This window comes from Quercus lobata, chromosome 5 (assembly GCF_001633185.2).
Source record: "Quercus lobata isolate SW786 chromosome 5, ValleyOak3.0 Primary Assembly, whole genome shotgun sequence".
Classification (NCBI taxonomy): domain Eukaryota; kingdom Viridiplantae; phylum Streptophyta; class Magnoliopsida; order Fagales; family Fagaceae; genus Quercus; species Quercus lobata.
In genome coordinates, this window is record NC_044908.1 from 84674707 (window position 1) to 84746795 (window position 72089).

The 72089-nt window shown below is 37.0% G+C and overlaps 5 protein-coding genes and 1 pseudogene across 5 annotated transcripts; 4 read left to right on the forward strand and 2 right to left on the reverse strand.

The window, feature by feature from the left end:
* Nucleotides 1–2241: 2241 nt before the first annotated feature.
* LOC115991338 lies at nt 2242–3843 on the reverse strand. The gene is made up of 2 exons (XM_031115043.1): nt 3016–3843; nt 2242–2856 (listed from the first exon to the last, which is right to left on the reverse strand). Exons 1-2 carry the CDS (start codon nt 3841–3843, stop codon nt 2242–2244), a joined length of 1443 nt encoding a protein of 480 aa, XP_030970903.1.
* Nucleotides 3844–10186: 6343 nt separating this feature from the next.
* Nucleotides 10187–11554, forward strand: LOC115991339 (putative receptor-like protein kinase At3g47110). The gene has a single exon (XM_031115044.1). It carries the CDS (start codon nt 10187–10189, stop codon nt 11552–11554), a length of 1368 nt encoding a protein of 455 aa, XP_030970904.1.
* A 298-nt stretch (nt 11555–11852) lies between these two features.
* LOC115991340 (receptor kinase-like protein Xa21) lies at nt 11853–13508 on the forward strand. The gene is made up of 3 exons (XM_031115045.1): nt 11853–12885; nt 13011–13409; nt 13501–13508. Exons 1-3 carry the CDS (start codon nt 11853–11855, stop codon nt 13506–13508), a joined length of 1440 nt encoding a protein of 479 aa, XP_030970905.1.
* A 5099-nt stretch (nt 13509–18607) lies between these two features.
* On the forward strand, nt 18608–21800 carry LOC115991341 (putative receptor-like protein kinase At3g47110). Its single transcript, XM_031115046.1, has 3 exons — nt 18608–20535; nt 20779–21305; nt 21427–21800. Exons 1-3 carry the CDS (start codon nt 18608–18610, stop codon nt 21798–21800), a joined length of 2829 nt encoding a protein of 942 aa, XP_030970906.1.
* A 1130-nt stretch (nt 21801–22930) lies between these two features.
* Nucleotides 22931–37325, reverse strand: LOC115991342 (annotated as a pseudogene).
* Nucleotides 37326–48408: 11083 nt separating this feature from the next.
* On the forward strand, nt 48409–51745 carry LOC115991343 (putative receptor-like protein kinase At3g47110). Its single transcript, XM_031115047.1, has 4 exons — nt 48409–50336; nt 50463–51106; nt 51230–51628; nt 51718–51745. Exons 1-3 carry the CDS (start codon nt 48409–48411, stop codon nt 51601–51603), a joined length of 2946 nt encoding a protein of 981 aa, XP_030970907.1. The 3' UTR covers nt 51604–51628; nt 51718–51745.
* The last annotated feature ends 20344 nt before the right edge of the window (nt 51746–72089 follow it).

Here is a 72089-nt window from a genome sequence, read left to right on the forward strand (position 1 = left end):
TGGGAAAGAAAGACTAGGATCGTCAAGGGATTGCCCTCGTCATTCAGGTATTGGAAGTCGCGCTTTTTCTTTGTGTCTGGGGACGACTTCGAGACTCAATCCAGCAGTGATTGGGGTGATATCCCGAAGTTGCTCCGTCGGTGGGGAACCTCGACCTTAGGTGCGTCAGTATTTCTCCCCGTCGTTTCAATTTTGCCAATTTTGAGGCTATGGTCTTGCTAACTTCTTTGTTTCTTTGTTTGGTATAGTTAAAAGATGGCCTGGACTGAAGAGCCGGTATAAGGAACGCATAGAGACTGCGATCGGGTACGCTGAGGCGATTGAAAGCTGGGACGATCTGGTTGACCCCTGGTCTCTTGCATTTTACAATCTCAGTCCTGACCCGTCTCCTTTCGTTCTTCGTCAGCTTGGCATTGAAGGCAAAAAGAGTGAGTTTTAACTTCTTCAATGTTTGATTCTTCTTATGTACACTTAAGCAATCTTTGACTGGCATTTTCTTCTTGCATAGATGACGACAAAATTCAACAAGGATATGTATGCAAAGATGAGATCAAAGAAGGACGAACCACTGTCCAATCTGGAGAAGAAGGCAGTGCGAGTTACCGGGAATGGTCCTACTTCCATGCCCCTTAGTATCGTCTCTTCCATAGCTTCCGAAACGACGAGGACTGCCTCCCCGACCGTCTCGATAGAGGAGATTCCTACTCCCGGCTCCAAAAGGCCGCGTGTGGTTGGCAAAAGGAAGGAGAAGACTGATACTCGTTCGTCCACCATTTGGGATGACGAGACGTTGGCGGTAGAAAGGGCTCATGAGGTCGTCACTCCAGCGGACTTGAAGGCTCTTTCTGACATGTCCCTAAACGATGTGGCTTCTCATCATGTCCACAAACTCGTCCAGGTATGGAGTTCTTCCTTCTACATTTCATCACTTTTTTTTTTACAGACGACTTCATAATTTCCTCCAGGTGTTGGGAGAGAGCCTCCATATTACCGCTGAATACCTCACTCAAGGGGCCAAGGTGGCGTCTCTGACAACCCGGATGGAGGCCTTGGAGAAAGAGAGCTCTGACCTAAGGACGAACCTGATCACCTCCATGGACGAGGCAACGACTTTGAAGGAGAAGGTCAAAGTGCTGGAGGACGACCTCAGAGTTGAGTGCGGGTTGACTCGCGAGAAGGACGAGCAGCTTCTTGCAGCCAAGGAGAAACTTGTGACCATCGCTGCTCGATCTGTGGAGGCTTTCCAGACCACTGACGAGTACAATACTGTGCTCTTCAGTTGGTATTTCAAAGGTTTCGAACTTCTTCGGAGGTATATGATCAAGCATCCTTCTGGAGTCAACCTGGAGAGTCTGGACTTGGAAGAAGTTGACAAGGAAATGGCTCTGGATGAGGCGGCTTCATCTTCTGCCCCTGGTGATGATGCGCCTGAGCCTGTTGCTGACGTACCGGCCAGTGAAGGCACAGCCGATGCCTGATTTGGATACTTAGAAATTTTTTGTTTTATGGTGGGTGCCCATCTTGTTTTGGGCCTTTTCTTTTTGTAAATCTAATTTCAAAACAATTAATTTTATTTTGAAAACAATGATAGTGGCCCAGTGGTTATGGGCTGGAATGAAGCGTACTTACTTTTCCTCTAGATGTTTTGGCTGATTTACATCTGTCTACAGTTTTGTGCTTTGTTAATTAGTCATTGCATCCTATTTTGATTTGATGTACTGCACTCTTTTCTCCGTCAACTGACTCCTGCCACTTGTGACTTTAAGGGGGTGCTGCCTGGGCGACTTATATCCGTCCAGGCGGACTCTTGTCACTTTTTTTTTTTTTTTTTGTCGTCAATAACTTACATCCGTCAAGGCAGAATCTTGTTACTTAGTCTTTTAACCATACTACGATGGTCGTCGGTAACTTACATTCGTCAAGGCGGAATCTTGTTACTTAGTCTTTTAACCATCCTATGATGGTCGTCAGTAACTTACATCCATCAAGGCGGAATCTTGTTACTTAGTCTTTTAACCATCCTATGATGGTCGTCAATAAGTTACATCCGTCAAGGCGGAATCTTGTTATTTAGTCTTTTAACCATACTACGATGGTCGTCAGTAACTTACATCCGTCAAGGTGAAATCTTGTTACTTAGTGATTTATAGGCCTCATGGTCGACCAGTACTGCCTGCGCAAAAACATCAGAGGAATAATACTTTTATTAACTTCAATAACGAATGCATTCGTGTATTACATTTACTCATGGTATTTCTTTAAATGCTCAATGTTCCAAGGACGAGGGAGCTTTTGTCCGTCCATAGTTTCCAGATGGTAACTTCCTTGTCTAGAGTAGTGAATGACGCAGTAAGGCCCTTCCCATGTAGGGCCTAGCTTCCCTTGAGTAGGGTCTTTAGTTGCTATAGTGACTTTGCGAAAGACGAGGTCCCCTATGTCCAGACGCTTGAGTTTGACCCTCTTGTTGTAGTACTCGGCCATCTTTTTTTGATACTTTGTCATTCTACCGGACGCATTGTCTCTTACTTCATCCAGGCAATCCAGGTTGAACCGCAGTTCCTCGTCATTGAGTCCATCTCTGAAAGTTCCTCGTCTGATGCTTGTTATTCCAACTTCTACTGGGATTACTGCCTCTATGCCATAGGTAAGCCTGAAGGGTGTCTCTCCTGTTGGGGTTCTGGCTGTAGTCCTGTATGCCCACAGGACACTAGGTAGTTCTTCTAGCCAGGCACCTTTTGCTTCGTCCAGCTTGGTTTTGATTATCTTGAGCAGCGTCCTGTTCGTTACTTCCGGGGATGAGAACTGATTCTTGATCCCGAGGTCCGAGCAGAAGTCTCTGAAGCCTTGGCTGTCGAACTGCCTCCCATTATCAGATATGATCGTCAAGGGAATCCCGAACCTGCAGATTATGTTTTTCCACACGAAACTCCGGATCCGAGCCTCAGTGATGGTTGCTAGGGCCTCTACTTCAACCCATTTTGTGAAATAGTCAATAGCAACTAGAAGGAATTTTACCTGATCTTTACCTCGGGGTAGAGGACCGACGATATCGATTCCCCATTGTGCGAACGGCCATGGGGAGGCTATGGTCGTCATTTTCTCCGCTGGAAGCCGTTGCACATTCCCGTACCGCTGGCATCTGTCGCACCTTCTGACGATATCAGCAGCATCCCCCTGCATGGTTGGCCAAAAATACCTCGTTCTTATCACCTTGTTGACTAGGGATCTGGAGCCGGCATGGTTGTCACAGATTCCTCCATGTACTTCTTCCAGGATGTATTTGGCCTCATCCTCGTCGACGCACTTTAGATAAGGCATAGAGAAGCCTCTCTTGTACAAGACGTCATTCAGGATCGTGAACCTAGCTGCTCTCTTCTTGACCTTTCTGGCTTCGTCAGTATTCTGAGGTAGGTGCCCGTCCTGAAGGAAGGATATTATGGGCGTCATCCAAGTGTCTGTCCTCTGGATGAAGAACACCGCCACCTCTTCAATACTCGGGTGTTTCTGGATCTCTATTGCCATGTCTGTGCTCATCTTCCCTTCTTCTGATGACGATAGTTTTGATACTTCGTCGACCCCAATATTCTGGCTTCTTGGTATCTGGACGAACTCCACTGTGTCAAACTCTTGAGTTAGTTGCCTTGTCAGTTTGAGGTATTTCTGCATCCTTTCTTCCTTTGCCTCGTACTCTCCACTGATCTGTCCGATTACCAGCTTTGAATCACTCTCGATCAGCAAGTTTTTGGCACCAAGAGCTTTCCCAAGCCTCAAGCCCGTCAATATTCCTTCATACTCGGCTTCGTTATTGGTGGCTGGGAACTTCATTGGAACCCCATATTTCATCACTTCTCCGTCAGGGGTGGTTATGACGACCCCTACTCCCCCCCTTTTTTGGTATGGCGACCCCTACTCCCCCCCTCTTTTGGGCTGACGAACCATCTGTCTGTATTGTCCATTTATCAACTTCGTCTGTAATTCCATCTTCGTCTGGAAGAGTGAATTTAGCGATGAAGTCAGCCAGAGCTTGTGCCTTGATAGCTGTTCTTGGATGGTACTTGATGTCAAATTAGCTGAGTTCGATTGCCCATTGGACCATTCTCCCTGCTGCTTCTGGTTTGTTCATTGATTTCTTAATTGGTTGATCCGTCATCACAAGGATAGGATTTGACTGGAAATACGGCCTGAGCTTGCGCGAGGCTACTATAAGTGCAAACGCAATCTTTTCGATCCTTGGGTACCTGAACTCAGCTTCTTGAAAGGCTTGGCTGACGTAGTACACCGGGAGTTACTTCTTGCCTTCTTCTCTAATCAAGGCTGCGCTTACTACCGAGGCTGACACCGCCAGGTACAAGTATAGGTTCTCCCCTCCTTTGGACGGGCTAAGGAGAGGTGGACTGCTCAGGTATTGCTTCAGCTCTTGGAACGCTGCTTCGCATTCGTCGGTCCAAGCAAAAGCCTGCTTGAGGGTTTTGAAGAAGGGCAGGCATTTGTCTGTGGCCCTAGAGACGAACCTATTTAGAGCTGCTATCCTTCCTGTAAGTTTCTGTACATCCTTGACGGTCTTGGGTGAGGCCATGTCAATGATAGCTCGTACTTTCTCTGGATTTGCTTCTATTCCTCTCTAGGACACCATGAATCCCAAGAACTTTTCCAAGGCTACCCCAAAAACACATTTGCTTGGATTCAACTTCATCTGGTGTTTTTTCAGGGTTGCAAAAGTCTCCTCCAGGTCGTCCAGATGAGCGAGCTCCTCCTTGCTCTTGACGAGCATATCGTCCACGTATACTTCCATGTTCTTGCCAATCTGTTGGCTGAACATTTTTTTTACCAATCTTTGGTACGTAGCTCCAGCATTTTTCAACCCAAAAGGCATCACCTTGTAACAGTAGAGTCCTTGGCTTGTGATGAAGGCAGTCTTCTCCTGGTCTTCTTCAGCCATCTTTATCTGGTTGTACCCTGAGAAGGCGTCCATGAACGTCAGTAGCTTGTGTCCGGCGGTGGAGTCCACGAGCTGGTCTATCCTTGGTAGAGGGAAGCTGTCCTTTGGGCATGCTTTGTTCAGGTCGGTGAAGTCTACACACATTCTCCACTTTCTGTTCGCTTTCTTTACCAGGACGACGTTGGCGAGCCATTCTGGATAGTATACTTCCCGGATGAATCCAGCCGTCAAGAGTTTGGTTACTTCCTCTGCTACTGCCTGATCTCGTTCTGGAGCAAAAGTTCTTCGTCGTTGCTGAACGGGCTTCCTGCTGGGGTCCACATTCAGCCTATGCTGGATGAATTCTGGAGATATGCCTAGCATGTCCTCGTGACTCCATGCAAAGACATCTAGATTCCCCTTAAGGAATTTTATGAGCCTCGTTCTCATCTCGGGGCTTAGCGTCGTCCCTATCCTGGTCGTCTTGTCCGCATTTCCTTCTACCAACTCCACTGCTTCTAGGGTCTCCATCCCGTCCTCCTCTTTTTCTTCAATCGTCCACGTGTGGTTCTCTTTTTTTGCCAGTACGGTCTGATAGCATTCCCTTGCCAGGACTTGGTCACCCTTCACTTCACCCACGCCGTTGTCTGTTGGGAATTTCACCTTCAAACAGTAGGTCGACATCGCCGCCTTTCACTTGTTTAGGGTGGGCCTCCCAATGATGACATTGTAGGACGAGGGGCAATCTACCACCAGGAAGTCTACTTGTTTGGTCAACTGCAATGGGTAGGTCCCTGCCATCACCGTCAGAGTCATTATACCCCTGGGGTAGACCCTGTCTCCACTGAAGCTGACAAGCGGAGAGTCAAAAGGGCGGAGCCTTTTTGGATCTAATCTCAACTGTTGGAAGGCTGGGAGGTAGATGATATCCGTTGAGCTCCCGTTATCAATAAGGATCCTTTTGGTATTGAACCCTTCTATATTCAGCACTATGACCAGGGGATCGTTGTGAGGCTGCTTTACTCCTCTGGCGTCTCCTTCATTAAAGGACATGTCTTGGTATGTTCGTCGGTGCTTGGACAGAGGCATGGTGTGGACGCTGTTCACCTGTCTGTGGCATGCTTTTTTGAGTGATCTAAATGATCCTCCTGAGGATCGTCCTCCCGTGATCGTGTTTATCTCCCCGATCACTTTGTGTGGAGGCTGGGACGGATGGTCGTCATCCCGAGTGAAGGATTCATGTTAGGTCCTGTTGTCGTCTCTGAACTTGTTATATTCTCCTTTCTTTACATATTTCTGTAACTTTCCTTTCCGTATTAATTCCTCTATTTGTTCCTTCAGGTCTCTGCAATCTTCTGTGTTGTGGCCGTGGTCTCTATGGAACCGGCAATACTTGTTATTGTCGCGTACGTTGGGGGACGAGTGTAATGGCCTGGGCCATTTGAGATAATGCTCGTCCTTGATCTGCGTGAAAATCTTGTCAACAGGCATAACCAAAGGAGTAAATTTTACCTGACGAGGATTTTTGTCGTCTCTCCTTCTATTCCCGTCATTGTTCCGTCGTTCTGGTCTGTCTCTCTTTTGCCCTCTACGGTCGTCTTCTCTTTTGGACTTGTCTCCTAACCTCTCAGTATCTTTTATGGCAGCTAGAGCATCTTTCGCGTTCATGTACTTTTGTGCCTTCAGGAGCATCTCAGCCATCGTCTTCGGGGGGTTTTTTACAAGAGAGGCCACAAGGTCTCTGGATCTCAACCCTGCTTTGAAGGTCGTCAGCTGCACCTTGTCATCAGCTTCGTCCACTTCCAGAGTTTCCCGGGTGAATCGCTTGACATATGACCTCAGAGTCTCCTTCTCTCCCTGTCTTATGGTGAGTAAGTAATCTACTGGTCTCATTGGGTGTTATCCCCCTATGAAGTGGCACAAGAAAGCACTACTCAGCTGATCGAAGTTGTCTATGGACGAGTTTGGCAACTTAGTAAACCACTCTCTTGCAGCTCCTTTGAGAGTCGTAGGGAAGGAACGACACAATATCTCGTCAGGTGGTTGCTGAAGACCCAGAGTCGTCTTAAAGGTATTAAGATGATCCTGAGAGTCCTTGAGTCCGTCGAATGGCTCTAATTGAGGCAGGCGAAACTTTGACGGCACGGGGCAATCAAGTACCGCTGCAGTGAAGGGCGAATCCGTAGCCCTTATCATTTTGTCTACGCTCCGGTCTGTTTTTTCTTTGATAGCGCTCCTTAGTTCGTCCATCTCTTTCCTTATTTCCCGAAGAAGATCTGAGTTCTGTTCGTCCGGAGTAGTTGGTCTCCGGGGGGTTTCCCTCCGTTGGCTATCCCCCTCTCCCTCCGTGTTGCCTTTGGACCGGTTTTCTTCCTGTTGAGCTTGTTGAACCTGCTGGAGCCGCAGCTTCATTTCCTGGTTCTGTCTGGTGAGTTCCTCAATGGTGGCTGCAAAGGGCTTGAACTTGCTGGGCCAAGGTTGCTGAATCTGGGTTGGATTCCATCTGGATATGGAGAATTGATGGAAACTACGTTTTCGAATATGAATCTGAAAACTCGTTCCCACAGACGACGCCAAACTGATGGAACACAAATTCGTCAGTAAGAGTGAGCAGATGGAATCTCTTGTGGAATATGAAGGTTTGCTCGATGAGGGCCACCGGTGTGGTGCCTGCCACAAAGTCTCCGATGCCAAAGTTAGGATAACAATCAAACACAGTAAAGAAGTAAAATGTAATTTCAGAGTATTTTTTGCATATATCCCCCCTTCTGTTGGTTGTATGAAAGCTTTATACCTGAGGCCTTAGAGGCTAGCCGTTGGGGCTGTTAATGCTCTCTGAAGTAACGCCCCTGGTCCAGTAATGAGACTTTTAAGAGGCTCCCAACGGTCTGCCTGGTCGATTTAATAACTGCTCAGGTCATTGATTGACTGCATTGAATGACTCCCTGCCTTCGTCAGTGATGATGGCTTTCTTCATTGTTTCTGATGACCTCGTCATGGATGATTCCTTCGTCATTAATGTTATCTTCGTCAGTGGGATGTAGAATCATCATTCCTGTTAAGTTTCTCATCAATTTGGACCATCTCTGTAGAAGCATTGAATGAAAAAAAATTATCCAAAAGGGGTAATCTTCACAGAATATTAGTTGGTGCGATATGGTCCATTCACTTCATCATTCCCAATCTAGACCATTTTCGTCGTTACCATTGCGTGATTAATTTACTTTTTTCACTGTGTGCGAGGAAACTGTAACAAGTAACAAGTCGCATTCTTCACAAAAGACAGAGACAAGAAACGAGGAAACTGTAACATTCACATTACTTGGTGCGCTATGATCCACTACGCACTCAAGCTATTCTACTTTTTCATCATTCAAGAACCTAGTGCTGCAACATTTCTACTGCTTCGACCACATTTAATCAAGCACAACCCAGAACTCGCTCATTAAATTGAATTCATCTATTGGGATTGGGTAATAAAGATTTCGTTCTACATTGTAAATTTCTTCTTGATTGCCTTATTTGGGATGTGTCGCCTTGCGCAATAGCTTTTCTTTTAAAGATGTCCTTAGTTTTCTTTTCTTTTTTTTTTTCTTTTTTTTTTTTTTTTTTCAAGTTGGTTTGTCAATTTTATTACATCTTTCATAATTATACTTAAGGTTAGAAACCAAATTAACACAACTGAAAGATTGTAGACCAAATTGAAGTATGATGTAAAGGATAAAAATCAAATACGTAGTTTACCCAACTTATTATAACTATCTCCAAAAAAAAAAAAAAAAAAGGTTTAAACTCATAAAATTTGAAAGGCCAAAATACATTAGCTTTTTTAAATCAAATAAATGCCATTTTAGTAAATTTATTAAGGTTAAAAGTTGCTCTCATGATAATTATTAATGGACCATTTTAAGAAAGTTTTAATATTATTTTTATGAAAAATATAAAAAGTTGTAAAAAAAAATCAATTACTTTTTTTCTTTCCCCATAAGAAGTTCCAAAAAATATTTCATAAACCAATACCTTTAGCATATTTCATCCCACTTCTCATAAAAATATTTCATAACAGTTTCTAAAAATATTTTATAAAAGTTAACTTTTCCCATTTATTAAAATTTTATTCATTAACTTTTTAAATCGTACAATATTTTATGACATGATCTTAAAAGAAAGCGTGGACAAATGAGATAGAACAACGTGACTATAAATTTATTACATTAATTTATTAAATTAAATAATTATTATGTAATTATATATGATATCACTTAGAACATAATTCTTGGCTATATTGACAAAATTTAAGATAGTTATCATGTAAAAATGCAGTCAGATTGGGCAAGAGGTTGCAACTAATTGGACCATATTTACCCAAAAAAAAAACTAATTGGACCATAATGTATGGTATTATAGGTATAACACGTTGGAATATTGGGCATAGAATAAGGTATTCTGTTTCACAAAAAAAAAATAAAAAAAATAAAAAAATAAAAGAATAAGGTATTCTGGCTCAAGAAAAGTCGTGATAATAAAAAGCAAGTCTATAGGTAACCCTTTAATCCACCTAATTGGCCACATTGGAAGTGTAAGCCTATCCAAGAAATTGATTACTAAAAAACAAAACATTAATTCAAACACCCATCCATCCTTATCTTGGCGTATCCATGAGTTTAAAAATCCAAATTCTTATCAATTGGTGGGAGTCTTCACAAAAGACAAAGACTAGACTAGTGTTGGCGTTACCATTGTGTGATTGGTTTACTTTTTTCCTTTGTGTATGAGAAAAAATTATAGCATTCATATTAGCTGTTGCGATATGATCTGATCCACTCACTTCACTATCCCAATCTAGAAGAACTGTCATCGTCAGTGGTTTACTTTTTTCCGGTGTACGCGAGGAAACGGTATAACAACTAACAAGTAACATTCGCGTTATATGATCCACTCACCCCACTATCCCTGTCTATTCTCTCATCACTCAAGACCTTAGTGCTGCAACTTGTCTATTGCTTTGACCTCATTCAGTCAAACACAACGCAAAACTTGCTCATTAAATAGAATCAGCAAGGGAGAGGATCTTATTCACTTCCAAGCCATCCTTCTCTTATGACCCACTACTCACTTCGCCATCCAAAATCTAATTCTACTTTCTCATCATTCAAGACCCTAGTACTGCAACATTTCTACTGGCTTCAACCTCATTTACTCAAACACAACCCAGAACTTGCTCATTAAATTGAATCAGCAAAGAATTGAGGATCTTCGCTTGTAGCAATGGGAACGAGACTATTGTGCTCAATTCACTTCCTAGCCATCCTTCTCTTGTTCAATGTAAAATCAACTCTTGCTGTTTTATCTAGCAATACTGGCACCTCAAGTTATTTTGGCGGGAATGAGACAGATTATCAGGCTTTGTTGGCCTTCAAGACAAAGATAACACAAGACCCTGGAAACGTATTGAGCTCGTGGAATGATTCCCTCCATTTCTGCCAGTGGGAAGGTGTAACATGCGGCCGCAAGCATAGAAGAGTCACTGTATTAAACCTTAAGTCCAGAGGTTTGGTGGGTTCCTTGTCTCCATACATAGGCAACCTCAGCTTCATGAGGGTAATCGATCTCTCGAACAATACCATTGGAGGCAAGATTCATAATGAAGTTGGTCGTCTATTCAGGTTGCGAGTATTGAGCCTGAGTAACAACTCCTTCCAAGGAGAAATTCCTGCAAACCTTTCCCATTGCGCGAACCTGGAGCACCTTACGGTCAATTATAGTAACCTTTCAGGGTCAATCCCGACGGAGTTCGCTTCTTTGTCAAAGCTGGTGGTATTTTCTGTTGGCAAAAACAATCTCATGGGAAGAATCCCACCTTTCATTGGAAACCTTAGCTCTCTCCAAGTCTTATCTCTATCCTATAATGTCTTGAAAGGACAGATTCCAAATGACTTAGGCCAATTAGGAAGCTTACAAATTCTTGCACTGGGAGAAAATAAACTCTCTGGTTTGATTCCATCGTCTTTGTATAATCTTTCATCTATAATTATTTTTTCATTGTCTGAAAATGAGTTTAGTGGAACTCTTCCCACAGACTTATTCCTCACTATTCCTCATCTCCAGTTGCTTCAAATAACTGGAAACAATTTTACCGGATCTATTCCGACCTCATTATCTAATGCTTCAGAGCTACAAATCTTCGATGTTGGAAGCAACAAACTTACCGGAAAAGTTTCAGTTAATTTTGGAGGCTTACAACATTTGGAAGATATACTTTTTTATGAAAATAATTTAGGAAGCGGAGATGTTGATGAATTGGACTTCATTAAATCTCTAGTCAATTGTAGCCGATTGAAGACCTTTATCCTCGAAGACAATCAATTCAAAGGTATGTTGCCAAATGTTTTGGGAAATCTTTCAACCCAACTTGAATATTTTATGATCAGCAACAATCTTATTTTTGGGGAAATCCCTTCAGGGATAGGTAATTTGATTAGCATGAACCACTTATGGATGGCTGGTAATGAACTCACAGGCACAATCCCAAGAGATATTGGTAACCTCCAAAAGCTACAAAGATTATTTTTATCTAACAACAAACTCTCAGGAAGGTTACCAATTACCCTTGGAAACCTATCTTCAATGAGTTAACATGAATTTCGGAAATAATAGATTGCAAGGAACTATCCCATCAAGTATAGGAAAGTGCAAAAATCTGATTTTGTTAGATCTATCTCAAAACAATCTCCATGGCACCATTCCAAAACAACTCTTTGCAATTTCCTCCTTGTCAATTTCACTTAATTTAGCTCAAAACTTTTTAATTGGATCATTACCATTAGGGGTCAGCAATCTTGTCCATTTAGCAAAATAGGACATATCTAAGAACAAGTTGTCTAGTGAAATTCCAAGCAGTCTAAGCTCTTGCACTAGCCTTGAATACCTTTACATGGAAGGTAATTTCTTTCATGGAGTAATTCCAACAGCTTTGAGTTCTTTAAGAGGTATCCAAGTTATGGATCTTTCTAGAAACAAGTTGTCAGGTCAAATTCCAAATTTCCTGGATAAACTCTTCTTGAAGAATTTGAATTTATCCTTCAATGATTTTGAGGGAGAGGTTCCTACAAAAGGAGTTTTTGCAAATGCTAGTGCACTATCAATTGTAGGAAATAATAGGCTTTGTGGGGGCATATCGAAACTAAAGTTGCCTAGGTGTGTAGCCAATGAAAGGAAGAAAACGAAGTGGCATCTTGCAATCAAAATTTTAATCTCAATGGCTTGTGTGATTGTGGCAATGATCATAGTGTCATTTTTCTTATTTACCTATCGCAAAAATAGAAGAAAAGAAAACACTTCTGGATCTTACTTGAGAAAATCACTTCTGAAAGTGTCTTACCAAATGCTTCTTAAAGCAACTGATGGGTTCTCTTCAGCAAACTTAATTGGTGTGGGTAGTTTTGGCTCAGTGTATAAAGGCATCCTTGGTGAGGATGGATCAATTGTTGCAGTCAAGGTACTAAATATTCAACGCAGAGGAGCTTCTAGGAGCTTCATCTCAGAGTGTGAAACCTTGAAAAATATTCGTCATCGAAATCTTTTGAAGATCATAACTTCTTGCTCAAGTGTGGATTTTCATGGTAATGATTTTAAGGCTCTAGTCTATGAGTTCATGCCCAATGGAAATCTAGAAAACTGGTTACATGATCTGGAAACAGATTTTGGGCAAGTAGAGATACAAAATTTGAACCTTCTTCAAAGAATAAACATTGCCATTGATGTTGCATGTGCACTCGATTATCTACATCACCATTGCCCAATGCCAGTTGTTCACTGTGATTTAAAGCCAAGCAACATTCTTTTTTACTATGATATGATTGCTCATGTTGGAGATTTTGGACTTGCAAAATTTCTTTTAGAACAAACAAATCTGAAGCAAAGCAGCTCAATTGGAATTAGAGGAACAATTGGGTACACTCCTCCAGGTAACATCAATTTATTGAAATTTTCATTTGTTAACATATATTTTCTCACATTTAACATGATTAATTTTTTAGTTCCTAAATTTTAATGTGACTATATTACCTATATCAAATGTTTTGAATGGCAGAGTACGGTTTAGGAAGTGAAGTGTCAACCAAAGGGGATGTCTACAGTTATGGAATCTTATTGTTGGAAATGATAACAGGAAAGAGACCTACAGATAGTATGTTTGATGGAGGCTTGAATCTTCACAACTACGCTAGCATAGCCTGGCCTAACCATGTATTGGAGATTGCAGACCCAAAACTTTTAAACAATAATGATGAAGTAACTGGCAATCACAATTACACCCCAACAAATAGAACGAATGAGTGTTTGATATCCATAGTGAAGTTTGGCCTGGCATGCTCTGTGGAGTCGCTGCAAGAACGATGGGACATTAGCAAGGCCATCTCTGAGTTGCAATTGGTCAGGGACATTCTTCTTGGCGCTAGGATTTACTGCAACATGCTTGGCCATGCGAAAGGTCAAAAATCAAAATTTTCTCCCTCTTAATGTTGGTATTAAATTCTTTACTTACTCTTTGACCTTTTCCTCTTTTATGTTTTCGATTGCAGGCTCATAAAGTTTTACAATGGAAGAAAGAATTGTTTGGCCTGCTTAATAAACATGCTTATGGTTTATTGAGAAGTATTCTGCATGGTTCTTATATTACTCATCCTACATATTTATATTATTATATGTGTGTAACTCCAAATAATTTCCTTCAAAGTTGTATTTGTGATTAAATTAATTGATATTATGCTTAGAAAAGTAATTATGTATCCAATTTCTATTGCAGTTGTAATTTTTTAAGGCAACATAAGATGTTTTTTTGCACTTCCCGTTCCCATCACTAATTGTATGGAAAAAGTGGCAAAGTGGGATTCCAATCTAGTTGTTATTCTGATTACCTTAGCTATACCGATGTAATTCACATGACATAAGTAATGATACTTTTATATATATATGATACAAATGATACCATGTTCACTGATATTTCTTATTGCAATATCAGTGAACATAGCCCTCCAAACTGAAGAGTGACTTATAGAAGGGATTTTGTCTATAATTATATGGATTGGAGGTAGGTTTATTATATATAAAAGAATATTTTATAGAGTACATTGATACAATTCTATCAGAGTGGGGTGTCAATTGAGCGAATTGATAGGTTGGGGGACATTGAAAATGAAGGAAAATTTTAGGATGGAAAAGTGTAATTTTGCCCAGAAATAAATAAAAAATTGAAAGATGAATTCCAAAGGAATAAGAAGAAAAACCTGACTAGTTTGGGTAGCTGCAGTTGCTAAATACTCACCGCTAGAAACAAGAAGTTAGCCATAATCAATTTAAGTCGACCATCACAATAAAATGTTGGAACTTAGTTAGTACATTAAAATTAGCTTACAGGAATTTAGAAGACAGGTATAAGAGAAGCAAGGAAATACTCTTACTGTATCAGTTGTTAATTAGTTGTTACTGCTAGTTGTATCATATATATGTATGTTGTACTCTCCATTGAAAGGTAGTTTTTTGTTTACAATTACCAAAAATATTGATTTTATTAAAAACAAATCATAAATAATTGTTTTTTAATAATAAACTCTACCCTTTAATTGAAATTTGTTTATATAAAAAATATTAAATTCATTATATAAAAATATTTTTAATAATTTTTTAATCGTCATATCCTACTTTTTCAAAAATCATCGAGTCCCGCACCCGCATCTAAATCCGGAAACGCATCATGGCTGGAGAGGCAGAAACTTAGAGAAAACACAGAGCAAAATATAGCCTCCATCTTGGTGTATCCATGAGTTAAAAAAAAAAATCCAAATTCTTATCAATTGGTGTGACCAAACCTTGAAACCAAGACCCACGTTCACTGCATTATTAAATCTTCGATACCATGGAGTTGGTCAAAGGTTCTAGTCGTTAACATAGACAGGTCATTCATGAAGGGGCCGGTGACGGGTCTATGTACGACAAGTTCAAACATTTTGAAATTGCTATGGGTTGCAATAATGAATTCATCTATTGGGATTAGGTAATAAAGATTTTGTTCTAGATTGTAAATTTCTTCTTTTATATATATATATATATTGCTTTATTTGTGATGTGTCGCCATAGCTTTTTTTTAATTTTAAAGATGTTCTTTTTTTTTCTTTTTTTCTTTTTTCAGTTGGTTCGTCACTTTGTCACTATATCGTGTATCTTACACTTTTATTATATCTTTCATAATTATACTTAAAATTATTTGCCCAAAAAAGCAAAATACATCCTATCAATATTTGGATAAAAAAACATATGTTAATGACAAATATGTCATGATTATATCCATGACAAACAATTTAAAATTAAATAGTATGATTATGTTAATGACAAACAATTTAAAACTAAATAATATAATTAAAACACTATTATTATTTCTGTGTGTATTCTAATAAATATTATTGTTTACTTAAAAAAAAAAAAAAAAAAGTTAGAAGAAGGTCGTATAAGCAAAAGTAAGGTATTTTTTTTTTCAGCAAACGCATAAGACCCGACAAAAGTCATTCTATTTTTCCAAGAGAAGCAAATATATAACCTCACGTGAATTAGCTCGTTGGGCTTTGATTAATGTTGTGCCCTGCTTTTGTTCTGTGTTAAATATAATTTTTCATTCCAGCCAAAAAAATAAAAAAATGGAGAACTTGTACCTGTACTATTGTACTGAAAAATTGAGTGGGGGAAGACTAGTTCATATATATAGCATAAAGGCTCCCTCACTTAAAATCACTTGGAACATTATTCTTGGCGACATTGACAAATTTTAAGATAGTTATCATGTAATAATGCAGTCAGATTGGGCAAGGTTGCAACTAATTGGACCATAATGTATGGTATTATACGTATAACACGTTGGAATATTGGGCATAGAATAAGGTATTCTGGCACAAGAAAAGTCATGATAATAAAAGGCAAGTCAATAGGTAACCCCTTTTCATCCACCTAATTGGCCTCATTGGAAGTTGTAAGCGTATCCAAGAAATTGATTGAAGCATCTACATATTAGACATTTAGACAAACCTGATTAGAAAAAACAATGAATTAAAAAAAAAAAAAAAAAAAAACGTACACACCCACCCCATCCTTATTTTATTTACACGAAGAGCTTTCCTATTCTTTTTTAATTTACTTTTTTTTAATAATTCAATAGTTGTAATTTGTGAATGAGAAAGGAAAAAAAAAGATTTGAGCCTTGTTGTCTCCGTTGCTAAGACTTTTATAGTTTTCCCTACAGATGATGTTGAAGGAAGCATTGATATTGTAAATCTTGAGTGAAACTCTCTGAAATATTTCAATAGTGAAGCACATATACTTGAGAAAGGAAAGACGGAAAGGCTGTAACACTCAGTTCACACTATATTAGATTACTTGGTATTGTTCCCAGGCATTATAGCAGACAATCCAAGTCCCAGTGCGTCAATCGTGGAAGAAATTGTGCTCTTTCTCCCAAGGAAGTTCTCTTTTCTATGAGAAGCGGGATTTTACTTGTTGGAAGTCAAGAAGAACACAATTCAAAACATGGTCCTATGGTGTTTATGGAACATGCAAGGGCGAAGCTACACACATGGGTGGGCCGGGGGCCATGGCCCCCCAAAATTTTGAAAAATTCCTTATTATATGTATATAATTATTTTAACATTTTAAAATTTTAGTCTACAAAAATAAGAGTTGACCTCCCAGATATTTGAGTTAGTTTAATGAAGCTCTTAAAAAAATAATTTGTCTAATAGTTTTAGAGGAAATACTATATTGTTCTCAATTTCATTTTTTATGGTAAAATGTGCTCTCAAAAAAAAAAAAATTGTTAAATTTTTTATAAAGTTTGGCACTAAACTTATTTAGATCTATCTTTTTCAACCCATTATGTGGCGATTAAATAATTCATTGACTCATTAAAAAAATATTTTGACTAAAATTACACATGAAATGTTTCTTTAGTTATCACATAAAGGTTTAGAACAAGATAACTCCTAACATGCTTGAAACCAAACTTGTTTTTTCAAGTTTTGAATCATTTTTTTTTAATTTAATTAACTAAATGAAATATTTTTTACTCACTTTGGTATAAAATTTGAAACAAACATAATTTTGCTCTTTGTTTTTTAGGGGTGTGTATATATATATATATATATATATATATGCGTGGGGAGGATTGTCTTGACTAATATATTGGTGTTACAATTCGGTTCTCCAAACAAAAATTTCTGGCTCCAAGCATGCATTCCTCTGTTGAATTACTGTCAGTCGTTAACAATATGATAGAATAGAACCATTGAATTTGAATGAAAGAAGTGACCCAAAAGTGGCAATCTTCACAAAAATCAGAGAAAAGACTAGTGTTGCGGTTTCCATTGCGTGATTGGCTTACCTTTTTCCTTGTGTATGAGGAAAAATCGTAACATTCATATTAGTCGGTGCGATATGATCCGCTTACTTCACTATTCCCAATCTAAAATAGCGTTACCATTGCGTGATTGACTGATTGATTTACTTTTTCCCCATGTGTGCGGGGAAACTCTAACTAGTAACATTCACGTTAGTTGGTCCCACTCTATTCTACTTTCTCATCATTCAAGGCCCTAGTACTGCAACATTTCTACTGCTTCGACCACATTTAATCAAACACAACCCAGAACTCGCTCATTAAATTGAATTCATCTATTGGGATTAGGTAATAAAGATTTTGTGCTAGATTGTAAATTTCTTCTTATATATATATATATATATATATATTGATTGCCTTATTTGGAATGTGTCACCTCGCGCACAATAACTTTTCTTTTAAAGATGTCCTTAGTTTTTTTTTTTAGTTGGTTTGTCACTTTTATTACATCTTACATAATTATAATTAAAATTATTTGCTCAAACAATCAAAATACATCCTATTCATATTTGGATAAAAATACATATGTTAATGTCAAACATGTCATGATTATATCCATGACAAACAATTTAAAATTAAATAGTATGATTATGTTAATGACAAACATGTTATGGTTATTATATATCCATGACAAACAATTTAAAACTAAATAGTATAATTAAAGTTAGAAGAAGGTTGGTTTTAAAAAAAAAAAAAAAATTAGAAGAAGGTCGAATAAGCAAAAGTGAGGCTTTTTTTTTCACCAAACGTGTGAGACCAGACAAAAGTCACTCTAGTTCATATATAGCATAAAGGCTCCCTCCGTATAGTATTTAGAATCATTTTGTAATATATTCTGTGATATATTCCTAGTTCCAAACTTCCAATAATAACAATTTGAACTTCAGCAGCAAGAAATAAAAAATATAATAAAAATAAATTATTTGATGCCCAATGAGAGTAAACCGTAAAAAGAACGGAATTTGGACCATCTCTGGTAGAACCATTGAAATTGAACTAAAAAAATGAACCAAAAGTGGGAATCTGCACAAAAGGGAAAGACTAGACCAGTGTTGGCGTTACCATTACGTGATTGATTTACTTTTTTCCGTGATTGGCGTTAGTTGGTCCCTATCTATTCTACTTTCTCATCGCTCAACTCCCTAGTGCTGCAACATTTCTGTTCCTTCGACTTCATTTAGTCAAACACAACGCAGAACTTGCACGTTAAATAGAATCAGCAAGGAAGAGGATCTTATTCACTTGTAGCAATGAAAATGAGACTATTGTGCTCAATTCGCTTCCAAGCCATCCTTCTCTTGTTCTATGTAAAATCAACTCTTCCTGTTTTATCTAGCAATACCGGCACCTCTAGTTATTTTGGTGGGAATGAGACGGATTATCAGGCTTTGCTGGCCTTCAAGACAAAGATAACACAAGACCCTGGAAACCTTTTGAGCTCGTGGAATGATTCCCTCCATTTCTGCCAGTGGCAAGGTGTAAGATGCGGCCGCAAGCATAGAAGAGTCACTGTATTAAACCTTACGTCCAGAGGTTTGGTGGGTTCCTTGTCTCCATACATAGGCAACCTCAGCTTCATGAGGGTAATCGATCTCTCGAACAACATCATTGTAGGCAAGATTCATAATGAAGTTGGTCGTCTGTTCAGGTTGCAAGTATTGAGACTGTCTAACAACTTCTTCCAAGGAAAAATTCCTGCAAACCTTTCCCATTGCTCCAACCTCAAGTACCTTAAGGTCGGTAATAATAATCTTTCAGGGTCAATCCCAATGGAGTTCGCTTCTTTGACAAAGCTGGTGACATTCTCTGCTCACGTAAACAATCTCATGGGAGGAGTCCCACTTTTCATTGGAAACCTTAGCTCTCTCCAATCTTTATCTGTAGCCCATAATGTCTTGGGAGGACAGATTCCAAGTGCCTTAGGTCAACTAAGAAGCTTAGAATATCTTGGACTGAGTGAAAATAAACTCTCTGGTTTGATTCCTCCGTCTTTATATAATCTTTCATCTATAATTGTTTTCTCATTGGCTGCAAATGAGCTTAGTGGAAGTCTTCCCACAGACTTATTCCTCACCCTTCCCCATCTCCAATTGCTTCAAATTCCTAGAAACCAATTTACCGGATCTCTTCCAGCCTCATTATCTAATGCTTCAAAGCTACAGGACTTGGAAGTTCAAGTGAACAATTTTACGGGACAAGTTTCAATCAATTTTGGAGGCTTACAGCATTTGGAAGGGATATTAATTAATGGAAATAATTTAGGAAGCGGAGATGCTGATGAATTGGATTTCATTAAATCTCTAGTCAATTGTAGCCGATTGCAGAAAATGAGCCTCATGGGCAATCAATTCAAAGGTATGTTGCCAAATGTTTTGGGAAATCTTTCAACCCAACTTAAATTTTTTGATATCAGTAACAATCTATTTTTTGGGGAAATCCCTTCAGGGTTAGGTAATTTGATTAGCATGCTCCTCTTAGTGATGCATGGTAACAAATTCACAGGGACAATCCCAAGTGATATTGGTAATCTCCAAAAGTTACAACGATTATTTTTAAATAACAACAAACTTTCAGGAAGGTTACCAATTACCCTAGGAAACCTGTCTTCAGTGAGTGTCATGCTTTTTGAAAATAACAAATTGCATGGAACTATCCCATCAAGTCTAGGAAAGTGCAAAAATCTGAATTTGTTAGATCTATCTCAAAACAATTTTAGTGGCCCCATTCCAAAACAACTCTTAGCAATTTCCTCCTTGTCAATTTCACTTAATTTAGCTCGAAACTTTTTAATTGGATCATTACCATCAGAGGTTGGCAATCTTGTCCATTTAGCAAAATTGGACATATCTGAGAATAAGTTGTCTGGTGAAATTCCAAGCAGCCTTAGCTCCTGCACCAGCCTTGAGTACCTTTACATGGAAGGTAATTTCTTTCAAGGAGTAATTCCAACATCTTTGAGTACTTCAAGAGGTATCCAAGTTATGGATCTTTCTCGAAACAAGTTGTCGGGTCAAATTCCAAATTTCTTGGATACACTTTCCTTGAAGAATTTGAATTTATCCTTCAATGATTTTGAGGGAGAGGTTCCAACAAAAGGAGTTTTTGCAAATGCTAGTGCGCTATCAATTGTAGGAAATAAAAGGCTTTGTGGGGGCATATCTAAATTAAAGTTGCCTAGGTGCGTAACAAAAGAAAATAAGAAAATGAAGTGGCATCTTGCAATCAAAATTTTAGTTTCAATGGCTTGTGTGATTCTAGCAGTAACCACAGTATCATTTTTTTTATTTTACTGGCACAAAAATAAAAGAAAAGAAACCACTTCAGGATGTTACTTGAGAAAATCACTTCTCAGAGTGTCTTACCAAATGCTCCTTCAAGCAACTGATAGATTCTCTTCAGCAAATTTAATTGGTGTGGGTAGTTTTGGCTCAGTGTATAAAGGCATCCTTGGTGAGGAGGGTTCAATTGTTGCAGTCAAGGTATTAAATATTCAACGTAGAGGAGCTTCTAGGAGCTTCTTCTCAGAGTGTGAAACCTTGAAAAATATTCGTCATCGAAATCTTGTGAAGATCATAACGTCTTGCTCAAGTGTGGATTTTCATGGTAATGATTTCAAGGCTCTAGTTTTTGAGTTCATGCCCAATGGAAATCTAGAAAATTGGTTACATGATGTAGAAACAGATTTCAGGCAAGTAGAGATACAAAATTTGAACCTTCTTCAAAGAATAAACATTGCCATTGATGTTGCATGTGCACTCGATTATCTACATCACCATTGCCCAATGCCAGTTGTTCACTGTGATTTAAAGCCAAGCAACATTCTTTTTGACTATGATATGATTGCTCATGTTGGAGATTTCGGACTTGCAAAATTTCTTTTAGAACAAACAAATTCGAAGCAAAGTAGCTCAATTGGAATAAGAGGAACAATTGGGTACACTCCTCCAGGTAACAATTTACTGAAATTTCATTTGTTAACATATATTTTCCCACATTTAAGGTGATTACTTTTTGAGTTCCTAAATTTTAATGTGATTGTATTATCTATATCAAACATTTTGAATGGCAGAGTATGGTCTAGGAAGTGAAGTGTCAACCAAAGGAGATGTCTACAGTTATGGTATCTTATTGTTGGAGATAATAACAGGAAAGAGACCTACAGATGGTATGTTTGATGGAGGCTTGAATCTTCACAACTACACTAGCATAGCCTGGCCTAATCGTGTATTGGAGATTGCAGATCCAAAACTTTTAAACCATAATGATGAAGTAATTGGCAATCACAATTGTACCCCAACAAATAGAACGAATGAGTGTTTGATATCTATGGTGAAGCTTGGCCTGGCATGCTCTAAGGAGTTGCCTCAGGAACGATGGGACATTAGCAAGGCCATCTCTGAGTTGCAATTGGTCAGGGACATTCTTCTTGGCACTAGGATATAATGCAACATGCTTGGCCATACGGAAGGTGAAAAATCAAACTTTTCTATTGCAGGCTCATAAAGTTTTACAATGGAAGAAAGAATTGTTTGGCCTGCTTAATAAACATGCTTATGGTTTGTTGAGAAGTATTCTGCGTGGTTCTTATATTACTCATCTTACATATGTATATTATATGTGTGTAACTCCAAATAATTTCCTTCAAAGTTGTATTTGTGATTAAATTAATTGATATTATGCTTGGAAAAGTAATTATATATCTAATTTCAATTGCAGTTGTAATATTTTAAGCCAACATAAGATGTTTTTTTTGCACTTCCCGTTCCCATTACTAATTGTATGGAAAAAGTGGCAAAGTGAGATTCCAATCTGGTTGTCATTCTGATTACCTTAGCTATAGCGATGCAATTCACGTGACATAAGTAATGATGCTTTTATATATAAATATGATACAAATGATACCATGTTCACTGATATTTCTTATTGCAATATCAGTGAACATAGCCCTCCAAACTGAAGAGTGACTTATAGAAGGGATTTTGTCTATAATTATATGGATTGGAGGTAGGTTTATTATATATAAAAGAATATTTTATAGAGTACATTGATACAATTCTATCAGAGTGGGGTGTCAATTGAGCGAATTGATAGGTTGGGGGACATTGAAAATGAAGGAAAATTTTAGGATGGAAAAGTGTAATTTTGCCCAGAAATAAATAAAAAATTGAAAGATGAATTCCAAAGGAATAAGAAGAAAAACCTGACTAGTTTGGGTAGCTGCAGTTGCTAAATACTCACCGCTAGAAACAAGAAGTTAGCCATAATCAATTTAAGTCGACCATCACAATAAAATGTTGGAACTTAGTTAGTACATTAAAATTAGCTTACAGGAATTTAGAAGACAGGTATAAGAGAAGCAAGGAAATACTCTTACTTCCGTAAACTCAAGATTGACAAGATAGCTCAGGACCAAACGACATCAATAAGAATATGGAGAATTCTTAATGCGCTAATCCTTTGTATATGCTATGAGAAATAAATTTAAGGATGTGTCTTTCTGCATGCGGGTGTATATCTATGTATCCAAATATATATAATGTATTTGTTCATACATGGAGGAGGTGGCCTTTTTCTTTTCTTTTTTTCTACTTCTTACTTTCATTTCTTGGGTTGCTGCCCAATTGCTGTGTAATTTCTTCAAGGCATGGGAGATGAAACGTTTGAGTAAGAGGAAAGGAGACCCTTTTCACCTTTGGTGTCTTTCAATGCATATTTACCTAAAAGATTTGAAAGGAACCTGTGTTATGAAGAAGAGTGATTTTTGAAAATTTATTTTAATTTTATTTTCATTGAGAAGAACCTCCTCTAATGGCTTCTCATTTGTTCTCTATTTTTTTTTTTTTTTTCATTATGTTTATATACTAAATGAGTTGCACTTTTACTCACCTTTTGTTACATCTTAGTCAATATCAATATGAAAGATTGAGAGAAGCATCCCCATTTACTCAAACAACAAGCTGAAGGCCTTTTTATCATGTGCACTAGCTGAAGCATCCCCATATGAGAAATCTCACATACATTGCTGGAAATGGCAAATGACTAGCAGAAATTACAGTTGCTCTACAATATTCAGTACTGATCTTCTACCTTTTCAGTCAAAAAAAAAAAAAAAAAGTACTGATCTAGCATACTGAGGAACCTGTCATTGAACATAAACAACTGTAATAATATTGATATTGTGTGACTCAAAAGAAAACAAAACATAGAGAATAATGAGAAAGTGAATTAGAATTATACAGAAAATCCAATCTCAATGCAGTGCACACTTTCAAGATCTATGTTTTCAACTTAATTAGAATAGCTTCCAAATAAGGTAGTGGGAAGAAAGGAAGGCAGATGTTTACCTCTAACAAGGTTGGAATACTGCATCGAACGACATTACAGATGACACCCCCATTTGATTGATCTCGGCACTCAAATTTTTGAAATATTTGCCCAACCTAGCTCCACATTCATGCAGAAACCAATTGCAGAGAACAATGTTTTAGGGGGAAAAAACAGAGATAAAGGAAATAACAAATCTAGTGATGGACATTTCACATACACCTAGACATAGAATAAGCCAGTGTACATAAATTTTAGACATGAGATGCTTAAAAAAAAAAAAAAAAGGCATCTTCTGGCAGATAATGATCCATAAAAACTGCCCTCAGGCAAGTTATTTTCAACATTCTTCAAGCCTCTTCATGTATAATGATTTCTGGAAATAAACATTTCATGACTAAAAGAGGGGATGCATAACTAAGAGCAATACAGTGTTCAGAAATATAGCTGAAGGCATTGCTTATAAGTTATATCAAAAGAAGAAAAACCTGAAAGAAAGGAAGTCTAGCGGCAGCTTCGAAAGAATGAGAACATCAGGGGCAGAAGTATACTGCAGGCGCCATGTCCCATCCAACTTTACAAGATCAATTGGCAAACCCATGTTATAACCCTCCACACTCACCTGCCAATTATAAACATTTCATTAGTTATATTTGAACAAATTCACTTTTACATACCTCTTCCTCCTTTTAATCAAGTGAACATTCCATGTAGAATATAGAATCAATAAGCACAAGCATGAAGCAAACAAATATACTGGAGTAAAACCATACAAGAGCCTCCTCAATGGAAGAGCGTTGGTCAGCAGTTACGACAAGTCCTCATTTTGTCTCTTGGATAGCTCTCAATAAATCATGCTTTTTGATCTCTACAACAAATTCAGATGCCTAAAAGACCAAACAAAGTCAATAATTATGCAAAACAATGACTAAATATGAAAAAATACATGGGAAAATATACTTTTCCACTCTAAACCTTCAACCCATTTACAGTGTCCCTCAAACTATAAATTTGCTCAATTCACACCCCAATTTGATATAACTGTATCAATGTGACCCAATCTATCTAAATTGAGCATTAAATTGAGACAAAAATGGACATGCGAGCCACTGCACCACCCTACATTCTCATTCATGAATAATGCCTAAACGACCCTCACTAGTTGCAATGTAAGACTACCATTTCAATCTCATTTAACACAGATTTACATGGTATAGGGTACATTGATACAATTCTGTCAAATTGGGGTGTCAATTGAGCAAATTGATAGTTTGGGGAACATTGAAAATGAAGGAAAAGCTTAGGATGGAAAAGTGTAATTTTTTCCAGAAATAAATAAACAATTGAAAGATGAGTTCCAAAGGATTAAGAAGAAAAACCTGACTGGTTTGTGTTAGGATCATTTGTTGTAATGCAGTGTAACTCAATTACTGCATAATTGTTGTATGAGTGCTTTAGTGTTGTAGTTGACCATAGTTGGTGAGGCAGGGTTAGTTAGGTCTGTGGTGTGACTAATGGCAGTTAAGGGTAGTTAGTTGGTTAGTGTGGGCTGTGCAAGTGTGGGCTGTACAATTGGTTAGTGTGGGTTGTGCAAAGTTGTTAGAAGTAACAGATCATGTATAAAGGATATGGGTAGGACTGAAGGACATTTCAGGCAATTGGTTAATGAATTGTATCATTCTTTCTCTATCTCAGTCTCTCCATTCCCTATCTCTTCTATCTCTCTCTATTTCCCTGTTTCTGTATTCTTGTTCTAGAGGTGAAGCTGTCCTCTAATTCAGCAATTACTCATAGAAGCCATTGTTAATCCTTACAATTTGGTATCAGAGCAGGCTTTCCTTATCATCCATGACAGAAACACATGCTACAGCTGAACCAATGAAGCTATTGCTTCGCTTAGAACCACCACTAATCATCATCCCAAAGAATTCCAGGAGATGCGAACTATACAAGAAATTCATACAAGAACTCTGAATGAGATGAGCCAACAGTTGAATATGGTTTTACAAAAATTAAGTTCTTTTGATCAAGGTTCACAAGGGTTCCAATCTTAGAGAATTGGAGAGAATACGAACCCCAATTCTGGCTTTGCGTTGTTACCGGTATCTCGTCCCATGAAATTGGAATTTCCAAGATTCTTTGTGGAAGATCTTGTGAGTTGGGTATACAAGGCTAATCAATATTTCAGATATTACAAGACCCCCATTGGAGAAAAGTTGATGTTAGCTTCATTTCATGTGGAAGGTGAGGCTCTGATTTGGTTCCAAGAAGGTGAGGAAACAGGGGTGTTTAGTGATTGGGATTCTCTAATTCAAGCTTTGCATGTAAGGTTTGGCACCACTGCATATGATGACCTCATGGAAACACTAACAAGATTGAGGCAGACGTCTACTGTGGCAGTGTATAAGGCCCAATTCGAAGTTTTGTCAAACAAAATCAAGGACTTTCATCTTCACATAAACTGAGTTGCTTTCTCAATGGGTTGAAGGATGAGATCAGACTCCCTGTACGAATGCTCAATCCTTAGTCTAAATAAGGCTTTTGGGTTATCCAAGATTCAAGAGGAGTACAATTGGAGCTGTAAGAAGAGTTTCAAGAATCAATTGGAACCAGGTAAGTCCTCGATTTTAGGTCCACCTCCTAAAGTACCAACATTGACAGACACTAAGAACCATAGGTTGCCAATTAAAAGAATATCTCCTGCCCAAATAGAGGAAAGGAAGAAAAAGGGTTTATGTTACAATTGTGATGAGAAATGGGGTTCGGGTCATAAGTGTAAAAATGCTATGCTATTTCTTCTTGATTGTGTGGAGTTTATGCCTAATGTTAATTCAGGAGTGCAATGAGGGTGATGGGTAAAGTTAAGCATAAATTTGTGGTGATTTTGATAGATTCAGGCAGCACACATAACTTTGTTGATGTTTCACTATTCTCCCAGTTGCATATTCCTGTGGATAGTACACAAATATTGGAGGTAAAGGTTGCTAATGGTGAGCTTCTTAGAACTCATGGCTTGTGCAAAGATGTTCCTATTGTATTGCAGGGTCACCAATTTCTGATCCAACTGCATGTTTTGCCTATCGGAGGGTGTGACTTGATCTTAGGGATTTAGTGGTTGAGTACCCTTGGGGTTATCCAATGGGACTTCAAGTGCTGACCATGTGTTTCCTGTATGGCCAAAGGTCTATGCTTCTCCATGGTTTGAAGGGAGCAAGTGGTAATCACATTCAAGATGGGGTTCATTTCTTGAAGGAACCTATAAAGAGGGGCTTGGTCTTACAGATTTCTGATTCCATTAGTTGTACAGTGCTATTCAGATTCCTAACCAGGTGACTGCCTTGCTTAAGGACTTTGAGGAAATCTTGCTACCCCTGTTGGCTTACCTCCCATTAGGGGGCATGAACACTAAATCCAGCTCAAGGAAGGTGCCCAAGCTATCTACCAAAGACCATACAGGTACCCCTTTTATCAGAAAAATGAAATTGAGAAGATAGTCAAGGAATTGTTGGCTATAGGTTCAATTAGACATAGTTGCAATCCATTTGCATCTCCTATTCTGCAAGTTAGGAAGGTTGATGGTTCATGGAGAATGTGCATTGATTATAGAGCTTTGAATCAAGAGACTATTAAAGACAAATACCCTATTCCTGTCATTGATGAGTTGTTAGATGAGTTGGGAGGGGCTTGTGTGTTTTCTAAGTTGGATTTGAGGTCTGGTTACCATTAAATCAGAATGAAGGAAGAGGATATACCCAAAACTACCTTTAGGACACATGATGGGCATTATGAACTCTTGGTTATGCCTTTTGGCTTGACCAGTGCCCCCTCTACCTTCCAATCTTTGATGAATGCTATTTTTAGGCCTTTTTTGAGGAAGTTTGTCCTTGTTTTTTTTTTTATGAAATATTGGTCTACAGCAAGACTCTTTCTGATCATATTGGTTATCTTAGATTAGTTTTGGAAACATTGGCCAAGCATCAGCTCTATGCTACACAGTCCAAATACATGTTTGCTTGTGATGAGGTGGAGTACCTTGGACGCCTTATTTCTAGAGAGAGAGTTAGAACTGACCCTAAGAAGACTGCTGCTATGCAACAATGGCCAATCCATAAAGATGTGAAGGCCTTGAGAGGGTGCCTTAGATTGACTGGGTACTACAGGAAGTTTGTAAAAGGTTATGGCCAAATTGCAGCTCCTTTGACTGCACTTTTGAAAAATGATTCATTTGTTTGGACTTTAGAAGCTGCCATTGCTTTTCAAAGGCTTAAGGAAGTTGTTTCTTGCCCTCTAGTCTTGGCCTTGCCTAATTTTACCAAATCTTTCATTGTAGAGTGTGATGCTTCTGGTTTGGGTCTTGGAGCTGTCTTGATGCAAGACCACAGACCTATTGCTTATCACAGCCAGGCCTTGAAGGGAAGTAAGCTTCCTCTCTTCACTTATGAGAAGGAGTTATTAGCCTTGGCGGTGGCAGTGAAGAAATGGAGACATTACCTGTTAAGTAGGCCTTTTGTTATTAAGACTGACCATCATAGTCTTAAATACCTGTTGGAGCAGAGGGTGGGTACACCAGCCCAGCAAAAGTGGATTTCTAAACTATTGGGGTATGCTTTCATAGTGGAGTATAAGCAGGGTAAGGAGAATGTGGTTGCTAATGCCCTTTCTAGGAGGCAATGTGGTGATGCTGCAATTCCTTGTTCTGATTTAACTAAGTCTGAAGTTTTGGTTCTTGCTGCAAGTGGCTCATGTAATTCTGAGGCTTATGATTCTTCTAAAGGTACTTTATGTATTATATCCTTTCCCACTCCTGCTTGGCTGTCTAATCTCAAGAGCAGCTATGATTCTGATCCCAAGATGAAGGCAATTTTGTAGAATGTTCAGTCAGGTTCCAACAGTTCTCTTGGGTTTACCTTCTGCAATGGCCTGTTATTTTACAAAGGTAGATTGTATTTGGGAGGCTCTAATAAGGATTTGAAGACTATGGTGTTGTAGCAGGTGCATGACAGCCCTTTGTTGGGGGGGGGGGGGGGGGGTGCATTCTAGTTGCCTCAAGACCTTGCATAGGCTTCAAAAAGACTTCTATTGGTCTGGGTTAAGGTAGGACTTGAAACAGTATGTGAAAGAGTGTGATACTTGTCAGAAATTGAAGCATGAGACTTGTTTCCCTGCTAGACTGTTGCAACCTTCACCCATTCCTGAGAAGCCATGGTTGGGCATGGACTTTGTTGAAGGTTTGCCTAAGTCCCATTTGAAGTCTGTGGTGTTTGTGGTAGTGGATAGACTCTCCAAATATACTCATTTTATGGCTCTTTCCCACCCTTACACTGCTGCCAACGTTGCTAATCTTTATCTGTACTTTGTGTTCAAGTTGCATGGTATGCTATCTACTATTGTTAGTGATAGAGATCCCATATTTACCTCTCTTTTTTGGAAGGAATTAATGAAGTTACAAGGTGTTTCATTAGCCATGTCTTCTGCTTATCACCCTCAGTCTAATGGCCAAACTGAGGTGGTGAACAAGAGCTTGGAGCATTATCTAAGGGCTTTTGCAGCTGACAAGCCTAGTACTTGGGTGGAGTGGCTGCCCTTAGTAGAATTCTAGTCCAATACCAACTTCCATACCTCCATCAAGATGACACCCTTTGAAGCTTTGTATGGATATCCTCCTCCAAGGGTTCTAGACTATGTGGTTGGTACTACAAGAGTTGATGCAGTGGATTTGATGTTAAAGGACAGACAACAGATTCTGTCTTTGCTCAAGCTAAACTTGGGTGCTACTCAAGAACGTATGAGGTGGTTTGCCAATCAAAAAAGGGTGGAAAGGTCCTTTGCAGTAGGGGATTGGGTATACTTAAGATTGCAGCCTTATAAGCAGACTTCAGTGCACAATAAAAAGCTTGGTAAGCTTGCTTCAAGGTACTATGGGTCATTTCAAGTGATTCAGAAGGTTGGAGAAGTCTCATACAAGTTAGATTTGCCTCTTGGTTCCTTGATTCACCCAGTGTTTCATGTGTCCAACCTTAAGGCTAAATTGGGCAATCAATTGGTACCTAGACCCACTCTACCTGCTGTGAATGCTGATTTGGTAGTGTCCCTGAACCTGTGATGGTTTTGGATAGGAAATCAATCCAGCTGAGGAGCAGGACTGTGACTCAAGTGTTAGTGCTGTGGCAAGGGGAAAGCAAGGAAGATGCTACTTGGGAAGTGCTATATTACTTGCAAGCTAGGTTCTCTCACCTTGGGCAAGGTGCTTTTGGGGGGGGGGGGGGGGGGGGGGGGGAACAATTGTTAGGATCATTTGTTGTAATGCAGTGTAACTCAATTACTGCATAATTGTTGTATGAGTGCTTTAGTGTTGTAGTTGACCATAGTTGGTGAGGCAGGGTTAGTTAGGTCTGTGGTGTGACTAATGGCAGTTAAGGGTAGTTAGTTGGTTAGTGTGGGCTGTACAGTTGGTTAGCGTGGGCTGTGCAAAGTTGTTAGAAGTAACAGACCATGTATAAAGGATACGGGTAGGACTGAAGGACATTTCAGGCAATTGGTTAATGAATTGTATCATTCTTTCTCTATCTCAGTCTCTCCATTCCCTATCTCTTCTATCTCTCTCTATTTCCCTGTTTTTGTATTCTTGTTATGGAGGTGAAGCTGTCCTCTAATTCAGCAATTACTCATAGAAGCCATTGTTAATCCTTACAGTTTGGGTAGCTGCAGTTGCCAAACATGGAGAAGTTCTCTTAGAGTACAGATTTCTATGAAGGGCAGAGCTAAAAGGCTTAACCTCATAGATGGCTCTGTTTCCTTTTGGTGGATACAATGGAGGCACAAAAGCCAAAATCCATATCTTTAAAGAATACAAATACATATACCAAACAAATCATACTATGAATAATAAGTTGATATTAAACTCAGAACAAACTCAATTGAATGAAAATAAGCTCATTGACATCCCAATTAGATTGGCTCTATGGCCAGTATGGGATTCAAATTATATAACTCACAAAAATCATAATACTAACATTCAGACAATGAGCCAATTGAATTGCATGGACTGAATCATGAAATCCCAGTGTGAATGGATCAAAACCCAGTTTAGCATTCAAACTAACTAGTCCAATGGGACTCACATCACATGTAAAGCTCACAAACAAATACAAGGGTGTCAAAATTTCAATGAATAATTTGCTAATCTGCAAGCAAAAAACATTGTTTTGAAATTTGGGTCAATAATTTAAAATTTTTTATTAGTAAAAAGAACGAGAACATACCTGACAAGATTTTAGTCGAAAAGATTGGTGTCAGGTCAGCACTGTTATATACAGTTAAGGGTAGTTTAGTTCAGTTAAGTAAAGTCTTATCACTTCTGGGTTTTACATGTACAATAGAACTGGTGGTTGTTCTGAGATTGGAGGGGGTGGGACCCACTATTATTATTATTTTTAAAGCAGGTATGTAAAGGGAAAAGTGGAGCAAGTCGGGTCGGGTAAATTATCCACCGTCAATAATAGCTATTTCTCTGCATATATTGAACCTACTCCCCAAAGCAAGTCTTAAATATTGGACCAAACACAAAGAACTGGAAAAGGAGGGTGATTTCTTGGTTTTATGTAACTAATCAATTTTTATTTTATTTTATTTTTTAATTCGTGCCATCCTTGCAAAAGCAATGCTAATTTTCTTTGTATCCTTCCAATTTTTTCAAACATCAAAAGGACGAGTTGTAAAGTTCTTGGCTTAATATTTGTTTTTAATTATTTCATAAGGGTGTGGCAAAAAAAAAAAAAAAAAAAATTATTTCATAAGGGAGTCTACACTAAGTTCTCTGTAATGTTTTAGGGAATTTTGGACATTTTTTCCATGATAGTAGGGGGGAGGTACAATTGTGTTGCATTAAATTTTAGACTAGCCGAAGTATGCAATTTAGAGCCCTATGTTTGGATTGGGCCAACGAGACTAGGTTTTACTTGGATTGACGCCTTTGGGCCTACTAGGTTTGAGTTGTGCAATTTCACTTCAATTTTTTTTTTTTTTTTTTTTTAGAAGAAAGTTCACTACTATTTTCAACGAAGAAACGTGTATTTCGACTTTTCGGTTACTTGTTTAGCATAAATAGGAAACTAGTTAATATAAGATTTCATTATTTTAAAGTTTTGCTCCAAATTACATTAGAAGAATTTTCTCTAACTCATTAAGTTGTTATTTATAAAACTATAAATGTGTATTATATATGTAATTGCAAATATTAGTAAATTAATTTAAGTCGAAATAGAAAAAAGTGTAGAAAGTACCATAATTAATTTAATTATAATTTTTATAGAAAATATAAAATCTAATTTAATTAGAACTGTTTAGTATTAGGTTGTTTATCCAAAAAGACAACATGTTTTATTTAACGCTAAAGACCAAAATACAAAATTTATATTTGAATGCTAACCTGAATAACTATAGGCTTTCAAACTCCTTCAATTTTGTATAGATATTTATATCATACATTATACATTATAGATTAGAATGATTCTACGATAAAATGTAGGCTTTCACAAGTTATTAACGTAAATGTTTGTTTGGAGAAGCTTATTTTCATTCATTTATTTTGTTTATCGTGCAAAAATTTAAAATCTACAATTTTATGGTAAGTATTGTAGGGACACAATTTTTAACGACCCAAGGATGACGTTGGGCTCGTATGTAAAGGGTCCGAACAATATGATTTGTAGAGAGTGGGTTTGGAAAGGCTAGCCCTTAGTCGCCGAGTGGCGGTCTAGTCCTAATTGTATAGGAACTCATACAAAGGTTGGTTTGGCCGGAACAGCCAGGCTTTACATCGATATAACTTTAAGAGTCTGGTTCCTCAGATTTAGTCCGAGTAACCTTCTCCCCTTTTTCCTTCTTGGCTCAGCTCTCTTTCCCTTTTATACTAGTATTTTCTTCCCGTTCTTCACCTACGTGTCCGTTTCTCCTTGTTTGGGGCAGTTACTCGTCTTATCAATCCATACGTCAGAGTGGTTGGGAAAAGCTGGATAGCATGGTATGAGTATGGGTTTGTCAGGCGTGGGCTCCGCATTAAGGTGTTGGCAGCTTTCTCCCTTGTGCTGCTCTTGTACTGAATTTGTCATTTTCCTCAGGCGTTTTTGTGAGATGTTGGACGTGAGGTCGTCCTCGGCCACATCCTTGGACCTTCAAGGAGCTTTCATCGAGCGTCCTCAGCAGCAGGGCTTATCGGACTGGGCTTTGGGCCCTTAACACCAAGTGGGCTGGGACTTCAGATTTCAGGCCCCACAATAGCCCCTCAAAATCCTGCTGCCCGACTTTATTGTTGGGGAGGAGGGTTTTGGTAACGTTAGGCCCAAACCATAACTTGCCCAGCTCCGCATTTCATTGATATCGAGGTTGCTGTTCTAGCCTGGGGAGCACGCCAAGGCGTGAGGCATCTCTCTAGATTTTCTCAGGCGGCATCCTTGACGCTTCAGTGTTCAAGGCCCGCCATTAATATGCTTCCTTCACGAGGTTATTCAAACCTCGTGGTTGCAGATGGCGTCGGAAATTGTGCCAAGACTATCTTGTCTGTAGCACTTATTGGAAACTTGCGCGGATTGAATGCCACTGGTCTGCTCCCTATATAAATAGGGTAAGGGACTACTCCTTGTGCATATAAACCCCTATGCTCTTTTTAAAATCATAATCCTTCTTCCATAATCACAATCTCCACATCCGATACTATCCACCTTTAGTATAATATGTTTGAGGCTCGGATGTGGGTGAAGGAGCTACACCCGCCACAGAGGCACCGGACCCTTCCAAGACTTAAGGTGGTGTGGTCTGGGCAAGGGAGGCACAGGTTTAAGGTATCCTCCCGCTTGGATATGGCAGGAACGGTACCCCCACCTCTTTCAGTCAAAATCCGAAACAGGTTCTGGTCATACCAGATTTTTGGTGTGTCAGAAGAAAGGTTTTCCACCATCAGCGCCGTCTGCGATACCGCAGGCGTGGTTCCGTGGAGGCTCATCAACTTCCGATTCCCTGCACCTTTTCTTCAGCAAGGTTAGCCTCGAGTTGGACTCCCGACACCTTTTCTTCAACGGTGCCGACCCGAAGTCGGACTCTTTTGCTGCCTGAGTTATAGGCATGTAAAAGTAAAAGTATTGAGGAATGGCTCCCCTAGACGAAGTTTTAAAGCGGCAGCACATCTCTCCCCTGCACCGAGGAATGGCTCCCCTAGACGAAGTTTTAAAGCGGCAGCACATCTCTCCCCTGCACCTATTCTTCGGCTTTTTCTTAATTCCCTTGTTTTTTTTTTTTTTTTTTTTTTTTTTTTGTTTTGTTTTGTTTTGTGTAGTTAGTTTCAGTATGAGCTTATTTGAGCTCTTTCAATGTACGCTGTACTGTTTCTTTGTCTTAATAAAAAATGAAATTATTTCTTTTTAAATACTTTTCCTTTCTGCAACAATTATTTTGGGCATGGGTGTGCTACATGTGTGCTTTCCTTTGATGATACTTAGAGCAGGAAACCTTGAAACAGAAACCTACTAATTCTAGTTTATCGATATTATCAGGCATAATAAAGATAATTCCCAGTAAATTAAAAATCATAAAACTAACCGGGATAATGGCTGAGTGCTTCGTAATGCAGGCAAGGCGACCGTCCGAGAACGATAAACTCTAAATAATTCATACGAGAGGGTAGCCGAGCAGTGAGGGACTTCTACTCTGTTTTTGGCAACATATTGCCCTATATATTGCATCAATCCTCTTGGTATTGAGGATCCGAGGATAAACCGGGGAATCCATGTGGTTTAGGGATTAGCCCAACTATCAATGGGGAATTCTCCTCGGATAGATTCTAATGTCCATGTAACGTCCAGGTCATGCCCAAACCCATGTTGTCTCTTCTAGGTAGTTGGTTTCCCAATAGGCTTGAGTCCGAGGACCATGCAAGGCCTTAGTTCTGTCCAAAACTTGTAAGTTTTCTTTTGAGTACTTGGTTTCCCCATAGGCTTGAGTCCGAGGACCATGCAAGGCCTTGGTTATGTCCAAAACTTGTAAGTTTTCTTTTGAGTACTTGGTTTCCCCATAGGCTTGAGTCCGAGGACCATGCAAGGCCTTGGTTCTGTCCAAAACTTGTAATTTTTCTTTTGAGTACTTGGTTTCCCCATAGGCTTGAGTCCGAGGACCATGCAAGGCCTTGGTTCTGTCCAAAACTTGTAATTTTTCTTTTGAGTACTTGGTTTCCCTATAGGCTTGAGTCCGAGGACCATGCAAGGCCCTGGTTCTGTCCAAAACTTGTAATTTTTCTTTTGAGCACTTGGTTTCCCCATAGGCTTGAGTCCGAGGACCATGCAAGGCCTTGGTTCTGTCCAAAACTTGTAATTTTTCTTTTGAGTACTTGGTTTCCCCATAGGCTTGAGTCCGAGGACCATGCAAGGCCTTGGTTCTGTCCAAAACTTGTAATTTTTCTTTTGAGTACTTGGTTTCCCCATAGGCTTGAGTCCAAGGACCATGCAAGGCCTTGGTTTTGTCCAAAACTTGTAAGTTTTTCTTTTGAGTAGTTTTTTCTCTGTATTTATTTGTTTTTCGAAGGTCAGCCCCTAAACCATGGCGGGGAGAGTTGGCTTGAGGCCGGAAGCCCCTAGGGCTGCCCGCGCCATTGGCACTGCAAGGCGTAGCCCCTAGCAGAAGTTTATGTCGGAGCAACAACTGTATGTCGCCGGAGATGGAGGAAACCCCGCGAACCTCTACTTGCTAGAGAGTTGACTCCACCACCACCTGGGCCAATGCGCAAGCCTTCCCACAGACGGCGCCAATTGTAGGGACACAATTTTTAACGACCCAAGGATGACGTTGGGCTCGTATGTAAAGGGCCCGAACAATATGATTTGTAGAGAGTGGGTTTGGAAAGGCTAGCCCTTAGTCGCCGGGCGGCGGTCTGGTCCTAATTGTATAGGAACTCATACAAAGGTTGGTTTGGCCGGAACAGCCAGGCTTTACATCGATATAACTTTAAGAGTCTGGTTCCTCAGATTTAGTCCGAGTAACCTTCTCCCCTTTTTCCTTCTTGGCTCAGCTTTCTTTCCCTTTTATACTAGTATTTCCTTCCCTTTTATACTAGTATTTCCTTCCCGTTCTTCACCTACGTGTCCGTTTCTCCTTGTTTGGGGCAGTTACTCATCTTATCAATCCATACGTCAGAGTGGTTGGGAAAAGCTGGATAGCATGGTATGAGTATGGGTTTGTCAGGCGCTGGGCTCCGCATTAAGGTGTTGGCAGCTTTCTCCCTTGTGCTGCTCTTGTACTGAATTTGTCCTTTTCCTCAGGCGTTTTTGTGAGATGTTGGACGTGAGGTCGTCCTCGGCCACATCCTTGGGCCTTCAAGGAGCTTTCATCGAGCGTCCTCAGCAGCAGGGCTTATCGGACTGGGCTTTGGGCCCTTAACACCAAGTGGGCTGGGACTTCAGATTTCGGGCCCCACAAGTATTGTCAAAGGAATGAGAAACTAGAATAAAATCTACAATTCTTCTCAAGACAGGAATAAAATCAACAATATTTAAAATTATTAAAATAAAAAAAAAAAGATACACTTTTGAATGTAATAAAAACATGTTACGCGCCTCATAGAATTGAAATCTTAAGCATTTACTAATTCAAAGGTACTTAGTACTTGATGCTTCTTGTAGCTTTTCTTTTTTAACTAAATTGGACAAAATGCCTGAATTGAATATATTTGAAACTTGGAGAATTCAATTGAGCAAAAGTAAAGTTAAAGAATTAAAATGAATTTTCAGCCAAACTTAAATACTGCAATTTGCATTTTAGCAAAAAACTAACATACGACAGACATATCATAATTAAATACAAGAAAAACAATTTAAAATTAAATAATATGATTATGTAACATGTCATGATTATATCCATCATAAAAAAATTAGAATTAAATAGTATGATTATGTTAATGACAAACATGTCATAATTATACTTGTCGATCCAGTCTATGAGCTGGCGCAAGCTGGTGACAGGCTTTTCCGTTAGAGACTTTCTCAAACCATGCTCGGTTGGGAGACCGCTCTTGGAGGTGCTGATGGTGATGTCATCAAAGTTATCCTCTATCTCATTGTACATCTCCTAGTATCTATCCAAGTATGCTTTCAAAGTCTCCCCTTCTTGCATGGACAAAGACAGCAAAGAATCCAAGGGTCGAGGAGCTCTGCTTCACGTGATGAAGCGAGAGCCAAAGGCCTGGGTGAGTTGTTTAAAGGAATCTATTGAATTTGGCTTCAGACCATCAAACCATCTCATTGCCACTAGTCCCAAGCTAGACGGAAATACCTTGCACATCAAAACCTCGTTTTTGGAATGGACAGTCATTCTCTGTTTAAACGGGCTTACATGCTCTGTGGGGTTCATTCGACCATTGTACATGGTGAAATTGGGTTGATGGAATTGCCGAGGGAGCTTAGCCCCTTCAATCTTATGTGTGAAGGGTGATTTAGAGATCTGATCTAAGGTCTTGCTCATGGCATCGTTTACTAGGCCTTTACGAGATGGACTTTTGTGTCTGCACCTATAGTGGTGCTCCTCCTCGTAAGAAAAGGTCTCACTCGATGGGGTTCTTGACCTTCGCTTATAATTGTCATCCCCCTCATCATTGGAGGACATATCTAAACTGGAAGGGGACCGCTTTCGTTGCGCATGACATAGTCTCTTTTTTAAGTCATCAATCTCTCGCTGCAGGGCTTTATTATTGTCTTGCCTTTGGGACATATGACTTCCCACCCTAGAATGGCTTCTACTTGTATGGGTAGTACGCATGCTACCCTCTCGATATCTCTCTCGATCCCTTTCCTGTTCAAGGTTAAGGAAATTGTCCTACCATTGTGAACCTGCAGGTTCCATTTGATATGGACCTGCTTGGTGTGAACCTGATCCCACCATGCTTAACCGTTGCACTCGTTGAGGCACAAGTTCTTCTCATAGACGGCGCCAATTGTAAGGTCACGATTTGAGGCCTAATCCCAAAATGTATGGAATCTTGGTCCAATGAGCCCAATACAATAAATTTGTAGAGAATGGGTCAAAGAACTAGGTCCTAATGAGTTGGACAACGGCTAGTATTGAATTGCATGACGATCAAACACAAATAAAGGATGCTAATATCAATAAACTTTCAGTCCGAGGAGGTTAAATCTGTATATAATGATCACTCTAGAATATCAGAATAGTTCAGATTGCTATACTATTTTTTCTCTCTCCTTCCCGATCCCTATCTCATAAAGGGTCTCTCACATTATACAGCCCTCTTTGGGCCATCTTGATCCTACACTTGTTGATCATCTGAGTCTCTGCTTGAGTGCCCATCCCATCAAAAACACCCTTCCAGCCGTCTGTGAGTTGCGATAGCCAAGACAACATTGTTCAAAGCCTTCTCCACATAAATGCGGCCAGAAAAGTAGCTGCAATGCATTTAATGCGGTGGTAGCAGCTTTTCCTTAGATATTTCGTGTTTCCTTCTTCCTTGTATGTTTATAAGGCACATTTCTATTGCTAGAGCCTTTTGGAGGGTCCTTCTAATTGCTAGAGTACACATTTGAGCTACATTCATCGCATCCGATGAGGTATTCCTCCTCAGATCACCTTCCATATATTCCCTGCTTATGAGACTTTAACTGGGTATCTCTTAACAACCATTTGCCTCTTTTCAGACTTGTCAATTGTCCCGGGTGAAGCTCAAAGCCCAATATATGATCTTGGGCCCTTATCCCTACAAGAGTAAATCATAAAAAGAATGCATTTTGGACCAAAGTCGCATTCTTCACAAAATACAGACTAGAACGAGGAAACTGTGACGTTTCACATTAGTTGGTTCAATATGATCCAAATCTAATTCTACTTTTTCATCATTCTAATTATACATTGTACATTATAGATTAGAATGATTCTATGATAAAATGTAGGCTTTCACAAGTTATTGACATATTGGATGAGCTTATTTTCATTCATTTATTCTGTTTATCATGCAAAAGTTGTAAGAAAAAATTATAATAAAAGAAAGAAAGAAAGAAGGATGCAAAAATAGTGTTTAGTTATCTCACTATAAAAGTGATTCTTTAAAAAGTTATACATTAAGTCTTCACTAGTAAAATTCACTCTCTAACAAATTTATTGTTTTGGGCTTATTGGGCTATCACTCACACCTTATGGGCTGAGGGTCAATTTTAGTCCTTATAAGTATTGTTCTCACATAGTCAATGTTAATATCATCACTACAAGTCAGCATTCCACCAATGTACATGACCCTTCCTTCTATTTAAATCCTTGGGTATTTTGAAGATGAATGCAAATCTAAAATTTTAAACCATTTACTAAACATGAGTTATCGGAGGACATCTAAATGTAAGATATTTTGTATTTTAAACATTCTATATCTTTAGAAATATTGGTTTTTAATCTTCCCGTAAAAAAATAAAAGAAATGGTCTTTCTCTAAAAAAAACATGTGTGGGTTTAAAATGAATGGATTTTCATTAGTCCTTTTGAGACAAGTAATTGACGAAATTCAATTAATTTTTTTTCATTATTTCACTTACCTTTTTCTCAAAAAAAAAAAATATCTTTTTTTATTTTTTTATAGAAACAACACTATAATTTTATTCAAAGGAAAGTTGAATCAGCTTGAATTATAGAATAAAGATGTGGAGAAACATTCTCCATCCACACCAAATACTCACTAACATGTCTTGCTTGTCTAGTAATGTTGTGGGCTGCACTATTACTTTGTTTCAATACATGACTGAATTCAATATCCATAATCTATATCTATATAATAACTAATAACCGAAACGTTTGACTTTTTGTTGACCTTACCTCATTGCGCCATGTGGCTACATAAACTAGCGCCACGTCTACATTTAAAAACATGAAACATTATGCCTTTTGAGATTTTAACTTCTGATTTACTTCAATTCGTTTCACAACATTTTTAACTATAAATAACATCTATATAATAACAACACATTCCTTTTTCTTTTTTTTTTTTTTCTTTTTTTAATGAGCAATTACTCATTCATTTAAAAATAAATAAAAAAAATTGATCACCCATTGAACCCGTTTGGTCCCTATAATAAACTGCCTATAATAAAAGCTGCCTATAATAAACTAGGGACAACGTTTGGTCCCTTGGGCGGTAGTTGTAAAAGACCAACAACACCCTTTCTTATTTTTTTATGTCTATACCCTTCTCTTCCACTGATGGCTCTCCCTCTGCGACGAGAGAAGAAGCACTGAGTCGTACAAATCTCTACTCAGAGAGACTTGGGAAAGGTTTACAAGAGACTCAATGATGCTAACCGAGTTGGCTGTATGATTGAAAGAACAATGGAAGCTATAGCAACGACCCTCTTGCTATTGCCTTCAATTGAACAACACGATTTGCGATTCGAGCACCGCAATCTATTGTGATTTTTGTCGGGTTTGATCAAGCACATAGAGGAGACCATCAATTTCTGCATGATTAGAACAATGTGTATGTGGCTTGATTTTTACTCTGAAAAATATCATATAGACTATTAATTTCTAATGAGAAGTCATATTCCTCTTCGATAATAGAACATTCTAATGTTGATTTTGTTTTTTAAATGGATCATTTCGAAGTTTTTTTCTTCAGTTCTGTATTTTTTGTAGGGATTCATGTTGTTAAACTGTCTTTTCAATCCCATTAAGAACATGTACACCATGTGTTTGACAAAATGTCTCACTTTTACTCCTGCATTTTTCTTTTCATTCCCTTTTAGAACATGTACACTATGTGTTTGACAAAATGTTTCCCTCACTCTTGCATTTTTCTTTTTTTGATAATTCAATAGTTATACTCTTACATTAGTTTAAGTCAACTTCATGGTTTATGATTGTTTAAGGTCTCGGATATTGCCAAGAACTATTTTATTTTTGTTCCTCTCATAAAACTACACAGTAAAAACATGCATTTTTCTTTACAGAAATTGTCCAATGAACAGTGAGACTGACATGTTCTTCCATTTGGTTTTTGAATTTGACTGTTTTTCATATACTTACTAATATATGAATTGTTTGTGTGTCTTTTTGTGGTAAAAGATGAATACTTTAGTGGGGTTTTCAAACTTGGGCTTCTTCCTCTACAGGTTGAAGATTCTTCTATATTTTTCTTTAGTTTTTGGTTATTGGTTTCTGATTTGCATTACTTTCTTATTATTGTTATATATTATTATTTTCATATGTGATGTGTAGAACTGGATCATGAGTGAATTAGAAATTGAATTCATAGACTGATGAGTTGGATGTTGAAGGTTTTGATAATTCAAATTATTCGATTCATTGTATTTTTATGTTCCTATTTGTGTTGTAATTTTGATACATATGTGTTTGTTTTTTCGATTGACTCAGAAAATATTTTATAGTTTTAATCATCAACTGCCCTTTTTAGTTAGTAGATTTTGGATCAAGCTGAATTGTATGGTTCCTTCTTTCAAAATGCCAGACCTTTACATAAAACTCATTGAGACAAAAGATCAACCACTGAGTACTACCATTAAAAAAAAATTACTACCATGTTAAAACATATTAGAATAGTGAACTCTCTTCTACCATGTTCAAATAATGCAGTGAAATGAGACTTAAATTTATATTGCTACAATAACTCTCTTTTTCCCCTTTTGGCTATTTGGATTAAATTGGTTTTGGGTATCTTTCTATTTTCAATAAGGCTGAGGACAACTGCTATACAGTATAAGATTGAAATTCATATTGGTAAAATAACTCTATTTTTTTCCCTGTTTTGCTAATTACCTACCATGAGTCATTGATTTCTCCATTGACATTCTTGTGCTACAACAAAATTTTTTTCTCATTTTGATATACATTAGATAGGCTCATAGGCATTAGGACAAAGGTTAAAATATTCATGAAAGTTATGCCACTATGTTCATATTTATTTTTGTATTGTAGACAATTTAGCCTCACTATATGCACTTTATCTTTGCATCTTATAAGCCTTCAAAGAGATGAACGACAATACCTTCTTTGATCTTGAAATATTGTTGGTATGTCTTGAGCCAAGTAGAAATTACTTAATTTCACAATCTTACTTATTTTAAGATAATATCTAATACCATTATCATCCTGCATAATCATATTTAACTGAGTTATATTTTAGATCAAGTTACGTTTTCAACCGCAAATAAATTCATGTGTATGTATGATGCAGGACTGTCTGCACCATAATATTTCAGTTCAATTATAGGAACATGTTCATGTTTATATGTCCTACTAAAGTGTCCTTATAAAATCTCACATTGCCAAATCATGCAATTATTCTTTGAAACTCTGTTCCCATCTGTTGCGGTGGAGTTTATTCCTTACACTTGGCTTTTGCAATTTACCTTTCCCTCCATCCAACATTCTAATTCTTCACAAGGCCTTAAATAACTAAGTGGAGAATTTGTGAACATTCTTCAAGGTATGAGGTGAATAATTCAATAAAGCTATTAATTCTCTATGGTTTCTTTGTTCTTTAAAATATATATATATTTCTTTACTTTTACTGCCCATGAATATGATGGGCTTATTGTGGATGGTCATAATATGAATTTTTTTGCCAATAAATCGGGGTAGTGAAACCCATGACTTTGATTCTTCAATTAGGTTTGTAGTTACCATTTATATAGATATTAGTTGTCCATTCATGCTGTTTTCTAGGATTCCCTCCTTAGTTTATCTCAAAACTACAAAATGTACCAATACTAAGAAACACTATTTGAAAGGAGATTTAATTGGAAAATAATTGTGCTTGCTGAAGGAGGAGTAAAAATTCATAAATTTACTTTTGTAAGTTTGGAATGAAGTATTTTTAAAGGTTATAATTATGGATTTATCAAACTTGCAACATTTAACCATTTAAATTTGTTGTTTAAGTACATGAATATTAGGAATTAATCTTATAGCTTTCATCAATCTAGAGGAAGATGAATTAAAAAAAAAAATTTCTTGAATATTTTTTTAAATTTTCCCGTGCATCGCACAGGTTAGCGACTAGTAAGAATAATAACAATTTGAACTTCAGCAGCTAAAAATTAAAAAAATTAAATTAAATAAATAAAATAATAAAAATTAAATAGAATTATTTAATGCCCAATGAGAGTAAACATTAAAAAGAAGGGAATTTGGACCATCTTGATCTGGTAGAACCATTGAATTTGAATCAAAGAAATGAACCACAAGTGGGAGTCATCACAAAAGGCAAAAGACTAGACTAGTGTTGGCGTTACCATTTGCGTGATTAGTTGTAGTATTCATAATAGTTCTAGACGAAGTGTCGTCGTTATTAGTTTACTTTTTTCCGTGTGCGCGAGGGAACTGCATGTGTAACAAGTAACATTCACGTTATATGATCCACATCCACTCACTTCGCTATATATCCCTGTCTATTCTCTCATCGCTCAAGACCTTAGTGCAGCAAGCTTCGACCTCATTTAGTCAAAGACGGCCCAAAACTTCAGCATGGAATTTGTAACCCCTTTTCATCCACCTAATTGGCCACATTGGAAGTTGTAAGCATATGTATCCAAGAAATTGATTAAAGCATCTATATATTAGATATTTAGACAAACCTGATTACCAAAAAACAATAGACTCTGGTTAGGAAAAAATATCGAAGATATAATAATGGGTTAAAATGAAAAAAATATCATAACTTAACTGAAAGTTATGATATAATAACTTAAGTTACGTAATAACTTAAGCATGGTTTTGTAACATAACTGTGAAAGTTATAATATGAAAAAATACATTTGAAAGATAGATTTCTATATTTAATTGGGTTATTTAATTTAATTTTTCTATTTATACTAATTTAATATATTTATTTATATTTTAAAAATTATTAAATTAATTATAACGTCATCACAGTTTGACTCTGGTTCAATCTCGGTTCGACCTTAAAAACCTTGGACCTCTCCCTTTTATGGTTCAATGAACGGTCTGAGTCTGAAAACCATGCATCCAATAGGAATCAAGAGGACCATTGAAGCATGTTTGAGACTCCCATAAATTGGAATATTATTGATATTCGTTTCCAAGAGAAGGGGAGCATCATAGCCCTCCAAACTGAAGAGTACCTAATAGGACTATAGAATTAATTTTCTCTATAATTATAAGACTCATAATGTTATATTTCTATAAGGAATTTGTTACTTGTAAGCATTAATTTTGTTCAGATTTTATTACTGGTATGTTCTGTGTATCGAGGTTAGTTTAAATAAATTACAATAAAATTATTGTGATTATTATTATTAGCATTGTTCTCACATTATCAATGTTAATATCATCACTACAAGTCAGCATTCCACTAATGTACATGACCCTTCCTTCTATTTAAATCCTTTGGTATTTTGAAGTTGAATGCAAATCTAAATTTTTTAACCATTTACTAAACATGAGTTATCAGAGGACATCTAAATGTAAGATATTTTGTATTTTAAACATTCTTTATCTTTAGAAATATTGGTTTTTAATCTTCCTGTAAAAAAAATAAAAGAAATGGTTTTTCTCTAAAAAAAAAAAAAAAAAGTGTTGATTTAAAATGAATGGATTTTCATTAGTCTTTTTGAGACAAGTAATTGACGAAATTCAATTAATTATTATTTTTTTTTGAGAAACAACACTGTAATTTTATTCAGAGGGAAGCCGAATACTCCATTCATAGATAAAAATGTGGAGGAACAACACTGTAGCTTTTGAAAAACAACACTGTAATTTTATTCAAAGAGAAACAACACTGTAATAAAAATGTGGAGGAATATCCTCCATTCATACCAAATACTCGCTAACATGTCTTGCATGTCTAGCAATGTGGCTGCACTATTACTATGTCTCAATACATGACTGAATTCGATGTCCATAAACTCCTTAGCTAGCTCCTTTGCCTCGTCAATCAAGTGTCCATAGTCTGCCAAGGAAGGGCTCTCACACAATAAAGCACCTATAGCATCTATAGAGTCAATTAAAATCTTGATTCTATAGGTTCAATTGAAAGATATTATCATAGTCATATGCATTGGAAGATTTTATACAAGATGATTGTCGAATTTCCAGTTATTATAAATAATAATTTGCTTTTCAAAAATAAATAAGTAAATTGATTATTGAAAATTGAAAAATAATACAAAATTTATCAAGCACCAAAACACTTGCAATGACAAATCTCTCCATGACTTGTTGAAAAGAATAATAATAATAATAAGCAAAATTTATGCTTAATATTTTAAAATGCACTTTAATTAAAATTTAAAACAATGATTTTTAATTTTGAAGTAGTATAATAAAAGTTAGAAGAAAATTGGTTCTCCAAAGAAAAAAAAAAGTTAGAAGAAGATATAAGCAAAAGTGAGTTTTTTTTCACCAAACAGGTAAGACCTGACAAAAAATTAAATAAATAAAATAATAAAAATTAAATAGAACTATTTAATGCTCAATGAAAGTAAACCGTAAGAAGAAGGGAATTTGCACCATCTCGATCTGGGACTGGTAGAGGTAGAACCGTTGAGTTTGAATGAAAGAAATGAACCAAAAGTGGGAGTCTTCACAAAAGACAAAAGACAAAAGACAAAAGGCAAAAGACTAGACTAGTGTTGGCGTTACCAATTGCGTGATTAGTTGTAGCATTCATATAAGTATAAATAATAATTTGCTTTTCAAAAATAAATAAGTAAATTGATTATTGAAAATTGAAAAACAATACAAAATTTATTAGGTACCGAAACACTTGCAATAGTAAATCTCTCCATAACTTGTTGAAAAAAAATATATTAATAATAAGCAAAATTTATGCTTAATATTTTAAAATGCACTTTAATTAAAATTTAAAACAATGAATTTTAATTTTGAAATAGTATAATTAAACTTAGAAGAAGGTTGGTTCTCAAAAAAAAAAAAAACCTTAATTTTTCTTAATGCTTATATGACCTTCTTCTTCTTCTTCTTTTTTTTTTTTTTTTTTTGGCAAACTAAAAGAAGGGACTTTGGACCATCTCGATCTGGTAGAGGTAGAACCGTTGAGTTTGAATGAAAGAAATGAACCAAAAGTGGGAGTCTTCACAAAAGACAAAAGACAAAAGACAAAAGGCAAAAGACTAGACTAGTGTTGGCGTTACCAATTGCGTGATTAGTTGTAGCATTCATATAAGTATAAATAATAATTTGCTTTTCAAAAATAAATAAGTAAATTGATTATTGAAAATTGAAAAACAATACAAAATTTATTAGGTACCGAAACACTTGCAATAGTAAATCTCTCCATAACTTGTTGAAAAAAAAATATTAATAATAAGCAAAATTTATGCTTAATATTTTAAAATGCACTTTAATTAAAATTTAAAACAATGAATTTTAATTTTGAAATAGTATAATTAAACTTAGAAGAAGGTTGGTTCTCAAAAAAAAAAAAAACCTTAATTTTGCTTAATGCTTATATGACCTTCTTCTTCTTCTTCTTTTTTTTTTTTTTTTTTGGCAAACTAAAAGAAGGGACTTTGGACCATCTCGATCTGGTAGAGGTAGAACCTTGAATTTGAATGAAAGAAATGAACCAAAAGTGGGAGTCTTCGTAAAAGACAAAAGACAAGAGGCAAAAGACTAGACTAGTGTGCGTTACCATTGCGTGATTAGTTGTAGTATTCATATTAGTTCTAGACGAAGTGTCGTCGTTATTGGTTTACTTTTTTCCATGTGCGCGAGGAAACTGTGTAACAATAAGTAACATTTACGTTGTATGATCTACATCCACTCACATCACTATCCCTGTCTATTCTAGCCCTCATCACTCAAGACTCAAGACCTTAGTTATTGCAGCAACATTTCTATTGCTTCGACCTCATTTAGTCAAACACAGCCCAAAACTTGCTCAGTATTCACCTGTAGGAATTTGTAAGTATTATTTTTGTTCAGAGTTTATTACTGGTATGTTCTGAGTGTCCATGTTATTTTAAATAAATTACAATAAAATTATTATTATTATTATTATTGTTGTTGTAAAATCAAAATGTAAGATATTTTGTATTTAAAACAATAATTCTTTATCTTTAGAAACATTGTTTTTTTCTTCCCAAAAAAAAAAAAAAGAATTGGGTTTTTTTCTTTTAAAAAAAAATGAGTTGATTTAAAATGAATGGAAATTCATTAGTCCCGTTGAGATGAATAATGAAATTCAATTAAAAACTTGATTCTGTTGGTTCATTTGGAAGATTATCAGTCATACATTTATGCATGGGAGAATCCTAAAAGATGATTGTGGAAATTTCAATTATTAAATATAATAATTTGATTTTCAAAAATAAATAAATTGATTATTGAAAAACCCAGTCCCAATTGAAATTATCCTTACTAATTAAGAAAAATTCCATTCAAATAATAAACTACTATCTAGATATAACTTTTGAAAATACCAAAAATCAGAATAAAAGAGGATTTGTTTTTGAAAATTGGAGTCAAAGTTCCATAATTCACCATGCATTATGAGTTTATATTTACTATTAATGTAAATCTCATATTGAAGAAAAAATGTGTACAATATTGTACACTTTTTACAAGTGTGTAAAACATTGTACACATTTGCTTAGTTTATAATGTAAAATTTACATTAATTGTATATTGTAAAACAATAATTGTCCTATTGGAAACTCTTATTGAAATTGGAGTCTAGCTGAGGTGCTCACAATCTCCACAAAGTCACATTCTTCAAGGTCCTTGTGCAATCTTGTATCCAACCCAAGGAAGTCAATAGTGGACTGGAGATTTTTTGGATGTTTTGGCTAGTACAGGAAAAAAATTATTATAAAATTATAAAATGTATTATTTAATTTAAAATACTTTTCGTTGTTGTACTTAGGCTAATATTTAGGTTTATAAAATATGTGGATTTTAAGTTTTATATTTATAAACATATATATAAATACATACATGAACACATAGAAACATTTATATATGTATGTAAGTAAATATATAGCAAACGATAAACCAACATCAAATAGTACCGAAACATTTCATTTTCTGGATTTGGCTCTAGTTCCCGATTTCCTTCAGGTGGATTCCAAAAAAAGCAAATAGAACCTCACATGAATTAGCCCATTGGGCTTTGATTAATGTTATGTATGGTTATTTCAATCTTAGAATTGGCCCTCCCGATTTTGTGGATGAATTATATAAAGAGGCCTCTTTTGTATCCTCTGAAGCTCTAATTTTGCTGTGTTAAACCGTAAAATAAAATAAAAAACAAAATTTGGACCATCTTTGTAGAAGCATTGAATGAAAAAAATGACCCAAAAGTGGCAATCTTCACAGAAGACAAAGACTAGACTAGTGTTGTCGTGATTGGTTTATTTTTTTTTTTTCCTTGTATATGATTGAGGAATTCATATTAGTTGGTGCGATATGATCCATTCACTTCACTAGCCCCAATCTAGACCAGTTTCGCCGTTACCATTGCGTGATTGGTTTACTTTTTTCACTGTGTCCGAGGAAACTGTAACAAGTATCATTCACGTTATATGATCCACTCACTTCACTATCCCCTATCTATTCTACTTTCTTATCACTCAAGACCATAGCTCTGCAACAATTCTATTGCTTCGACCTCATTTACTCAAAAACAACGCAAAACTTGCTCATTAAATTGGATCAGCAAGGCAGAGGAGATCTTCAGTTCTTCACTTGTAGCAATGAGTATGAGACTATTGTGCTCAATTCACTTCCAATCCATTCTTCTCTTGTTCATTGTAAACTCAACTCTTGCCTTTTTATCTAGCAATACTGGCACCTCTAGATATTTTGGAGGGAATGAGACGGATTATCAGGCTTTGTTGGCCTTCAAGACAAAGATAACACAAGACCCTGGAAACGTTCTGAGATCGTGGAATGATTCCCTCCATTTCTGCCAGTGGGAAGGTGTAACATGCGGCCGCAAGCATAGAAGAGTCACTGTATTAAACCTTACGACCAGAGGATTGGTGGGTTCCTTGTCTCCATATATAGGAAACCTCAGCTTCATGAGGGTAATCGATCTCTCGAGCAACACCATTGGAGGCAAGATTCATAATGAAATCGGTCGTCTATTCAAGTTGCAAGTATTGAGATTGCGAAACAACTCCTTCCAAGGAGAAATTCCTTCAAACCTTTCCCATTGTGCGAACCTCGAGCTCCTTAATGTCGGTCAAAATAACCTTTCAGGGTCAATCCCAATGGAGTTTGCTTCTTTGTCAAAACTGGTGGTATTTTCTGCTCCCAAAAACTATCTCACGGGAGAAATCCCACCTTTCATTGGAAACCTTAGCTCTCTCCATAAATTATCTCTATCCTATAATGTCTTGGGAGGACAGATTCCAAATGCCTTTGGTCAACTAAGAAGCTTAGAATTTCTCTTTCTGGGTGTAAATAAACTCTCGGGTTTGATTCATTCGTCTTTGTATAATCTTTCATCTATAATTGATTTTTCATTGGCTATAAATGAGCTTAGTGGAAGTCTTCCCACAGACTTATTCCTCACCCTTCCCCATCTCCGATGGCTTCAAATTTCTCAAAACCAATTTACCGGATCTCTTCCAGCCTCATTATCTAATGCTTCAGAGCTAAAATTGTTCGAAGTTCAAATGAACAATTTTACGGGAAAAGTTTCAAACAATTTTGGAGGCTTGCAGCTTTTGAAACTAATAATTATTGCTGATAATAATTTAGGAAGCGGAGATGCTGATGAATTGGATTTCTTTAAATCTCTGGTCAATTGTAGCTGTTTGGTGTACTTAGACATCATGGACAATCAATTCAAAGGTATGTTGCCAAATGTTTTGGGAAATCTTTCAACCCAATTTATATATTTTATGATTAGCAACAATCTTATTTTTGGGGAAATCCCTTCAGGGATAGGAAATTTGATTAACCTGAACCACTTATGGATGGATGGTAACAAATTCACAGGGAAAATCCCAAGTGATATTGGTAATCTCCAAAAGTTACAACGATTATTTTTAAATAACAACAAACTCTCAGGAAGGTTACCAATTACCCTTGGAAACCTCTCTTCAGTAAGTAACATGCATTTTGAAAAAAACAGATTGCAAGGAACTATCCCATCAAGTATAGGAAAGTGCAAAAGTTTGAATTTGTTAAATCTGTCTCAAAACAATCTCAGTGGCACCATTCCAAAACAACTCTTTGCAATTTCCTCCTTGTCAATTTCACTTAATTTAGCTCAAAACTTTTTCAATGGATCATTGCCATCAGAGGTTGGCAGTCTTGTCCATTTAGCAGAACTGGACTTATCTGAGAATAAGTTGTCTGGTGAAATTCCAAGTAGCCTAAGCTCTTGCGCTAGCCTCCAGAACCTTTACATGGAAGGTAATTTCTTTCAAGGAATATTTCCAACATCTTTGAGTTCTTCAAGAGGTATTCAAGTTATGGATTTTTCTCGAAATAAGTTGTCGGGTCCAATTCCAAAGTTCTTGGAAAACCTCTCCTTGAAGAATTTGAATTTATCCTTCAATGATTTTGAGGGAGAGGTTCCAACAGAAGGGGTTTTTGCAAATGATAGTGCGCTATCAATTGTAGGAAATAAAAGGCTTTGTGGGGGCATATCTAAACTAAAGTTGCCTAGGTGTGTAACAAAAGAAAATAAGAAAATGAAGCGGCATCTTGCAATCAAAATGTTAATCTCAATGGCATGTGTGATTCTAGCAATGACCACAGTGTCATTTTTCTTATTTTACTGGCACAAAAATAGAAGAAAAGAAAACACTTCAGGATCTTACTTGAGAAAATCACTTCTCAGAGTGTCTTACCAAATGCTCCTTAAAGCAACTGATGGGTTCTCTTTAGCAAATTTAATTGGTGTGGGTAGTTTTGGCTCAGTGTATAAAGGCATCCTTGGTGAGGAGGGTTCAATTGTTGCAATCAAGGTATTAAATATTCAACGTAGAGGAGCTTCTCGGAGCTTCTTCTCAGAGTGTGAAACGTTGAAAAATATTCGTCACCGAAATCTTGTGAAGATCATAACATCTTGCTCAAGTGTGGATTTTCATGGTAATGATTTCAAGGCTCTAGTTTTTGAGTTCATGCCCAATGGAAATCTAGAATATTGGTTACATGATCTAGAAACATATTTCAAGCAAGTAAAGATACAAAATTTGAACCTTCTTCAAAGAATGAACATTGCCATTGATGTTGCATGTGCACTCGACTATCTACATCACCATTGCCCAATGCCAGTTGTTCACTGTGATTTAAAGCCAAGCAACATTCTTTTCGACTATGATATGATTGCTCATGTTGGAGATTTCGGACTTGCGAAATTTCTTTTAGAACAAACAAATTCGAAGCAAAACAGCTCAATCGGAATAAGAGGAACAATTGGGTACACTCCTCCAGGTAACAACAACTTACTGAAATTTCGTTTGTTAACATATATTTTCCCACATTTAATGTGATTACTTTTTGAGTTCCTAAATTTTAATGGATTGTATTATCTATATCAAACATTTTGAATGGCAGAGTATGGTCTAGGAAGTGAAGTGTCAACCAAAGGGGATGTCTACAGTTATGGTATCTTATTGTTGGAGATGATAACAGGAAAGAGACCTACAGATAATATGTTTGATGGAGGCTTGAATCTTCACAACTACGCTAGCATAGCCTGGCCTAATCGTGTATTGGAGATTGTAGATCCAAAACTTTTAAACCAGAATGATGAAGGAATTGGCAATCACAATTGCACCCCAACAAATAGAACGAATGAGTGTTTGATATCTATGGTGAAGCTTGGCCTGGCATGCTCTATGGAGTTGCCTCAGGAACGATGGGACATTAGCAAGGCCACCTCTGAGTTGCAATTGGTCAGGGATATTCTTCTTGGCGCTCGGATATAATGCTACATGCTTGGCCATACGGAAGGTCAAAAATCAAACTTTTCTCCCTCTTAATGTTGGTATTAAATTCTTTACTTACTTTCACCTTTTCCTCTTTTATGTTTTCTATTGCAGGCTCATAAAGTTTTACAATGGAAGAAAGAATTGTTTGGCCTGCTTAATAAACATGCTTATGGTTTGTTGACAAGTATTCTGCGTGGTTCTTATATTACCCATCTTACATATGTATATTATATGTGTGTAACTCCAAATAATTTCCTTCAAAGTTGTATTTGTGATTAAATTAATTAATATTATGCTTGGAAAAGTAATTATATATCTAATTTCAGTTGCAGTTGTAATATTTTAATCCAACATAAGATGTTTTTTTGCACTTCCCATTCCCATCACTAATTGTATGGAAAAAGTGGCAAAGTGAGATTCCAATCTGATTGTTATTCTGATTACCTTAGCTATAGTGATGCAATTCACATGACATACGTAATGATGCTTTTATATATAAATATGATACAAATGATACCATGTTCACTGATATTTCTTATTGCAATATCAGTGAACATTGCCCTCCAAACTGAAGAGTGCCTTATAGAAGGGATTTTCTCTATAATTATAAAGCAAATGTTGTATTTCTGTAAGGAATTTTTAAGAATTATTTTTGTTCAAAGTTTATTACCTGTGTGATCTGTGTATCCATGTTGCTTTAAAAAATTACAATAAAATTATTCTGGTTATTATTATTGTTATGGTTCTCACATAATCAATGTTATTATTATAACTACAAGCCTTTTGTTTAAATCCTTTGGTATTTTGAAGTTGCACTTAAATTTATAACCAATTACTAAACATGAGTTGTTGGAGGGCATATATAAAAAATGTATGATATTTTGTATTTTAAAAAATTCTTTATCTTTAGAAATATTTGTTTTTCTTCCCAACAAAAAGAAAAAAAGAAAAAGAAAAAAAAAAGAAATGGGAATCTTTAAAAAATGTGTTGATTTAAATTAATGAATTTTCATTAGTCCTTTTAAGAGGAGCAATGAAATTCAATTAAAATCGTGATTCTATTGGTTCAATTGAAATATTATCTAGTCATACATATATGCATTGGAAAATCCTACAAGATGATTGTGGAATTTCCAATTATTAAAAATAATAATTTGCTTTTCAAAGATAAATAAGTAAATTGATTTCTTATGGGATTGACGCCGCCCCCCCCCCCCCCCCCTCTTTCTCTAATATCTACCTAGATTAAATGCACCATAAAAAAAATGAAAAATAAAAAATAAAACCTCAAATAATGGAATCACATAGAAAAGGGAACGCTTTGGTCAATTTTAGAATTCTCTCACGTAAAAGTTATGAAATTCATTTAAAAAGACTTCATTCTCACCTTCATCAAACCCCTTCCAAGGCCATGAAATTGGCTTCAACATTTCCACCATTCAAAAGAAACGTCTTATCCCGTCAATGATTTTTATGCAAACATAAGTCCAAAATCCTTCAAAAACACCTTCCATCACAAATTTTCTAAACTATTGAACTCAAAGCCACAAAATTCATCACCCTTATTCCCTTAACCCTCATTACATCATAAAAACTATATTTCTCACGAACACAAAAAGGTATCCAAACTATGTCCAAACATCAAAAAGGAGATTAACCACCCTTTGAATGAGCTTAAAGTAATTTTAAATGGATTGGAGGTAGGTTTATTATATATAAAAGAATATTTGATGTACGTAGTTAATTTAAATAGGTTTTAAAATAGTGTTAACCTTTAAATAGGGTTGAAGTAGGTTTAAAACTTTAAATTAAAGAGACACTTGTTTTAGAAAATTACAGTGCACATGAAGGTAAATAGGAATTGAAAGTAATAAATATCCTATTTTCTTTGTGGATTTTCTCCAATATGAAAGTAACACATATTCTATTTAAATTCTTATTTAAAAATAACAAAATTTAGGGTGTAATTTGTAACATTTGAAATTTCAGAATAATTCAAATCTGTTACAACTCTAACACTAAAAGTATAAGGAGTAAAATAAAAGTGAAAAATTACCATAATATTGCCTTTTTTTTAGGTGGTGGTGAAGAAATAGGATTGCTTTCAATAACCACCAAATTTGGCCTTGATTTGTATGGAAAATAACAACAAAGATTGGACTTTCTCTAAAGCTATACAATATAAAATAATTATTAGAAATTTCAACCCAAAAACCAAACCTACAAAAACACAGTCAAAATATGGAGATTAACTAAATACTCAAAAGAAAATCAATTCTAAACATAACAAAAGAATAAGATAGAAATAAAATCTCAGGCACATATGAAAGCAAATAAAAAAGAAAGAACCTACATCTTTTCTTTTACGTGAGTCTCTCTTCTTCTTCTTTTTTTCTTTTTTTTTTTTTAAATCCTAAAGTGAAGTTAAGTTTAGAGTTTTGACATAGTAATTTTTAGGGTTTTAAGGAGAGAAGAAAGAGTCCTAAAAGGAGTCTCTCTCTTTTTTTCTCAATCCTAAAGTTTTTTTTTTTTTTTTTGGGACATGAGTCTTTCTTTTCTTTTCTTTTTTTGAAACCTTAAGTGAGTTTTTTTTTATTTTTTTATTCTAGCATGAGATCTAATTAAAAAAAATTATAATTATTTTTTTAATATTCGGTTTTATATTATATATAAATAATAATGATGATGTGGCAAGCAGAGTCCTAATAAGAGTCTCTCTCTCTCTCTCTCTCTCTCTCTCTCTCTCTCTCTCTTTCTTAATCCTAAAGTCTTTTTTTTTTTTTTAACGTGAGTCTTTCTTTTTCTTTTTTGAAACCTAAAGTGAGTCCTCCTTTTTTTTTTTTTTAAAATTCTAACATGAGGTCTAATTAAAAAAATTATAATTAATTTTTAATTACACGTTGAAGAGAAATAATAAATATATAAGATATAAAACCTAAAATAAGAAGAATCTAAAAAAAAAAAATAGTGGTGACATGAAAAATTGTGAGAGTTTCAAAGGTTTCAGTTTTATATATATAGATTATTAATTTGCTCAAAAATTCAAAATACATCCTGTAGAGATAAGGGCCCAAATTCATGTACCGGGTCGTGGACTTAGCCAAGGACCTTATCTGTCCGAGGAGGATAAACAGCGGTGAGGGTGTCAAGCTCAAAACCCCATAAGTAAAGTACAAATGGAAGGGTTGAGAAAGTTGGTCTGAGGAGGATCATCTCCTCAAATAAGCAAGGCATGGATCAAACATATACCTTATCATTCAAGGTAACCTTCTAGGATGATCTATTGATAGGGACAGGCAATACGATCGTGCAAAAGGGATGGGAGCTCAAAGGAATCTAAGGAAAAACTGCTACCACCGTATTGAATGCACAACAACTACTTTACTGGCCTCATTTATGTGGAGAAGACGCATGAACAGTGCTGCCTTAGCTACCACAACTCACAGAGAGCCAAAGGGGGCGTCTGGTGGGACGGGCACTCAAGTGAGGGCTCAAATAATCGACAAGTGTAGGGCTAAGATGGCCTAAAGGGAGATATATAATGTAAAAGACCCTCCATAAGGAGGGGGGAAAGAGAGAAAGAATACTGTAGCAATCAAAGTAACAGTTGTAATCAATTTTATCCATTTATAATAAGATTTGTCTCTTTAGACAAGGAATTCATTCAGTGTTATGTGCTTTGTTTTTGTTTAATCATCTTCTAAATCCATATTAGCTGTTGTTAAGTTCATTAGGGCCTAGTTCTTTAACCCACTCTCTACAAATTTATTGTACTGGGCTTACTGGGCTAGGATCCCAACCATCTTGGGCCTGGACTGCAAAACGTGACCCTCCAATTGCACCGTCTATGAGAGGAACTTGTGTAATAGTGAGTGCAACGATTAACTATTGTAGGATCAGGTCCACACGGAGCAGAATCTTTGGGATCTAAGCATGACGACCCTTTTGTCAACCTTAAACGGAGAGGTGATCGTGAAGGAAGCGTGCATACCACATATACTGACAGGAGACAACCTCGAGGAGGAAGCCATATCTCCCATGCAAAGAGTATCAAGGGCATGCAACTGGAGATTGACCAGTTGAAGAGAGAGTTGTGCCATGCACGGCGAAGGCGAGCCCCCTCTAACTCTGATGTTTCTTCTGATAACGAAAGGGACGTCAGTTACAGGCGAAGGTCTCAAACCCTGCCTAGAGAATCTTTCTCCTATGAGGAGGAACACCATCGTGACAGAGGGTTAGAAGCCCACCTCGAAAAGGCGTAGGAAATGACGTTATGAGCAGAGCCTTAAACCAAATCTCCAAGTCACTCTTCAAACGCAAAATCGAGGGGGCGAAACTGCGTCGGCGATTCACTCAGCCCATTTTCACCATGTACAATGGTAGAACAGACCTCGTGGAACATGTGAGCCACTTCAATCAGAGAATGACTGTTCATTTCAAGGATGAAACCTTGATGTGCAAGGTTTCCCGTCCAGTTTGGGACCCGTTGCGATGAAATGGTTCGACAGCCTGAGGGCAGATTCAATAAGTTCCTTTAGGGAGACAGCCTGAGGGCAGATTCAATAAGTTCCTTTAGGGAGCTCACCAGGCGTTTGGTTCCCAATTTGTCACTTGTAGCAGGGTTTCTCGACCCTTAGCTTCCCTACTGTCATTAAGCATGCGAGAGGGAGAAACCCTGAAAACATACTCGGATAGATACTGGGAAATGTTCAACGAGATAAATGGTGACTTCGACGAGGTAGCCATCAATACTTTTAAGATCGGCCTCCCAGCTGAGCACAGTTTGAGGAAATCTCTGACTGGAAAACTCATTACCAGTGTGCGCCAACTATAGACCGGATTGATAAGTATAAAATGGTTGAGAAAGACCAGCAGTAGGGGAAAGGAAAAGAGAAGGTTATCCCTCAGGAGAGGAGGAATTTCAGGTCGGACAGATACAATAACAACCGGCCGCAAAGAGATTTTGCTAGGCAGTCGAGATCTGCTAATATTCAGGCGATCAATGTTGTGTTTCGAGAACCGGTACAACAAGTTCTGGAGAAAATTAGGCATGAGCCATTCTTCAAATGGCCAAATAAAATAGCGGGAAACCTCGCAAGACGCAACCAAAACCTCTATTGCCAATACCACCAAGACCACAAACACAGCACAGAAGATTGTAGAAGTCTATAGGACCACCTAGACCAGCTCGTCCGTGAAGGAAAGTTAAAACAACTCTTGCACCGCTCTAGTGGTCAAAAGGGCCAAACAAACTCAAAATCCTGGAAAGATGATTCTTCAAAACTCCTCTTGGGAACGATAAATGTCATTTTCGTTGCTTGAGGGAGAATTGAGTCCTACCCTTCTAGAGTGATGTATGTGGCTCGGCTATCCACTGAGGACGTAAATCAAGAGCAAAAGAAGGCTAGACTAGAAACCCAACCGGTTTTGGGTTTCTCGGATGAGGATAAAATCGGATCCATTCAACCCCACGATGATGCTTTGGTGGTTACCCTCAAGATTGGGGGATATGATGTGAAGAGGGTGATGGTGGACCAAGGTAGTGGTGTCGAGATAATGTACCCCGACTTGTATAAGGGGTTGAACTTGAAACCCAATGACCTAACACCCTACAGATCGCCCCTAGTGAGTTTTGATAGGAAGGTCATCATCCCAAAAGGCTAAATTAGACTACCCGTGTAGACTGGTTTAGAAGTAATGGAGGTAGACTTCATCGTAGTGGACGCTTATTCACCCTACACAGCCATCGTGGCCAGGCCTTGGCTTCATACCCTAGAAGCTGTTTCTTCTACTCTACACCAGAAGGTGAAATACCCGTCCTTGGGCCAGGTCAAGGAGATCTTGGGAAATCAATCTGTGGCTAGGCAATGCCTAATGGCTGCCATCTAGCATCAGTCTGAGGCTGAGTCCTCGGCCCATGCCTAAGGGAGCTTATAGAAGTTAAAAGCTCTGGCGTTGCCTGTCGATGGGTCAGCCGAAGAGGCGGAATGTGAAAACTTGATAAAGGTTGTTATTGGTGATGATCCTGAGAAATTCTTTCAGATTAGGGCTTAGCTACCTCTTCTAGAAAAGAAAGAGCTGGTAGAGTTTCTTAGAAAAAACGTTGATGTCTTCGCATAGAGTGCTTACGAAGCCCTGGGGATGGATCCGAACTTCATCTATCACTCCCAAGAGGCAACCTGCTCAGCGCTCATCCAAGGAACACTCTGATGCTATTAGAGATAAGGTGAAGAAACTAAAGCAGGTGAGGGCTATCAAGGAAGTATTTTACCCTGAGTGGTTGGCCAATACCATGGTGGTGAAGAAGAAGAGTGGGAAATGGCGAGTGTGCGTGGACTTCACAAATCTGAATAGGGCTTGCCCAAATGACCCTTTCCCTATGCCTAAGATAGACCAGCTAGTGGATGCAACCGTAGGCCATCCTCGGATGAGCTTCCTAGACGCCTTTCAAGGATACCACCAAATACCACTAGCCCTAGATGATCAGGAAAAGACAGCTTTCATCACTCTCATAGGGAACTACCACTACAAAGTGATGCCATTCATTTTGAAGAATGCAGGGTCTACCTATCAAAGGATGATGACTAGGATGTTTGAACCATAGTTGGGCAAGAGCATTGAAGTCTATATAGACGAAATGGAGGTAGAAAGCAAGATAATGTCCAAGCACTTAGGAGATCTCAGGAACATATTCAAAATTCTGAGGAAACACAAGTTATGCCTCAACGCTTCCAAGTGTTCCTTTGGTGTGGAATCAGGCAAATTTCTAGGCTACATGGTAACCCATAGGGGAATTGAAGTTAACCCCGACCAGATTAAAACAATCAACAGTTTACAATCACCTGGGAATCCCTAGGAAGTCCAGAAACTGACTGGAATGACTGCTGCTCTGAATCGGTTTATCTCTCGGTCAGCGGATAGGTGCCGACCCTTCTTCCTACTGATGAATAAATGGAAGGGGTTCAAATGGACCAAGGAGTGTGCCTTGGCCTTCCAACAGCTTAAGGATTATCTCTCTCGGCCTCATATCATGTCCAGCCCTGAGGTTGACGAAGTCCTATTCGCTTATATTGCTTTGGCCCCCCATGCTGTAATCTTGGTCCTGATACGAGTTGATGGCGGCACACAAAGGCTAGTTTATTATGTGAGCAGATCACTACATGAGGCCGAGATCCGCTATTTGCTGCTGGAAAAAGCTATTCTGGCAGTGGTACATGCCACACGCAAACTCCCCCATTACTTTTAGGTATACACGATTATTGTCCTAACTCAACTTCCGCTTAGAGCTCTACTCTAAAGCGCTGATTACACGGGGAAGATTGCTAAATGGGCCGCAGTCCTAGGGGTTTTTGACATCAAATACATGCCTCGCACTTCTGTCAAGGGTCAAGTCCTTGCAGATCTGGTAGCTGAGTTTGCTGAATCCCCGTTAGAAGAAGAAACAGAAACACAACATATGGATGGAAAATCGGTTGGTATGATCTCCCAACAGGGCCCCCTATCCTGGAAAGTGTACGTTGATGGTGCAACAAATCAGAAGGTGTTTAGAGTGGGGCTAGTATTAGTATCCCCCGAAGGGATCACCATCGAGAAATCATTAAGATTGAGATTCTCGGCTACCAATAATGAAGCTGAATATGAGGCTCTACTGATGGGAATGACCATAGTTCAAAAAATGGGCGGAAAGGCAGTAGAGATGTTCTTAGACTCAAGATTAGTCATCGGCCAAGTGAAAGGAGAATTTAAGGCGAGAGATGAAAGAATGCAAGACTACTTGAGTCAAGTTAGACACCTATGATCAGGGTCCGAATCTTTCGACCTACTACACATCTCTAGAAGTGGAAACATGCATGCTGATTCCCTGGCCACACTTACGACCTCCTTGGCTCAGAGCCTACCTCGGGTCATCCTTGTAGAGGACATGCGCAAGCCCACAGAGGTGAACTGAGAAGTGGTTCATGTTCATCAAGTTAGACTGGGGCCTAGCTAGATGGACCCCATTGTACTATTCCTGAGAGATGACATCTTGCCGGAGGATAAGTCAGAGGCTAACAAAGTACGGAGAAAGGCGCCTCGTTTCTAGCTATCCGAGGACTAAAAACTGTACAAGTACTCTTTTTTTGGGCTGTACCTACTCTGCATTCACCCTGAGACGTTAAAGCTACTCCTTGAGGAGTTACATGAAGGGATTTCTGGAAGTCATACAGGAGGAAGATCTTTGTTCACAGAGCCATCACTCAAGGCTATTGGTGGCCAAATATGCAGAGAGAAGCGCAAGAATATGTGAAGAAATGTGACCAATGCCTAAGATTTGCACCGAATATACGTCAGTTAGGAGGAATCCTTAACCCCAAATCCAGCCCTTGGCCATTTGCTCAATGGGGCTTAGACATTGTTGGCCCTTTCCCTAAAGTAGCAGGAAACAAGAGATATTTGCTGGTCCACACAGACTACTTCACCAAGCGGGTTGAAGCTGAGCTTTTGGCAAACATCAGGGACGTGGATGTCAAGAAATTTGTTTGTAGAAACATAGTCACATGATTCAAGGTCCCTCATACCCTTATCTCAAAAAATGGGCTTCAATTCGATAGCAAATCTTTTAGAAGGTATTGTTGTGACTTGGGAATTATGAATAGATATTCTACCCCAGCTTATCCCCAAGGGAATGAACAAGCAGAGGTTGTTAACAAGGTCATAATGAGTGGACTCAAGAAGAGGTTAGGTGATGCGAAGGGAAAGTGGGTGGAAGAACTACCCCATGTCCTCTGGACGTATTGAACTACACCTCGTAGATCAACCGGGGAGACCCCCTTTTCAATGATTTATAGGGCTGAGGCTGTTATTCCTTTGGAGACCAACTTCCCTACACTAAGAACCAGCTCTTTCAATCTGAGCAGTAACAATGAATTGTTAGAAAGGAGCTTAGACTTTATTGAAGAAAGAAGAGAAAATGCAATGGTTCAATTGGCATACTACCAACACAAACTCAAGCAGGGTTATAATGCCAACGTGAAGCTGAGACCATTAGCACCTGGTGATCTGGTGTTAAGAAATGTTCTGGGTACTGCAAAGAACCTAGCATGGGGAAAGTTAGGGCCCAATTGGGACGGACCATATCGCATCACCTCGGTGGCTGGTATAGGAGCATATTTTCTGGAAGACTTAGATGAACATGTAATACCACGCCCGTGGAATGTAAACAACCTGAAAATATATTATTATTAATGAAAGTCTCTTTTGTCAATATGTTGATTTATTAAAGGCATTATATTTCTCATTATTCAATCTTTATATGTGTTAAACAAAACCTAAGTTGTGTCAGGTCTCTCGGACCACATACTTGGGTGAAATTAACAATCAATGACATCTTTTATAAGTGTTTAAATTGAATCTTAGTCATACAGTCCTTGGACTAGATTTTTTGGGGAAATTAATACACAATGACATCTTTTATAAGTGTTTAAACTGAATCTTAGTCATGCCTGAAGTCCTCGGACTAGATGCTTTGGGGAAATTAATACACAATGACATCTTTTATAAGTGTTTAAACTATACCATAATTAATTTAATTATAATTTTTATAGAAAATATAAAATCTAATTTAATTAGAACTTTCCCTTAAAAAAATTAATTTAATAAGAACTTTTAGTATTAAGTTATTTATCCAAAAAGACAACGTGTTTAATTTAACCCTAAAAACCAAAATACAAAATTTATATTAGAATGCTAACGTGAATAACTATAAGCTTTTAAACTCCTTCAATTTGTTTCTCAAAAAAAAAAAAAAACTCATTCAATTTTGTATAGATATTTATATTATACATTATAGATTAGAATGATTCTATGATAAAATGCAGGCTTTCACAAGTTATTAACATATTGGATGAGCTTATTTTCATTCTGTAAAGTTGTGATTTCCAACTATCTTTTGTTGATTTTAATTCCGTACCAAATTTGATTAAAATTTCTTCAATCATTTTCCCTGTATGTATGTGAGTTTATTTGTTAAGGATGAGTGTGAGAGATCAATGAAGAATAAAGTTTCAAAAGATGAATCAGTGCAATTCATGAGTAGCTTGGGAGTAGCTCACGAGAAGCAACCTGCGAAAAGGTTACATGTGAAGCACATGACTGGAAGTTGAAGAGTCATGCCAGGCTGTCAAGTTTGCGAGTGTTTCTCTAGAACGGCTGTCAAGTTTGCGAGTGTTTCGCTAGAATGGCCATCCCGCGAAGTACCCACGAAACATTCTATTTGGAACCGATTCTATTAGAAAAGAGGTTGTTTATAAATATCCTGTCCCAGCATTCCGAGATTCGAGATTTCCCTTTTGTCGAGTGTCCTAAATTGCTTTACCAAATTCTTTACCCACACTATAAATACCTTCATTACTCATGAATTGTTAGGAGTGCTTTTCAAAGAGAAAACCCTAGCAAATACACTTGAGAGTTAGAGATTGTCATACCTACAATCATCTACACATTTCCTTATGATTTTCCTCAACTCCTACCTCTCCATCTCTAGATCCTTGAGATGTTATTAGCCAAACACTTATACACCCATTCTGAGTGTTAAGTGAGATTTTGGTACTACTGGAAAACATTGGAAGGAACCATTTAGTGGCGGATGCAATCAAGCTGAATTGCGGGATCTAGAAAGCTAAAGAAGACAAGACTCCGAGAAGTTCGTTGGTAGCATGAGCTTGGAGAGCTCAAATACATGGGGTAGACTAGGCTTAGAGGGTCTTTATTATTCTTGTACTCCAATTTTATTCTCTAGTGGATTGATTTCAACTTGGAGGGTCGCGGAGAGCTTTTTCGCCGAGTTCTTCAATTTCCTTTTCGATAACACGTCTTGGTGCTATCTTGTAATTGCATCTCTCTTCCCTACTCTTTAAACTTTCATTTTATTGTTGATTATGGATGAATATGGCTTACGGTAGTGTTATTTGTTCATTGCGCTTATTACTCTTGTTCCACACTTAGTTTAAGTTAGAGTAAAAGCAATCTAGCCGTAATTTTTATTTGGGGGTCTAAACAAACTCTTGTGTTTTAGCACAAATCTAAGCTTTCACATTCATTTTTTTTTTTTTTATTGTGCAAAATTTATAAAAAAAAAATTTAAAAAGAAAGAAAGAAAGAAGGATGCAAAAATAGTGTTTAGTTATCTCATAATAAAAATGATTCTTTAAAAAGTTATACATTATGTTTTAAAATGAAATTAAACTCATCCAAATGAAATTCAAACTCAATAAAAAGTCAAAAAAAATTTTATTATATAGATAGAGTCCTTCTAGGGACACAAAATTTATTTAAAGTATAAGAAAGCAATCAAATGTTGTTTGTCCTTGGCTAGTGTAAGGAAAGTTTTTTTGGTAAGTATTTTCAAAGGAATGAGAAACTAGAATAAAATTTACAATTCTATAAAAAATTTTATAGAAAAAAAAAGGAAAAAAGATACACTTCTGAATGTAATAAAAACATGTTACATGCCTCATAGAATTAAAATTTTAAGCATTTACTAATACAAAGGTACTTAGTACTTTTTTTTTTATTTAAGAAACACACACACATATAGGGGAAGGGAGATGGAATACACTCACACACCAACACCAAAACTGTATACGATAGTTAGTGTCGCGGAGCGAGTTATAAACCTCTCCTCAATATCACACCTTACAGATGTGAGATGACTCGACAACACTAAGTATCTTTTTTTTTTTATTTGAGAAACACACACACACACATATAGGGAAAGGAGGATGAGATAAGGGAATACACTCACACGCCAACACCAAAACTGCATGCAACAATTAGTGTTGTGGAGCAAATAATAAACCCTTTCTCAATATCAAAACTTACCAATGTGGGATGACTCGACAACACTAAGTACTTGATGCTTCTTGTTGCTTTTTTTTTTCTTAACGAATTGGGTGATATACCAGTATTGAATAAATTTAAAACTTAGTGAACTCAATTGAGCGAAAGTAAAATTAAAAGACTAATTAAAATGAATTTTTAGCCAAACTTAGATGGTGCAATTTGCATTTTAGCAAAAAACCTAACATTAACAAACATATCATGATTATATCCATGAAAAACAATTTAAATTAAATAATATGATTATGTAACATATCATGCATGATTATATCTGCGGGGCCAGAGAACTTATGACCTGGCCCACTTTCCACTAGGGTCCAGGGCCCGCGCCGAGGAGAATAGTTGCCGAGGACAAGTAGTTAAAAACCAAATAGCCTATAGATGCAGTCAAGGATGACCCTATCCTCGACATACCAAAACTTCGAAAGGAAGAGCGACATGTCGCCAAAGGCAACCTCTAAGGCGCCCTCAGCAGAAAAGGCGAGTAGAATGGGACTCGCATGGGGGTACGGAGTGGGAGTGGTTCAAGGAAAAGATGTCCCCTCCGCATTGAATGCGCCCACAAACGTCCTAACTGTATTAATGGGAAAAGACTTCTGAATAGTGTGGCTTCGGTTATTGCAACTAACAGAAAGTAGGGGGAGGCGGCCGATGGGACAGGTACTCAAGTAGGTACCTGCCTGACTAACAAATAGAGGGTTAGGATCAACTAAGAAAGGCTATATAATGTGAAGGCTTATGCGCCAAAGAGGAGGCTGGGAAAAAGAAGGCCAAGAACACGAGTCTCCCAGGCCATGCCGAGGAGAAAGACTTCTTGATCAAACATCTAGGAACCTTAAGCTACATGGACGAGATCCATGGACAACTTTAGCTCGTCCCCACGGAACCGCCATGAGTACCACAACTAGTCTCATTCCGGTAACCAAGGCCTAGTTTTTCAAGCCCACGCTCTACAAATTATATTGTTTGGGCCCTTAACGTGCGAACCCAATATCATTTTGGGATCGTTACAAACTGAGTCCTTACAATATCCATTACAAAAAATTTAGAATTAAATAGTATGATTACGTTAATGATAAACATGTCATGATTATATCCATGACAAACAATTTAAAATTGAATGGTCTATTTGTTTTTTTTTTTTTTTTTTTTTTTTTTTTTGGGGGGGGGGGGGGTTAATAAATGACAGTTTTATTGCAAACAAATAAAATTGTACATCAACCAATACAGAAAATACTAATTCAAGGAAAGGACAACTAATCCAACTGAACATCAAACTTTTTCAAATTTATTCAATTAATTCATTTTATCCAATTTTGTTAAAAATTTTCTATTAAGTATGTAATTATCTACTAATAAAAATATTTTTTTGAAAAAACAAATCTCTTATGTGAGAAGAATATTTTTCTAATTGCAGTTTTTTTAACGTAATAAAACTAAATACCTAAATTGAATAAATTTGAAACTTCGAAAACTCAATTGAGCAAAATTAAAGTTAAACGACTGAAATAAGTTTTTAGTCAAAGTTAGACAATACAATTTGCATTTTAGCCAAAAACTAACATACGATTATGTTAATGACAAACATGTCATTGTTGACACCCTATTTTGCAACCCGTATTTAACCTCATATGGAGGGTAAAATGGTAATTTCATATTGAAAATATGCATCTTGATTCTGGTCATTAGATCCTTAATCTCATTTCACCAAAAATGATCTTGATGTTATAACGATCAAATTGACTGGTCATGAGCCCTAATCGGACCATTAGATTGAAAGTTATCATCAATCAAGTTTTAATGGTTGAGATGCACTATCACAAATTGAGTCCGACTATATGTTATTATGAACAATGGATTTCAATTGGTTATAAGTATAATCAATTTGAGATTGATGATGTATCATAATTTGATTGGTTAGGACTACATTTTATGGTAGGGTTGCACACACCTAATTAACTAGATAGTTAAATATTAATTATTCAATGAGTAATTTGTACAATTATCTTTTAATTAGAGTAAATTTGGAACCAATTAAGTCTGAAATGGGAGTTATTGGAGCCATTTAATGTTAATTGGGAGCTAATTTGGGACCTATTGGTGTTAATTGTGCCGAAACCATTTTCTAACAAATGACCTCTGCTCACCATTTCATCGATATCTCTCAGAATATTTTGAATCTGTGAAACTAGACACTTGGGGCTTTAATTTGAGCATAAGAATGAGACAATTCCGATCAGAATTGAGGCAGATATGATTTTTCAAAGTTGGCTCTATAGGCTGTTACATCAACTATGGGAAAACCGAATTTTGGCTTGCTCCTCACTCCTACCAATCTTTCCATTTAATGCACCAGATTTCCCACAAGGCTAAAATGAGGTCTAGGTTCATGATTCTTTGTCAACCCTCATTAAATGTCCTTCCATTCATATTTCCTCCACCACTACTATATAAACCCCCCATCTCCTTCATTCTAGGACACACAAAAAATCCCCCTCTCTTCTCTTCTCTTAAGTTCTAGTGAAGTTGAGTAGTCTTGTCATATCTTGGTCTTCCTGAGACTCAAGATATTGAGTGAGACTCACTCTCCCTCTCCTAACTCTTCTTTTCCTCCACCCTTAGGACCTCCATAAAAAATCCCCTCCTCCATTATATGGATCTTGCATGAAGGTATAATCCTCTTCCCTAACTGTTTGTTTATATTGCCATGATGAGAATTTAAGATTAAAGCATGATAATTCCCTTGAATATGTTTGAATGTTCTGATGTGTTCTTCACATGTTCTTAGTTGTTCATCACATGTTCGTGCATATCACTAGATTTAATTTTAAATCCACATCAAAAATATGAAAAACATGTTTGTTTAGTAATTCTTTCAAATCCTTAAATCTAGGTTATCACTATCCACACACATTCACTAGAGTTTATTTTTCAATCCAAATGTCATGCTTAATAAATTGAATTAGGGTTTATCACATGCACACACATTAAATTCAACATACAAATTGATTGACATATTGGATGATGTGATATGAATGTTGGCCACCGTAGTCTAGAAGACCGGTTTCACTAGGCAAGGTGGGTGCCTAACACCTTCCCACCTTGTAACATAGCCTCCGAGCTTAGATCAAGGGTTAGTAGATCAAATGCTTATCCATGTAATTTTCAATTTTTAGATTGTAACTAGGAAACAAAGCCATGTACTTTATCTTAGATTGTATCTAGGACCAAAGCCATGTAATTTTCCTATGATCAATGTAAATTCAATTTCAAATTAATAAAATGAGGAATTTTTCATTCATGGTTTTCTTATTTTTCCAATAATTAAATAAGTGGCGACTCCATTGTAAAACCCTTAATCTAAAGGGGAAAATATAACTAGTCGAACCTCCATTTTGAGAGGCAATAACACGACTCCACCCATTCACGTGGGTTTGGCCCAACATCCTATAAAAATGGGCCGGGGGTGCGGTCTCTCACAGTCATGATTATATCCATGAAAAAAAATTTAGAGCACTCACGGCAATGGTGCTATATAGGTATAATAGTATTTTTTTAGTTCTTAACCACAAAAAAATCATCATGCAGTAGTGGAGCTAAATCTAAAAGATTTAGCTCCTCAGCTACAATGCACATCTATCTTTAGATGTGCACTGTAGCTCACAGGTAAAAAAAAAAAAAAAAAAATTTTATTACACTCTCTCTCTTCTCTCATTAAATAAACATTTCCCATTTTCTCTCTTTGGCTTCACTTCTTTCTTCTTTCTTCCTCCACTTTCCTCATCTTCTCTCTTCTTCCTCCACCGCCAACCCGTTCTCACAGCCCAGTTGCCAGCCCAGCTTCAACCTATCACCGGCGCCGACCCATCTCGCCGATCTCCCCACCCATTCCGCCAACAAACCCATCTCGTCGATCAGACCCAAGCTCTGGATTTCGAGGGTTTCATTCGTCGATCCAAGCTTTGAGTTTCATCATTGAAGCCGCCACTGCCTTCCTCCGCCTATTGCTTTGGCTTTCCGTCTATCCAAGCTTTGGGTTTTTTTTTCTTTTTTTTTTGCATTGCGTGAATTTGATTGTCGTGGTGTGGATGTTGCCTGGTGGGTCGGGTGGGTGTGGGCTTGGTTGATTCATTTTTTTTCTTTGTTATGGGTTGTGGTGGTGGTGGTGGTGGTGGTTGTGGGTGTGGCTGATGGTAGAGTGGGTTTGTTTTGTGGTGCTGTGTTGGCGGTGGTTGTGCCGTGTTTTGTGGTGCTGTGGGTTTTTTTTTTTTTTTTGCCTTGCTGTGGACTGGTGGTGGTGGTGGTGGTGGCTGTGGCTGTTGGTAGAGTGGTTTGTGGTTGGTGCTGTGATTGTTTTTTTTTAGAGTAGGATATATTATTTTATTGTAGTAGTTATATTATTTTATTGTAGTGGTTATGTTATTTTATTGTGATGTGTATATTATTTTATTGTGTTGAAAGCTAAAATAGATCCACTACTACATCATATGTGTAGATAAAATAAATAAAGTGACTTTTTGTGTAGCTAAATAGCTAAAATTTTGCCTTCACTGCTATGAATGTTCTTAGAATGAAATAGTATGATTATGTTAATGTCAAACATGTTATGATTATATTTGGAGAAGGTTGTATAAGCAAAAGTTTTTTTTAAAATATATTTTTCAGCAAACTTTTAAGACCCGACAAAAGTCATTCTATTTTTTTCTTAGTTAACGTGTCAGACTTGACAAGTGTAAGCCACTCTCTTGTTTGAATCTTAGGTAGACGTTTGAGTAATATTTATGGAAAAATGCAAAATTTAATTATTCACAGTCGGTGGCCATGATGGTGGAATCTGGTTGTGGGCCTTGTGGCTGGGAATTTTGATGGTGGTCTGTGAATTTAATTATTTTTTATTTTTAGTTTGGAACGTGAGTTGGGAAGTAGAGGATTCTCTGTATGAGTCTTCCGTTTGTGTTTAATACTTAATGTTCACGTTGTTTGATATATTTGGTAGAGTATAAAATGAAGCATATAAGTTGGGACAAAATATTTGAACTTTAATAAATTGATATGCAACAATATATGTGATTAGTAGAGGCAAGCGTAGCTAAAAAAAAAAAAAAAAAGTAGGGGCAAGCAACATAAAAATGATTATCAAATTTATTCTTTTAATATAGGTGAATATCAAATCACAATATATGTGATTGGTAGATGCTAGCAACATAAAAAATGGATATCAAATTTATTCTTTTGTTACAATTGACCGTTTGTAAATATTATATTGTAAAATTTGTAATATCCTTAACATCACTCAAACTTCTATCACCTTCTCAAATTGAATTTATTGATTTAAATAGGTCATCTACAACAAAAAATGGTGAGTTGTCTACAGGCCAACAATGGAGTTCTACATCAACAGAGTTGCAATAGTTTTACTATTTTCAGAGAAATTATATAAAGTTTGGTAGTACAGTTTTTTCTCTCTAAAACAACACCTAACCCTAATATAAAGCTATAGTATCTATATCTCACACAAAGAATTCACAGTGGCTAAAAGCGGACAAAAATATTTTCTCTAACCACTTTGGCCTAGGCCTCCACTCAATAGACTAAGCCTAAAAAAACCTTCATTAATAACCATAACATTTTTATATCGGGTCAGGTCGTAATCTAGATCAAATACAAACTAGGCTCCATATAGCCCAACAAATCTTGGTTATTTCAATATTAGGAGGCCTATGTCTAATCCTCTGCTATTGCTCTATGTTGAATAAAACATTTTCATTCTTGCAACCAAAAAAAAAAAAAACTTGTAACTGTACTACTATACTGAAAAATTGAGTGGGGAAGACTAGTTCATATATAGAGGCTTCCTCTGTATAGTATTTAGAATTATGGGGTAATTACATTCCCCTCTCGAGGTTTGGAGGAATGACACACCACCCAAAACCTAAAGAGACAAAACACTCCCCCCCTTGAGTTTTGACAAAATTAACACCCTTCTGTTTATATAAGTAATGAAATATTCTAAATTTCTATATAAATATTTTTACAAAAGTTTAACCATGATCAGTAAAAAATTAACTTATAAATTTTGAATAAAAATGCAAAATTTATCAAGCACCAAAACACTTGCAGTGGCAAATCTCTCCATAACTTGTAGAAAAAAAGAAAAAAATAATAATAAGCAAAATTTATGCTTAATATTTTAAAATAAACTTTAATTAAAAATCTAAAACAATGAATTTTAATTTTGAAATTGATGATAATTTCTGAAATTTCTATTTAATTTTAATTTCTTTTTAAGTTTGGAGTGAAGTGTCATTTCCTTAAATCTCAAAGGAGGGGAGTGCAATTACTCCTAGAATTATTTTCTAATACACTTAACAGCGAAAAGAAAAAGAAGAAAGGAAATTCAATAGAAATTTTTTAACGCCCAATGAGAGTAAACCGTAAAAAAAAAAAAAAAAAAAACGCAATTTGGACCATCTCTGGTAGAAGCATTGAATGAAAGAAATGGACCCAAAACTCGCATTCTTCACAAAAGAAAAAGACTAGAAAGAGGAAACTGTAACATTCACATTAGTTAGTGCGATATGAATAATATGATCCACTACTCACTTCACCATCCCAATATATCCTACTTTCTCATCAAATTTATTCATTTTTTATCAAATCACAACAAATGTGATTGGTAAATGCCAGCAACGTAAAAAATGAATATCAATCTTATTCTTTTATCACAGGTTACATAACAGTTTGTAAATGTTATGTTGTAAAAATTGTAATATCCCTAACATTACTCAAACTTCTGTCACCATCTCAAATTGAAATTACAGATTTAAAGAGGTCATCTGCAGCCCAAAATGGGGTGTTGTCTATGGGCCAACAATGGAGTTCTGTTGCCAAACTTTTGTTGGGAATAAACATGAATTACCAAATTTGTGAGATGTGAAAAAACATAAAAATGTAACACACAAAAAGGCAATCACACGACATAAGAAATTATGTAGTTCGGCATTTAGCTTACATCCATAAAGTTGAATACAGCTTTTCGCTCTCAAACAGCACACTCAAGCCTAATATGAAGCAACAATATTTATATCCACACAGTGAATTCACAATAGGCTAGAAACGGGCAAATTTTTTTCCCTAAGCACTCAAGCTCTGCCCCATGGACTAAGTCTCAAAAAATATCTCATTAAAAATAAAAAATAAACTAGATTTCACATAGTCCAACAAATCTTATTTGTGGTTATTTCAATCTTAGTAAGTATCATATTTGAAGGCCTCTGTTGTATCCGCTGCTTTTGCTCTGCGTTGAAAAGAAAATTTTCATTCCTACAACCAAAAGAAAAACGCTTTGTAACTGTACTATTGTACTGAAAAATTGAGTGGGGAAGACTAGTTCGTATATAAGGGCTCCCTCTGTATAGTATTTAGAATTATTTTGTAATATATTCAGCAGCAAAAATAAAAATAAAACACAAAAAATTTGAAAAGGAATTTTTTAATGCCCAATGAGAGTAAAGTAGTAAACCGTGAAAAGAACCCATTTTGGACCAAAGTCGCATTCTTCACAAAAGACAAAGACTAGAACGAGGAAACTGTAACATTCACATTACTTGGTGCGCTATGATCCACAACGTACTCATGTCACTATATCCCTGTCCAGCTATTCTACTTTTCATCATTCAAGACCCTAGTACTGCAACATTTCTACTGTTTCGACCACATTTAATCAGACCACATTTAATCAAACACAACCCAGAACTCGCTCATTAATTAAATTGAATTCATCTATTGGGATGAGGTAATAAAGATTTTGTTCTAGACTGTAAATTTCTTCTTATATATATATATATATATATATATATATTGATTGCCTTATTTGGGATGTGTCGCCTCGCGTGCAATAGCTTTTCTTTTAAAGATGTCCTTAGTTTTTTTTTTTAGTTGGTTTGTCAATTTTATCGCATCTTTCATAATTATACTTAAAATTATTTGCTCAAAAAATCAAAATACATCCTATCAATATTTGGATAAAAAAACATATGCTAATGACAAATATGTCATGATTATAACTGTGGGGACCGTTCGATTAATGGGCCCATAGGGTTCAGAATTGATTCAGGAATGATGGGCCCGTGGCCCATCCGAGGACGTGTACCCGTCCGAGGACGCCATACTCCTCGGCAGTATGCATCCGAGGACGATCGCGTCCGAGGACGATCGGGACGTGGTCTTACTACGATCAAATCTCAGAATTAGGTCACCGTAAAGAATAAGAGTAACCGACTAAGGATGAAAGAGATAAGGCAAACAAATATCTGTAACTACAGCTGCCTCCGCATTAATGACCTCTCAACCAACTCTCTGGCCGCATTAATGTGGAGGTGATACCTGAACAGTAAGGAAGCAGCCTTACAGCTGCCCATAGGAAGTTCCAGGAGGTGCCAGATGGGACAGAAAGAAATCCTCCGGACCCAACCTACACGTGTGCGGTAAGGATGGAGCGCAAAGGGGAGTATATAAACTAAAAGAAGAGCATGAAAGAAAGGGATCGGAACAGAAAAAGGGAAAGAAAAGAACAGACATAGACAGAAAAGAAGAAAGTAAGAGTA

What these genes read in the sequence shown, in the direction of transcription:
- LOC115991341 (XM_031115046.1), top strand. Translation starts at nt 18,608, where the DNA reads ATGAAAATGAGACTATTGTGCTCAATTCGCTTCCAAGCCATCCTTCTC. An exon ending in TCTAAATTAAAGTTGCCTAG is followed by an intron (nt 20,536 to 20,778) that starts GTGCGTAACAAA and finishes TGGTGTGGGTAG; the next exon opens with TTTTGGCTCAGTGTATAAAG. An exon ending in AATTGGGTACACTCCTCCAG is followed by an intron (nt 21,306 to 21,426) that starts GTAACAATTTAC and finishes TTTGAATGGCAG; the next exon opens with AGTATGGTCTAGGAAGTGAA.
- LOC115991340 (XM_031115045.1), top strand. Translation starts at nt 11,853, where the DNA reads ATGGAAGGTAATTTCTTTCATGGAGTAATTCCAACAGCTTTGAGTTCT. An exon ending in AATTGGGTACACTCCTCCAG is followed by an intron (nt 12,886 to 13,010) that starts GTAACATCAATT and finishes TTTGAATGGCAG; the next exon opens with AGTACGGTTTAGGAAGTGAA.
- LOC115991339 (XM_031115044.1), top strand. Translation starts at nt 10,187, where the DNA reads ATGGGAACGAGACTATTGTGCTCAATTCACTTCCTAGCCATCCTTCTC.
- LOC115991343 (XM_031115047.1), top strand. Translation starts at nt 48,409, where the DNA reads ATGAGTATGAGACTATTGTGCTCAATTCACTTCCAATCCATTCTTCTC. An exon ending in TCTAAACTAAAGTTGCCTAG is followed by an intron (nt 50,337 to 50,462) that starts GTGTGTAACAAA and finishes GCACAAAAATAG; the next exon opens with AAGAAAAGAAAACACTTCAG. An exon ending in AATTGGGTACACTCCTCCAG is followed by an intron (nt 51,107 to 51,229) that starts GTAACAACAACT and finishes TTTGAATGGCAG; the next exon opens with AGTATGGTCTAGGAAGTGAA.
- LOC115991338 (XM_031115043.1), bottom strand. Translation starts at nt 3,843, where the DNA reads ATGAAATATGGGGTTCCAATGAAGTTCCCAGCCACCAATAACGAAGCC. An exon ending in TACCCCGAGGTAAAGATCAG is followed by an intron (nt 2,857 to 3,015) that starts GTAAAATTCCTT and finishes AATGGGAGGCAG; the next exon opens with TTCGACAGCCAAGGCTTCAG.